We start from the raw sequence: 60,712 nt of genomic DNA, 5'->3' as shown, positions 1-60,712 counted from the left end.
AAAAATACTGGGGCAATTGTGACAGGTTCCTAACAAAACTAGCGAGCCTTGCTGCTAATCAGTGTGAGAGTGAGCACATTCCAGGAATGCTCTACCTTCTTCCTGCTTTCACTTATTCTAGCTTTACACCAGTGCACAGCAACTGCAATGGGAGTTGGATTCACCACTGTCTTGCATCTTGTCATTTACACCTCTGCAAAGTAGGAGTCAGACCTTGCCAATCTGGCAGTGTTAAATGGAGACCCACTCAGCACAGGTAGAAATGGATAGAGCCCTGTGCCGATACAAAACTTTTGTATCCGCATCCACATCTGTATCTGCAAAAATGAGCCGTGAATATCCACATCCGCAGATGCAGATATCCGTGGATATAAAGCGCATATCCACACATTTGCAGGGTTCTAGATACAAAATTAGAATCCACATCCACATCTGTGTCTGCAAAAGGTGAGCCACAGACATCCACATCTGCAGGTGTGGATACCCGTGAATATAAAGCAGTTATCTGCAAATTTGCGGGGTTCTAGATACAAAATTTGTACCCATATCTGTATCCACAAAAATAAGCTGCAAATATCCACATCCGGGGATGCAGACATCCGTGGATATAAAGGCGTCTCGGTGATACCCTTGCGAATCAGGATGTGGCAGATAGAGATGTCAATGTGTAGTTGACTACATGATTAAGAGATGAGTCTGGGTTTGTTGGTTAATCTTATCAACTACATGCATTCCCCACACCTCTTGCTGCCTCTGAATTAGAGGCAGTAAGGGGGGGAAGGAGGCAGGAGCCAGTGCCCATGGGGAGCCAGCTTTTAAGCCAGCTCCCAACAAGCACCAGATCTGCAGAGCTGCGAGGCAGCAGTGCTGGGGGACAGAGGCAGAAGAGGCTGCTGCAGAGCAGGCTCTGCCTGCGCTGGGCCCAGGCTCATTGCAGACAGAGGCTGCTCCATGAGATGCTGGCACAGCCTCTGACTGTGGGGAGCTCGGGCTGTGCCAGAGGCAGCAGTGCAGGGCAGCAGGTGGGAGCTGGTCTGCACAGGGAGCCAGTTTTTAAATCAGCTCCCCTCATGGACTGGCTGCCTGAGGCAGCAGCATGGAGTGTCAGGGGGCTCCCTGGGAGTGGGGCCAGGAGTACACTGCCTGCCAGCTCTGCACCCCGGGGGATATTGAACAATTGTGTAGCCACTAAAATTTCGTATGGTTACGTGATTATACAATGAATCACTAGTGGCAGATGTGGAGACAGGTACAATGTATTAATCAGAGAATGCTATAATTATGAATTTTATAGGTGACCTCATCAGTGAGGCAAAGATACTGTCTAATTGCATTGGATTATTAGGCTTTCCTATATGAATGTATTGATCTAGCTTTATGGTGGGCTTTGGCAACACAAGCGCACACTTGAAAGTCAATGGGAAAAGCTGTTAGTTTTGGGGATCCTCTATCTCAGTGGTCCCCAACGCGGTGCCCGCGGGCACCATGGCGCCCGCCGGGGCATTTGTGTGCACCCGCTGACAACCTGGGCTGGCCCCGCCCCCAGCGCGCGGCACACTGGAGGCGCCGGCCCCAGGCGCACGACACGCACCGGCGCCTGGTGTGCGGCGCTCAGGCGGCCCCAGCCTGGTGTGCCGGCCCCAGGCGTGCAGCTCGGGCGGCAGCGCTGGCCCCGGGCCCAAGGCACTCGGGCGGCCCCGGCCCCAGCGAACATGCCAGCGCTGGGTGCAAGGGCATCCCCGCTCCTGGCATGCCCCAGGACGCGCGGTCCCGCCCCCGGGCACCCAGCACATGAGTGGTCCCACCCCCCGGGCGCCCGGCGCGTGAGTGGCCCCGCCCCTGGGCACCCGGCGCGTGAGTGGCCCCGCCCCCAGGTGCCCGGGAGCCTCTAAAGGTTGGGGACCACTGCTCTATCTTGTCTCCAGCAAAAGTACAAGCCTTGTTTGGCCACTGCTGGAAGGTAGAGATCACAGCAACAACAAACGCACAAAAGGCCAGAGCAGGGACCTGAGGATGCTGTTCCCGGTGAGCACAGACTGAAGTGAAAGAGAGGCACAGGGCCAATAAGGGTGTCTAAAAGCAGATGATGGGGAAGCTTAGAGGGAACATTGGCTATAACCTGTGTGAACAATGACATGGACTTCCCCAGCTCTGCTAGGATAAAGGGCTCCCAGCTGAGCAGTACAGCAGTGGTAGAAGTGCTGTCACAGTTCAGTGGGGGTGAGAATGGCCTAAAAATAAACACATAAGACTTGTCACAGCAGAACAGACCAGAGGAGCATTTTGAGCAATACCCCATCACTGCTCAGCTACTTCAGAGACAAAGGGATGAAGTTCCCTATAGTGGTGTTCACATCGGGCCTTGTTTGTACACGTGCGGGTTGGTGATGGGCTATTACATTCAGTTCAGAAGTGGGATCAAAAGTGTCATGTCTCTGCATGATGAAACGAGCCATTGTTGTTACGTCGTCTGTAGTGAAAACACCTGGAAGTGGAGGGGAGGGTCAGCCAGGCACTTCCACAGATATAGTGAAAGGCAGTTCCAGTTGCAGATGATATAATGTATGTGATCACAGGCAAAGAGCTGTCCTTTTGTAAAACGCGGAACAAGGAAACGACAATGGACAATGCATATGGGTACCTCTAAGTGTAAATAAGCCAACTTCCATTAAAGTCAATGGAGCAGTGCTATTTACACCCGCTGAGGGTCTGGCCCTATCCTTCGGTGCATGGTGGGGAGGAGGCCTGATCCTGCAAACTCTTACGTCCATAAGCAGACCCTTGAATTCAAGGGAAGAAGGATTACTTCTGGGAGTCAGTGGCTGTGGGATCAGACAGGTTTTCTGTGTGGATGCACTTTGCTTCCCACAGAAAACTCCATAAGGCTGCTTAGCATCCCCAGCTGGAGTCACTCAACCAACTGCGACAGTTGCTGAACTCTAGAACAGCCCATTGACCCAGCGCCATTCAGCAGGGTCTGCCAATTGCATGACCCCCTTCCGCCGGCTTTTTCAAATCACATTTTTAGTTCTGTTTTCCCAGCCCTCACTGATTCATTTGCTCAGACTTTGGCAGCTGCTTATGACTGAAGCAAAGTGAAGTCATTAACTTAACATGCACGCAGATGCCAAGCTGCACAGGTTTTAGCGATGTGACACGGTTGCTTGGTATTTACCACGCAGTCATGCGGGGACATGACCGGCGAATGCAGTAATTCACGTGTCTCCCTTTCAGCTTCAGCCCCTCAAAGAGCATAAGGCAGGTTGGGAAGACAGGCAGGTCAGTGTGTTTCTTGCCCTTCCCCCTCCCCGACATTCTTCTTTCTGCAGAAACTTGCTCCAGGAGAAAGACTTAGTTTGACTTCACAAGGCTTTGCATTCATTTTTGTTCTTCCAAGTATTCTCTCTTGTTCTTGGAGAATCCTGAAATTCTGTGGCACAGAGACCAGTTGGGAAAGGATTCACCATTCTGTATCAGCAACTCCTAACAGGACTGACAAACTCAGTACACCTAGCACTGCTTTCACATTACTTATCCATAGCTAGTGTTTTGCAAGGTACGAATTAAAGTTGGTGTCATTAATAGCATTGTGAAATGTACAGAGAATAATATTTAATTAGTTATCTGTGCTTACTAAAACCATGCAACAAGGCAGATGACAACCAAGGTCTCTGTCAGCAAAAGCATATCTTGTTACCTCTCCCTGTCTCTGATGTATGTTAAGCATTGCAAGTCAAACACAGTGATGGCCGCGTCTGCAGTCCTAGTCAGCAAGAGGATGTGAAGTTAACATTGGGGCTGCACATTAGTGACGCTACAAGTGGTTGTCCTGTCTTGGATGGAAAGACAATGGACTCTGAGGTAGAGGAGGAAATTTGGGATATAGGAAGAAGGCCAAAGAAATTGAGAAGTGCAATAGATTCAGGAAAATGGAATTCCAGCCTCTCTCAGCCGGAAATGCTGCAAGAATGCTTTTGGTGAGAAACTACTTTAGAAAAGCATTTTACCCAATGAAAGTGAAGTGTAAACCTGAAGGAGTGGGTTGCACCTTACTTTCTACATGTAACCAGATCTTTCCATCATCCTTTCTGAGTATCGCTTAAATCTTTATCTCTGACTAGCAGATTTACCTAGCATTGCTTGGGTTTGTAATTCAGGAATTCCATCAAGTGTATTTTGTTTCTTCATCCCTATAAACACTTATCAGTCACTAAGTTTTAACAAAAAAAAAGGCTACGATCAATTTGATTTCCAACAACACTGTCTTCTATTTTCAAATGTTAAGCATTGATTTGCCTTTGCCAAAACAGAGCACCACTCGAAATTTCTCCATCTTCTCTCTTTTTTGTAAGGTTTATTGAGAAGCAATCCTATTCTAGGCTCATCCTATTTTTCTGGCTCATCTTGCTTCAGTCACTTTCAACATTTGCTCAGATGTGTCAGCTTTGAGGACTGTACTTGCTTTGGCAATTCTCTTTTCTGTTTGGTTTAATGAAAAGCAATTCCATACAAGACACATCCCATTTTCTTGGCACAACCAAGCCCTTACGATGCTTTAAGCTATGATAAGGGGAAACTATATGTCGAATTTGGTAGTCCTAGCTCTTGTCTGGCTCGGAGATTCCAGTTCCCTGTCTCTGCAGAAGACACCTAAGTAGCCCTCTTGGCCCTGACGATGGCCGGTGCGGTGTGATTGCCTTTCTGATATCAAGGATTGGAGATGACAAATTTTTCTCAGGCTGAACCCTGACAAGCCAGAGCTGTGATTGCTTGGTCTCTACACACTGAGACCTCTTCTCCCCTCCCGGGCTGTTTCCTTTCAGGGCAGTTCTGTTCTTCCTGCTGCCAAAACTTCTCAGACTGGAAATATTTTTGACCTTGGGTGTTTGGAGCTACATTCCTAGACAGGCAGCCTTAGTACAGTTACAGGAATGATTCCACCAGGATGCCACTTTTGCACCTGCTACTCACCGGGGACTGCTTCTTCCTCAGAATTTGCAATCTATGCAGAACTTTTCCCCTGCTTCCATAGATTTTCCCCTAGAAGATCTCAGAGCACATAACAGATTCACTGAGCCGCCGAACTGCCTGCACACTCAGTGTTGTGTTCCCTTTTCTGTACATGTACAAAGCGCAGAGCGGTTGGGAGTTGCCCTCGGCCAGTAGCGCGTCTGATTTTAAGGCTCCTGCTGCAGCGCTACAGGGCCCGGCCCTTCCCTGGAGTGCTCACTCGTCGGAGCATGTCATTCCTGCTCTGGTGCCGGGGGATGTTACATGAGCAGCCCCTTGTAGCCAATGGGACAATGTCCATTGACTTCAGCGAGATGCTATTTCCATTTTGATTCAGGTTCTCTGGCATCTTTGGGTCTTGTACATCACCTCCTGGGGTGAAAGTAACTTACATTTCTTACTGGTACTGTCGTATCCCCCCCCCCCTTGGGGAGGGCTCAGGACAGAGGTCTGGGGCTCTCTCAGGGCAGCGGAATGGGGGGAGGGGGTCTCAGGGCAGAGGTCTGGGGGTCTCTCGGGGCAGCGGAATGGGGGAAGGGGGGTCTCAGGGCAGAGGTCTGGGGGTCTCTCGGGGCAGCGGAATGGGGGAAGGGGGTCTCAGGGCAGAGGTCTGGGGGTCTCTTGGGGCAGCGGAATGGGGGGGAGGGGGTCTCAGGGCAGAGGTTTGCAATGGGGTTCCACGAATCAGGATGGGGTTGGCACATGTGGTGTAGGGTGGAATGCGGCCATGGGGGCTCAGGGCTGGGTCAGTCCCATGCTGCACCTGTTCCCAGCCAATGGGAGCTGTGGGGGGCAGTGCCTGTAGGCATGGGAAGAGAACTAGGGGTGCAGGGAATGCTGCAACACCCCTAGGATCCTGGCTGCTGGCCCCGTGTGCCAGGGGCTCTCTTGCTGGCTCTTGCTCTGGGGCCTTTGCTCCCAGCCTCAGCTCAGGAAGGTGTGGGGGAAGGACAGGTGCAAAGAGGGTGGATCAGAGCCACACCCCCAGCCAGACACTTTCTTACTGGTGCACCACACGAGGGTGCACTAGCTTGCTTTCACCTTTGCCTCTGTAACAGGGTGCAACACCACAAGGGCGCCTCCTGCTGGTCATGTGGGAATTAGCCCCATTCAGCACTGGAGCGCCCCCTTCTGGCTGGAGTCGTGCCTGCTGTTACCTTTTATTCTCCCCCACTTTGTGTTAGGACCCGCGTCCCTTTCAGGCCGCAGCGCCCTCCCCTCTGCCTGGCCACAGGGCCCCCACGCTCTGGGGTCCTCACCCTCAGGGAACCTCCAATCTCCTACACCCACCTTGCCTCAGTGACCCACTGCCAGTCGCCATCTAGCCCCTGCCTCAGGGGCACACTGCAGCTGACATGGCCACTCGTCAGAGGCAAGGGGGTGTGGACCCGCTGCCTTTGCCTACCCTGGCTGTGGCCCTACAGTCCTAGTATCCTCAGGCCTTGAAACCTGGGAGCGAGGTCAGGCCAGAGCCCCCCAGCCCTGCTCTGTCTCAGGAAGCCTCCAGCTTCCCTGACAGCCAGGTAAAGCCGCCTCTCAGGAGCCCTTATTTAAACAGCCCTCAGCTGGGCCCTGACTGGCTAGATCTGCCTCAGCTGCTTGCTGCACAGCCCCCGCCCTCTCTCCACGCTGGATTTAACCCTTCTTAGGCCAATGCGGGGCAGACGCCATCACAGCCTCCTACCCAGGAACCAAGTCAAATCCTTTACAAACAACACTCCGCAAAGGCTGTCTCCCTGCCCTGCTAATCCAGCCTCTTTAGCTCCATAGGGAAACCCTCGCGCTATTCCCCCCATGCCATCACTGAGCCCCAAAGCTTTTAAGGCTGCATCATGGCTCCCCAGCTCACCTCTTCATATTAATCTGGAAAGGGCCGTTAACTAACTTTAGCTCAAGTCCACTGCCTCCGTTGCTTGGCAACTGCAATTTTTTTCTCCAGTTATGTTTTACGTGGTTTTCTCTCGTGTGCAGCCACAGCAGGACTTTCCGGCGCAGGACACTCGGTCAGTGTGACGGAGTAATCCAAAGGCAGTGACGGGGCCCTGCAGCGAAAGCCACTCTGCCACTGCGGGTGCCCCCCATAGTGCCTGCGGGTCGGAGCCTGCGCCCGCTGAGGGCCTCAACTGCCAGGGAGTCACAGGATCGGGTTCTTAGTTGCCATTCGGTAAAGCAATGACACGAGAGAAAAGAAAGGCAAAACCGGGACCGACTGCCCCATGGCTCTGCGCCCGGGCGGAAGGGGACGTTCCGGACGTAAAAAGCCTGTCAGAATAGGGTGACTGGCATTTGAGTCCTGCTAGGAACAGCGTTCCAGCCACCAGCGCTCTGAGCTGGCCTCTCAGGCGTCATTGGGAGACAAGATTTTCTTGTGAGCAGACGCACCGGGAATGAGAGAGAGCCACTTGCCCCAGGACGGTCAGATGGCCACGTAATTGGAGGAAGCCAGGGGAGCACACAGGCAAACAGGCACTGGCTCAGGCAAACAGCTCCCAAGGGTCATAAGAAAAGAAGGCCTCTGCCAAGGGGCCTGAATCTCAGCTGCCATGGACTTCATCGCGTCTCAGCTCCTTGCCCGATTGCCCGGAACAGGAGTCACTCAGAACATTAAGGCTACGTCTACACTGCAGGCTTCTTGCGCAAGAACATCCCTTCTTGCGCAAAAAACTTGCCGAGCGTCTACACTGCACGTGTGTTCGTGCGCAAGTAAATTTACAGTAAAGCGTCGGAACGGAGGGCTTCTTGCACAAGAGTTATTCCTCTCCCCACGAGGAATAAGCCCTCTTGCACAAGAGCTCTTGCACAAGAAGGCAGTGTGGAAAGGCAACAGAGGTTTCTTGCACAAGAGAGCGTCCACACTGCCACGGACACTCTTGCGCAAAAGCACATGGCAGTGTGGACGCGCTCTTGTGCAAGACCTTTTGCACAAGAACTCTTGCACAAAACAGTTCTTGTGCAAGAAGCCTGCAGTGTAGATATAGCCTAATTGTGGCCAGAGAACGATCCCTCCTCTTTCTGGCCAAGGCTGGCTCTAGAAGCTGATTCTGAACCACTTCTGATCACACGGGAGCCCTATGACCAAACAGTGCAAACCTGGACGCCCACATTAGGACCCTAAATCTTTGTTTAGACACCTGAATGAAAGCGAGTTGATTTTCAGAGGTTCTCAATGCCAACGAATGCCAGTGAGGTCACTAGAAGTGCAAGCATCCGGAGCCTTTGGAAATCAGGCCACTTATTTAGGGATAGAGAGAGAGAAGGAAATCTGCGGTGGTGGCCTTAACTAAGGGGAAAGTGAACCTCAGTGGTTCAGGAGCCAAGCTGATGAATATTAGCCAACAGAACCCAGGAGCATGAATTTATTGTTTCATTTACTATTTAAACAATATAATGGGGAAATATTTTAGCTTAGTTTCTATTTAGTTTCTATATATTATTTGCATGGGAAGTAAGTTAATAACTTAGGGTATGTCTACACTACCCCGCTAGTTCGAACTAGCGGGGTAATGTAGGCATACCACATTTGCATAAGCCGGGCGCCACCATTTTTAAATCCCGGCTGGTTCGAACCCCGTGCCGCGCGGCTACACGCGGCACGAACTAGGTAGTTCGGACTAGGCTTCCTAGTTCGAACTACCGTTACTCCTCATCCCAGCCGGGATTTAAAAATGGCGGCGCCCGGCTTATGCAAATGAAGCCCGGGAAATTCAAATCCCGGGCTTCATTTGCAAGTGCGGTATGCCTACATTACCCCGCTAGTTTGAACTAGCGGGGTAGTGTAGACATACCCTTAGTGCCAGCTGATCGTTCAATGGGAGAATAATACAGTAAATGCTTCTTGGCATAGATTGATTAACAGTTAAATCACACCATGGTTTCATATCACAGCTGCAAAGGGAAACTGCTCTTTGCTCCTGGCCTGGGATCTTGTGCGGGGCCTAGAGGCCTTTTCCCACATCTCTCTCCCAGCTCTGCTCTGTGGCCTGCCACAGAAGCTAACCCCCCTTTCGCAGCTCTCTCTGACAGCCTCCTGATGGCTTCTGGAGCCGCTTGCTGAGTCTCAGCTGGGAGGGAAGCTGGGCCCACTTCTCCTGAAAGCACCAGTGTCCTGGGATAAGTCACTATCAGTCTGCCACTCACTTCAGGGCTCTGATACACAAGCCGCCTGGGGAATCATTTCCTTCACTAGCTGCCCCTCCAGCATCTCAGCTGGTCTCTGCAGGTCTGGTGGCCCCAGGAAGTCATTCCCCGGGCCCTGCAGATTCCTGCGGGGGTGCAGTGGTGCTGCAGTAACCCCTGTACCACCCAGCAAGCAGCCACGGGAATGGTGGGGGAAGGCAGCACAGCCCGTGTGTCCCTATAGCACGGCAATCCCTCCCTCACAGGAGGGTGTTAGTGTGGGGCTTAAAGCTGCCCTTCAACCCCATTCGTCTGAGCACCACCACATAGGGCCCCAACTGCCCCCACGCCCCAGCTTGTCCACATGGCTCCGAACAGGCGCGTGGCCGACAGAGGAACCGGAGAGGGGAAGATGCAAAGGGAGAAGCCATTTCCCACCTGCACGCTCTGCTTTGGGAGCGGAATCTTCTATTCAGATTCTCGTTGTCATTTCAGACCCACAGCTTAGTATTCCACCGCGGTGGGAGAGTTTTCAGGGAGGGCTTTGTTTAAATGTACCGTGTGTGCTGGTTTCATTTTACCTTCCAGGCATGGCATGTCAGCCATCCCCAGGACCGGGCTCTATGTATAAACAGCATGACTGAGGAGCAACCAGGTCCTACAGAGAAGATAAACTCAGCCTCTATATAATGCACAGCTGCATTTCTGCAGAAGGCTTCAGGGGTGACAGTACTGTCTACAGAAGCAAGGCTAATGTGAATCCACGATGGAATCAAAAATACCCAAGTAGCACATAAGCCCAGTAATGGGTCAAGTTCTGCTCAGAGACACTGGTGTAAATCTATAGTAACGCCACTGAAATTAGTGGGAATAGCATGGAATGCCCCTAGGATAAATTCAGAAGGGATTATATATGCTGCAAAGGCATATGTTATATATTGCTACGTCACTATGGGTGTGGCTACACTTGCACCCTCTTTTGACAGAGGGATGCAAATATAGACATTCAAAATTGCAAATGAAGCTGGGATTTAAATATCCCGTGCTTCATTTGCATAGTCATATTATGGCGCTATTTTGAAATGGCGTTATTTCGAAAAAAGAAACACTGTCTAGACGCAGTTATTTCGGGTGAAAACCCTTCTTCCGAAATAACTGGTAAACCTCGTTGTAGGAGGAATAAGGGATATTTCAGAAGAAGGGTTTTCTCCCAAAATAACCGTGTCTAGACAGCATTTCTTTTTTTGAAATAGCGCTATTTTGAAATAGCGCCATAATTTGACTATGCAAATGAAGCGCGGGATATTTAAATCCTGGCTTCATTTGCAATTTCAAATATCTACATTTGCATCCCTCTCTCTCGAAAGAGGGTGCAAGTGTAGACATACCCTATGTGTCTATGGCACAAAACTTACACGCGTGCTTGACTTGAAGTGTGTGCTTAGGTGGTTTGTTGAATCAGGGCCTAAGTCACTTAAGGGAATGAGAGGGAGTCCAACAAAGGTTGGCTTTGAGGCAGGCAGACCATCTCTATTCTGTGAAGTGAGATACCCTCTAAACTCAGGCCATGAATCCTGTAGTTTGCTACCTAATACGGTGTTGGAAGTGCCAGTCTTTAACAGCTGTGTTTTTAGCGGATGATGCTACATTTATAACAATAGGGACCAAATCCTGCTCGTGCTGACACCAGCATAAACGTTGAATAATTCATTTGGCATCAAAGTTCAGTAAAACACCCGGTAATGCCTGCCTGTGTATTTTAACCACGAGACCATATTTCTTCTCTGCCCTAATAACTCACAAAGCTCTGCAGTGCCCACTAACGCCACACAAGCAAGCCAGAATATGGAAACAACTTCAAAATTTCTTACAGATTTTTTTTTCTCTTTTTTTGCTTGCCTCCTGTTGTAAGTGGGGTTGTTTCATTATTTTAAAACCCAGAGAGACTTTTCTAAAAAGTGTCATAATAAAAGGGAAAAGTGAGGATGAGAAATAAGGCTCATTGGTTGGACAGATGAAGCTCACAGAGCAAAGTATTCATAAAACTACATCTAACCGATGGAAAACAAAACCGACAGTGGAGTTATTTCCAGGAAGTCCTTTATTAAGGGATAAAGGCTATCATTACAATTAGATTATCCATTTCCAAATATTAACAAAACCAAATCCAGCATAAAACAGGAAAATATTTCTTTGTTAAAATAAAATTAGAATGTTTATTTCTATTGATTGGTTATGATTACAAAGCTTGATTGGAAATTGTGTCCTGCTTTGCGCACCAAACAGTAGTGAGATACCAGTTGAGTAATTAAGCAGTTAGAAAGATTAGCGAGATTTTCTCCCCCGTCACGTGATTGCAGGTGTAGGATGGGGGGGGAGGGGATGGCAGCAGCATGTTAAAACAAACACAGTTTCACCTTCTTTTCGGGCAGCTACTGTACAAAACAAAAACTCATAATAAATATCTTACACAAGAGGCTCAGTACACTGCTACAATCCTTCACTGAAGGGAAACAGATATACATATTTCTCTTTCTATATATATCCTGTATATAACTTATTTGACTTACATCCCCATAAATGCTACATGTTTCTAAGAGAAGGATAGGTCAGGAATTCCAAAACAATCATCCCCAGTGAAACATGCATCTGGTCTGGGCTCCAATACCTGGGATCAGAACATCCCACGGAGAAGTTCTGATCCTGATCCAAACTTTGCGCTGAGAGTGAATTTCCAGTGATCTATGGTAACTGGAAGAGTGAGAACAAGAGACCCAAAAGGTCTGCTTAAAATAGACAGAACTGCTAGTGGCGTGAATTTGGAACTGGCAGGTTTCCTGCTTTTGTCACCTTGAGGTTAGTTTTACTTCTCGGTGGTCCGTGCTGGACCTCACATGCTGGCGTTACACTATTAACCCTCAGTAGCAGGAATGCAACTGCTGTAATGAATTCCCACATTGAGCTTAGAGACACAGGCTTGGGCTGAAAAGACACAAAACAGCACGAGTGCAAAGGCTGGCTACGGTGCTACTGCAGTGTGAGGGACCAATAGAGCACAACTCAGCAGTGTTTTTTCCATAGTTTTATATACCACCAATGCATTCTCCCCCTCAGTGATCCAGGGAAACACTTAAACTCAGTCTTAACTTTAGGCTCACTGAAGTCCACGGGACTACTCTGGTGCTTACAGCGAGGTGTGTTCTTCTTGCTGAATTGTGGCCTAATCGTCCTCTTAGACACTATTGGGATTAAGGGCAATACAAGCAGAGCTAGAAAACAACTGGGAGTCAATTAAAAATATCACACTGCGTGGGATTTGTCTGTTCTGGGAACCCTGCACGTGCAAGAAGTTCTAGCTGATGAATCGCCCCATGGACGTAAACAGATGGGCTGTGTCTAGACTGGCCAGTTTTTCCTGAAAATCAGCCACTTTTCCGGAAAAACTTGCCAGCTGTCTACACTGGCCACTTGAATTTCCGCAAAAGCACTGACTTCCTACTGTAAGAAATCAGTGCTTTTTGCGGAAATACTATGCTGCTCCCGTTTGGGCAAAAGTCCCTTTTGTGCAAAACTTTTGCGCAAAAGGGCCAGTGTAGACAGCTGAGATTTGTTTTCTGCAAAAAAGCCCCGATCGCGAAAATGGCGATCGGGGCTTTTTTTTGCGGAAAAGCGCGTCTAGATTGGCCACAGATGCTTTTCCGCAAAAAGTGCTTTTGCGGAAAAGCGTCCGTGCCAAACTAGACGCTCTGTTCCGAAAATGCTTTTAACGGAAAACTTTTCCGTTAAAAGCATTTCCGGAAAACCATGCTAGTCTAGACGTAGCCATGGAGGAGGTCTATCTACTTGTTTAACTCAAGTGTGGGTTTCATTATTAGCGTATTTGCTTTCCTTGGCACGTTCTCAGGGAAATCTCAGCCTGCAGTTTCTGACCTCTCTCTAATGGGCGCTACAACCCCGGAGAAAAGACACACAGTTGCTTCTGAGTTAAACCACTCACACACTTGAAGAAAAAATACCAAAGCAAGGAAGCATGACTTCAGCACCCAGCTATTTGCTGGAGCATGTGAGATGGTTTAAATTCCTGGAGTGAGAGCAGCCTGCTGCGTGTGTTCATTAGAGAGAGGCCTGAACGAAGCCCCAAACTTGGGAAATTGAGCACTGGCTCCAAGCTTTGCAGCTGTCTATTCGCTCCATAAAGGGGCCTGACAGAAATCCCGAACCCCCTGAATTTTTTGAAAGTCTGGAACCCGACATGCGCCCTCTGGCTTGGGTCCACCTGTTCTGTACACTGTGCAACACAATGGAGGAGGATGCTACTGAGTTCAGGACGTGCTCTGCACCCACCTTTTCAGACCAGAAGGTGAGAAACGCACTCGCTGCTGTGTCCTGCAATAAGCCAACTACGGAGTTGTAAGGATTTCCCGTGATATTTGCTGGAGGGCAAACTTGAGATTGATTACAGCAAACAACCAGCTCCACACTCCAGCCAGCCCCCAGGGTAAGAATAACTTCACCTGGCTTCAGGGGGAGTTATCCATATTCTGCTGGAGGAAGATCAGGGCTTGAACCTGCTAGGTGTTCAAGATTAAGCTAGATGTCTGGTGAGGACAGGCTTTCTAGAAAGATTCCTGGTGCCAGCAGCTGTTCTCGTGGTACATCGGCATCCAGAACCTAGAAATGCAGAGGCAGCAGCACAAAGGTTGTATCTGGATTCAGCATGGGTTTGGGAAAGAGCTTTGGATCTGTTCTGGGTAAGAACCAGCCTTCCTTACGCCAACTTCAGATCAGAGTCCAAAGCTCAAAGCTCTCTCTGTAAGAGTCTAGATCTACACTCCCTGGCTGACTAGACCACACTTTTGGATCTGGATTTTGAACCCTCAAATCGAGAGCTTTCCGGTCTGGGGTTTTGGTTCAGCCCAAGATTGAGAGACTGACTGAAATACTCAAAGGCAACCAGAGGATTTCTACCCAGCTTCTAGACAGCTGGCTAGATTTTGTAAAAGAAAGGGCTGGAGTTTAACTGAATAGCCAAACCGTGTGTTTCAGCCCTTTCCCTATTCCTGCTGCCCTTTACATGAAATACACTGCAGCCATCAAGCAGACTTGTGAAGGGCCTGATCCAAAACCTTAGTTCTAAACACCCTCAACTGTTGTGGGGCTCAGAATCCAGACTCAGGCCCGACCATAACAAATTCACCATGTCTTCAATAGGGATTGACCCAAACCCGGATCCCAGCACCCTAGAGTTCTGGGGACTTTTGGATTCTAGACCCAGGTTTGTGGGTTATCTGCATAACTAAGCACACTGCTGATAAACCACTCAGTTGGCTGAAAACCAAGGAGGGCTTCTATAGGCAAGGAACCACTAGCTTGCACTCAAGGGCTGATGGAGACAGGGCATAGTTGCAATGCAGCATCTACCTTACATTATGCCATAAGCACTTTCCCCTCCCCTTCCAAAGCACTGTACAAACATCAGCTAATCCTCATGAGACCCTGTGAGTCAGGGCAATGCCAACAGCCCCATTTTACAGCTGGGGAAACTGAGGCAAAGTGACCCATCTAAGGCTGCATAAAGGAGTTAATGTCCTTTAGACTCAGGAGTAGGCGTAGCTCAGTCCCCTGCCCCCAGCACCCTGCCTCCTGGCTGGCTGCGCAGGCTAACGGAGCGAGACAAGGCAGAAAGATTCAGATGTACCTGGGCCATGCTGGGTTTGACTTTGCAGGCTGACTTTTCACTGGGCTTCCGTGGCCCATGTGCCCAGTCCTGGACCAACTTTGTTCCCTTTCCTTTCATCTGTCAGGATGTTGGACAGCCACATGCAACCATCTGAGACTAGAGATGGCCCTGAACAACCGCCCTGGATCCACCCCCACCCCCCAACGTTGGGGTAAAGACGACCAAAATCTGAGCCACAACTAACTTCCAAAGTTGTGCAGAGAGCCCCGGCTTCAGAGGGGTGGAACCAAAGCCCCGGTCTGAACACCACTGGAGCTGGGTCGGGGCAGAGTGACCCAATGGTGGACGCAGAAGCCTTCTACTAATTGGGTCAATTCCAGGAGAGACTGTTACTACAAGCTGGGCCTTAACCTGCACAGGCTTTACTGAAGCGTAGGGGAGTTCTACCAGAAGAATGGCCGTAGGATCAAGCCCTTCATCCCATAGAAGGGTTTTTAAAAAAGCCCGCACTAAACTCAGGGAGACTGGAACCGTTTGTACAGTGGGGGTGCTGGGAGCCATCAAGCCGAATTGTCAACCCTGAAGGCAATGGAAACCACGTCAAGACAGAGGGTGTGGCAGCCCCCCCCTCCCGCCCGCCCCAGACCTGATGGTTAACCTTCTGAATGAGGAAGCCAGCCCGCTACCCTACCCCTCAGCCTCCTTGCCGAGCAGTCTCTTAGGTGACCTGTGGTAAAGAATGAAGATGACTCGGTGGCGGGTGAGACTCAGCTCGTCCTTTTTGGAAATAGCCTAGAATTTAAATTAAAGTTCATCAGCTGCTAGCCAGTAACAATACATCGCAGGGCTCCTCCGCTGCCCTGTGCTCTTTCCCTCCCCCTGCTGAGGTAGATGTCTATTGGCAGGGGATGGAACCAGAAACAAGTGGTTGTTCTGTGAGCTCTGTCAGCCTTCCAAGCAGGTGTGCCCCGAGGGGCCTGCTCAGGTTAATTAGTGCACCTTTATACCTATGGCCCTGCTTGACTTGCCAAGCCAGGTCCGGTCCGGTTAGTAGTTGGCTGCGTTGCACGTCTCGGCTGCACCGGCCCGGCCATGGCTCAGCAGTCTTGCAGCACGCAGGCGGTGGTCGCTGCCTGGGGCGGAGGCGAACTGCATTTCTCAGGGGCTGCCATCTTCCCTGCGTAGTCAATGCAGGTGGCGCTCCGCGTCCGCACCCCCTCGCCGCAAGTCCGGGAGCAGGGCGACCAGGGGCCGATCCGCCAAATGGGGCACGGGAGGTCGCCACAGGGTTTGAGGTCCTCGGGCTTCAGGGCCTTGTCACAAGTGGTGGAGGCCTGGCCCGCCACGTCCCGGCAGTCCACCGTGCGCCTCTGCCAACCAGAGCCGCACGTTTTGGAGCACTCGGACCAGTCCCCCATAACCCACTGCGAGGTCAGCATGGGCTGGATGACGTTGGCTGATTTCTTCTCCTTGACCTTCTGCTTGCTAAAGGGCACGTCCTTGGGGAGGAAGAAAGTGAACTTCACCTTGGGCGGGAAGACCTCGCTGGAGACCGTCAGCAGCTGGACAGTGAGAGATTCTGGGAGCTGCCGGAAGCTCTGGAGACGCTCCAGAGTGGTCAGAGAGCCACTGTACTTCAGGATCATCCCCTTCACCAGGATGTCTTGCTCCATGGCTGAAATGGCAAAGTCTCCGTTCAGGAGGTACCTGCCATCCGGGGTTCTCAAAGCCAGGTAGTTTCCATCGTGCCGGACCCCTCGGTGGCTGCGCTGCTTGATGTCAATGTTGGTAGCTCCGGCAGGGATTGTGACGATGTCGTTATAGCCATACCTGCATGGAGCACGAGGAGATGGTTGTTGTCCCGAGCTTACAAGCCAACAAATTAGTACAGGGATGGGTTAACATGCTGCCGGTGACATGCCTGACGTAATCTAGAGCTCTCCAGTGCTAGGGCCAGAAATTCAGAGGCAGCTCCAGATACAAATGCAACGGGAGGGTTTTCGCTCAGTGCAATGTGAACATCAGCACTGCAATCACAGTTGTTTATTTTGATACGAAATTCCTTTATTTCCACTGCCCCTAATTTTTTACATTTCAGTGGAGCGGCAGAGTTTTGTGCTGGATGCTCAGATCTGCACTGAGACCTTGCCCTGGGCACAGACACAGAGTTTTGACAGATGGGAATGAGGCAGCAAGGGCTTTTGGCACCTGGGAAGGTCTTGGTGACAGTTTGGATCTGGAGGACAAGAACCCTGGTTGGACGTTTCTGCTAAAACAATCAGCAGTTAATGATATTGATGTTTACACTGCCCTCTTTGGCTATGTCTAGACTGGCAAGTTTTTCCGGAAAATCATCTGCTTTTCCGGAAAAACTTGCCAGCTGTCTACACTGGCCACTTGAATTTCCGGAAAAGCACTGACGATCTCATGTAAAATCATCAGTGCTTTTCCGGAAAAACTATGCTGCTCCCGTTCAGGCAAAAGTCTTTTTCTGAAAGACTTTTGCCCAAAAGGGCCAGTGTAGACAGCATAGTACTGTTTTCCGCAAAAAAGCCCCGATCGCGAAAATGGCGATCGAAGCTTTTTTGCGGAAAACCGCGTCTAGATTGGCCACAGACGCTTTTCCGCAAAAAAGTGCTTTTGTGGAAAAGCATCCTGCCAATCTAGATGCACCTTTCCGAAAATGCTTTTAATGGAAAACTTTTCTGTTAAAAGCATTTTCGGAAATTCATGTCAGTGTAGACGTAGCCTTTAGGTTTCAGAGTTAACATCACACACTTTTTGAAGCTATTTTTCCAGACTGGTTGTGGACCCCGGCATTGCTCTCTCTGCATTGGCTGCACTTGGTTGGTTTTGGAAAGTTTTTGGTGCAACCATCAGCACCAGAAATGAAATCTTAGATTCTGGAGTGCCATTTTGCTGCTGGGGTGGATTCCACAGCAAATTGTGTCACTGTAGGATTCTGGAGTAGGCCGGGCCCTATGGACTGCAATAGAGGAATGGTTCATGGCTGTGGAGCAAAAGGCCTTTAAGTCGGGGGCACTCCTTGTACCTTGTACATTGTCTGTGCTGAACAAACAACAATGGCAATTTGGGAAGCAACACACTAAAATCCAGTACCTGACTCAAGCCAGCACCTGTAACTGATAGGAATATTTACACAGAAGCATTTCAAAGGCTTGTGCTGTGGCTGGCGATTAAGCACAGAGTATTTTGGAACAAAGCCTGAGGGTCAAATTCTGCTCTCAGACTGAAGTCACGCTGGCATTCTTAACCCTGATCTTAATCGGATCTCTTGTAGATTAAATCCATATTCATCTCTCTTTAGTCAACCACAAACAATTCATTGGCCAATGGAAGTTCCATTCATTGTGTTCCCTGGAAGGAAACCACTTAGGAAATCTAATTTGACCCCGGGAGTAATCTCATCACGTGGAATTCGATATCTCAGCCCTTTGTTACTCTCTTTCCAAGAAAGCTTTTAATATTGGCCTCCCACTGCTAGCGTTGCTTTGCTCAGAAGATTAACCCTTCAGCCGAAAAGGCAGCTCTTCAGCTGCTGTCAATTGCCACAGCTCTATTGATGTCAGTGGCACTACGCTGATTTATACCATCTGTAGGCCCAGGCCCGGACAATAAATCGCACCCATGTGTCGGGCCAGCACAGGGCCTCTGAGCAATTTCTGTTGTACTTATATGCCAATAAGCTCTTCCTAGGTCTTCTGCTGGCTCCCTGCGTATGCGGGAAATTCAGCCCTGGGGCTTAGACTGTAAACCCCTCAGGGCAGGGACTGAATTTTTTAATTTGCGCCTGTCACAGCACCAAGCACATGACAGCGGCAGGTAACACTGAAAGCAACAGGCATTATGTGTATTACATAATGCAGCACAGGAGCAAACTTTGTGGAACTTTCAAGGAGTTTGGGGCAAAGATAAACATTACGTGGGCCCTAGGCTGGATTCTGGGCTCATTTGCAGTCGTATAAATCCTAGTTAACACGGTGGAAACCAGCGGCGTTATGCCGCATTTATACCGGCACAGATCAGATCAGAATCTGCCCGGCAGGTTCCAAACTTCCCTGTGTGTTTGCAGGGGAATTGTTTTTATAAACCTTCAAGTTTTCAGTATATTTTTAAATAGTTAACGTTGAGTTTTTTTTTTTAAATAGGTAATGTTTTTCCTCCAGGGTTGGCATCTACAACATTGCAGCATTTAAATAGAATCAGAAAGGGCAAGAGACAAAGGGTAAGTCTACACTTGCACCCTAGTTCGAACTAGGAATGCAAATGTAGGCATTCAAAATAGTCAGTGAAGCAGGGATTTAAATATCCTGCGCTTCATTAGCATGATCTCGCCGGCGCGTTACTCCGATCAAAAGCTGTTTCGAAAGCGAAAGTGCGCGCCGGGACGCGTTAGTTCGAACCAAACCCCTTGATTAAAACTAACATTACTCCTCAAAAAATGAGGACCAAGGGGTGTGGATCGAATTAATTTGTCCCAGCGCACACTTTCACTTTCGAAACAGCTGTTGATCAGAGTAACGCGCTGGCAAGATCATGTTACTGAAACGCGAGATATTTTAATCCCCGCTTCATTGACTATTTCGAATGCCTACATTTGCATCCCTAGTTCGAACTAGGGTGCAAGTGTAGACGTACCCAAAATGTGAGACTCTCTGGTCTGGGTTCACTATCCAAGCTGATTCAAGAGTAAAATTCCAAAGAAATGGGGATGAATAACCCAGGGCTGTGTCTAGACTGCATCCCTTTTCCGTAAAAGGGATGCAAATTAGACACATCGCAATTGCAAATGAAGCGGGGATTTAAATCCCCCCGCTTCACTTGCATAAACATGGCTGCCGCTTTTTCCGGCTTGGAGCTTTGCCGGAAAAAAGCACCAGTCTAGACGCGGATCTTTTGGAAAATAAAGCCTTTTCCGAAAGATCCCTTATTCCTTATTTTACGGAAAAGGGATGCAGTCTAGACACAGCGTCGATGTTTACAACTGTTTCACATGTAATAACCCAGCGTGCTGCTGGTTGTCTGGGTGAGGAACTAGTCTTTGAATCATGTATGCAGGAGGATTCCTCTGCTCCCCGTGGAAAAGCATTATCTTCAGTGTGGTCCCAGAGGGAGAATTGGTTTCAGAGGCTGTACCCCAAGCTGCTGCACATTAGTGGAGCTCCAGCGGAGTCCAGTCTCCGGTCTCCTGGGAAAGAGCCTTGGAAACAGTGACTATGTTTTATGATTTCTCTCTGCACTTGACACTGCTCCCATGTAAGCCAGTGGCAAAGCTGGCAATCCATCCAGAGTGGGCAGGCTGCTTGGGGTTTGATCCTGCAAGGAGCTAAGCGAGGACCAGGACTATAGCGAGGTGAATGCAGCTTCCCTACCAACATCCCCGGCAGAGACAAACCGCTCTCCCGTCGCCCCCCCCCCCCCCCCATGCTCCGTCCGTCGCTGTCCAGCACCCCAGGAGAGAGCTTTGACCTCCCCAGCACGTACTTGGATCTGTTGAGCGAGCCCGATATTTTCCTGCACGTCGAGCCGTTGCCACCGCACACCCCGCACTTGTCCAGCTTCTTGGAGGAGCCAATCACGTGGTCACAGCCGGCCTTGATGCACTGGCCGTGGACACAGATGGAGAGGGTCTCTGGCCCACACAACGTCCCATCGATCACCTGGGCCATAAGGAGCAGACAACAATGAGACAATTCCATGAGCCCCGCCGGGGCGTCTCGCCCGGCGCCATTCCAGGCCCAGGACGACAGTAACAAGGAAAGGCAAGGGTCTTACTTTGGCCTCAAACACTTTGAATTCGCTCCTCCCGCGGGCTCGGCAGAAGAGCTTGCAGCGGTCCCGAGGGGACACCCCGGAATACTTGGGCAGCCACTCCAGCAGCTTCCCATCCAGATCGGTGAAGTTGTAGCTGTTGTACTTTTCGCACTGCTGCTCTCGAAAGCTCTTCCCTGGAAGGAAGGGAAAACACGGCCCCTCAGGTCGCTGGCAGAGCCGCCCACGGGCAGTGAATTTGCCAGAAATCTTTCAAAGGACCCTCGCTCCGGGACCCTGCTTGCTGCTCGCCCGTGCATGCCCCCCGCGAGTGTGGGGGAGCTGGGTGGACAGCCCTTCCATGAGACCGTGGCCAATCCACCCGCCCAAGGGTCTTTGGGGCAGCGGTGACCAGGTGACCGAGCTGGCCCGTGGCCCCTGGGGAGAGCGTGGCTTTGGGGAATAAGCTGGCCCGTTTGGGATGGAAGCTGGGGGGGGGTGGAAGTTCTGCTTGCCTCCATGGCGGACAGAGCCCTCCCTGTCTCCCTGCCGTGCCTGGCAGGCAGATCTCAGCAGACAGGCTGCTGCCATCCACAGTGCCTCGTAAATTATATCGATAGCCGTACAATGGCTCCTTTCACGTCTGGCTGAGCCGCCCCGCTGGGAAACCCGGCCGTTCTGGCCGGAGCGTCTGCAGACGGAGCCCGGGCATTGTGCAGGGGAGGGGGGGTGATCTGCGGATTACCGTCCGGGGGGCATTCCTCTGTGCGGCACGACTGATATTTGGCTCTCTGACCCTCGCAGTATTTTCCACCGTTCTGAGGTGCCGGGTCATTGCAGTCCCGGTAGGAGAAGTGCACGCCTCCTCCGCACGTCCTGGAGCAGGCTCCCCACGGGCTCCAGGGACCCCAGTTCCCATCAACCGCGACCTGCAAAACATTGCAAAGGATTCCATGACAAAAGGCCCTCGTTAGGACAGTGAAATCAATCAGTAGCACCCCTTAGCTCTTGCCTAGTGCCTCTCAGCGGACCTCAAAGCGCTTCTCAAGGCAGGTCAGTATCATCATCCTTGTTATACAAATAAGGAAACTGAGGCACGGGAGGGTGGGGAGTGACTAAGCTAGGAACAGATGCTAGGCCTCCTGGATCCCCCTCCAGGGCACTGCCCAGTAGAGAGGAGGCCGTTTTGTGGGGCGTCCACGAGGGTTGTGTGTGCCAAAGAGGGTTGTCTGTGCAGGCTGATGTTTTCCAGTTGCCTACAGGACACTGGGGGAAATATCTCACAGGCACAAACGGCAGCTAGAAGGCGAGCTCTCCGTGGGTGCTAAGCCCCTGCGTGGTACTTCTGCCCCCTTTGTCCTATTGGAATGACTGGGAGCCGGGCACGCAAACCCCCAAGCCTGACACCCCGACTGCCTCCCTCCCCGCCTTGCCAGCGGAGTTAAGCCAGGTGGGGGAAGGGAGGGTCACTTGTGGCTTTAAATTCTGCACATCCGGTGGCAGGGCCAATGCAGGGGAAGGCCGTCACCTCCAGAGCCCCTGCCAGCTCACCAGGGCCCCTGCCAGCTCACCAGGGCCCCTGCCAGCTCACCAGGCCCAGATGGTGGGGAGCTTCTGAGCCACTGTATTCCACACCAGAAGAAAAGCCAGTGGTGCCCTGTGACAGCAGCCCCTGACTGAACATGGCGCAGGCCTTGTGCTAGCGTCAGGACCTGAACCAAGGGTCTGGACCACCCCTGGAGTAGGACAGAGAACTGAAGAGGCATCTCCTGCCCTGCAAGCAGCTTTCAACCTCGCATGGGGCTTGGGGCTTGGCTCTCGGGAGGAGGCGCGCCTAGTGCGTTGCGTGGGTGGAGTCCCGCTCCATGGGGTTCTGCCAGTTGAGTCTACAAGGCCTGTGGGAGATGAGCGAGAGACAGGGAGAGTAACCCGGGGCCAGGGTTAGCGCTTGTTTTGTGACAGGGACGGGGGGGGGGGGCTGTCAATGAGCCGGGGGCCGTGTTACAGCAGGTCTGTCTGCCCGCCGGTGCAGGTGGGAGGTAGTTGCCTCAGTGGCGGACGGAGCCCTCCCTGACGATACGCCCTGCCCTGCCCGACAGGCAGATCTCAGCCCACAGGCTGCGGCCAGCCGGGTGCCTCGGTGGCAGGGGTTAGGGTTCATTTCTAAACAGAGAACTACGACAAAAAGGGGTTTGACCAAACCTGACGGAGGCAGAAATATTTGGACAAATGCAGCCAAGGGCATGAGCTGAACTCTCCCAGTGACGTGTGCAGCCCAAACCTTGCAGCATTGCAGGGGAACCAGACTGGAAAGGAACCGATGGTGCCCAAATGAAACTCCCACGCCCCGTGGGCCAGCTGAGTGAAACGCTGCAAGCAAAGAGCAGGCAGCAAGGGGGTAGGGCGAATACGACGGACGTGTGGGGCTGGGTTCTCAGCCCCTGTGCGTAGGAGCAAGGTTACAAAGGCCGGAGGAATCCTACCGGGGGGAAAACTGTTCCGAATGGTGACTCAGGCTCGTGATCTAGAGAGGGCAAATAAAGGACTGATCAGTAGTAAAATGACCCCGGTTTCCTAACAGTGCTGGCTGCGGGCACTGATCTAGCAAAGCATTTATGCACCGGCCTAACTTTAAGCACCATCAACTTTAACGAGACCATGCACGTGCCGACAGTTAAGCTGGCGTTTAAATGCTTTGCGGGGCCGGGGCCTGATTCACAAGTACTCGTTTTCCATGTCTGCTCCCAGCGGGAAAGAACATGACTCCTCGGCACCAGAACAGGCTACTCAATCTAGTTCAGACCAGCAGAACCCATAAAGAAATCACCGCAGAGTTCATCGAGGAGCTGGCCATGCCCAGCACAGGTTTCATTGCAGCCCATCTCAGCCTATGTCTACACTCGCGGCTTCTTGCACAAGTACAGCCGTTCTTGCACAAGAATCTGCAGAGCGTCCACACTGCCCGCCCGCTGTTGCGCAAGGAAATGTACAGTACGGCGTGGTAAGAGGGGGCTCCTTGTGCAAGAGCTACGCTCTTTTTTTAACAGGTGTAAGCCCTCTTGCGCAGGAGCTCTTGCACAAGAGGGCAGTGTGGACACTTGGCAGGGATTTCTTGTGCAAGAAAGCCCTATGACTAAAATGGCCACCAGAGCTTTCTTGTGCAAGAGAGCGTCCACACTGCCATGGGCGCTCTTGCACAAAAGCACAGCTTGCACATGGCAGTGTGGACATTTTCTTGTGCAAGACTTCTTGCACAAGAACTCTTGCACAAGATGTTCTTGTGCAAGAAGCCGCCAGTGTACACATAGCCTCAGTGTCAAATGCTATCCTAGGACACCCAGGCAAATCCAAAGACTCCGATAAGCCCCCCGCTTTCCAACTTCATAACATGAGCCGTTTCATTTATAAATCGCCAGGCATGGAGGAGCCCAGTTCTAACCGGTAGAAACCTGGGATCCATGTTGGACTGCAGAATCAGAGCTATTGACACAACCGGCAGTTAACACTCGTACCCAGAATATTTCCTCATCTTGTCTCTCCCTTGGAGCCAGGCCGAAACTATTTGGTGTTTGACCTCCCCATCCTTGGATGCAGGCAATGAGGAAGCAGAGTCTGAGTACAAGGGTACATCTACACTAGCCCCCTAGTTCGAACTAGGGAGGCCAATGTAGGCATTCGAAGTTGCAAATCAAGCCCGGCATTTAAATATCCCACGCTTGATTTGCATCTTCCCGGCCGGTTGCCATTTTTTGAAATGTACAAGTCCGGACTAACTGCTCACGTCTACACACGGCAGGGACCCAGTAGTTTGAATTAAAGCCCTAGTTCGAACGACCTGTTATTCCTCCTGGAATGAGGTTTAACTGGTAGGTCGAACTAGGGCTTTAATTCAAACTACCGGGTCCCTGCCACGTGTAGACGTGGGCAGTTACTTCGGACTGGTGGAATTTAAAAATGGTGACCAGACGGGAACATGCAAATAAAGCCTGGGATATTTAAATCCTGGGCTTGATTTGCAACTTCAAATGCCTACATTAGCCTCCCTAGTTCAAACTAGGGGGCTAGTGTAGACATACCCCAAGGGAGGGAGTCGGGACTTCTAGAGTTTAACCCCATCTCTGCTAGTGAGTTGTCACGTGGCCTTGGGCAAGTCACTTTGGCTCTCTGCCTCAGTTTCCCCATCTGGGTTTGATGGCACTTCCCTAGCTCTCAGGGGGAATCCTGGAGGTTTAGCAGTTTACAGAAGTGCTAAGTATTAATGCTACTTGGACGGCAAACTGTGGCAGACATGGTGTTTTCCTTCTGTGTCTGTACAGCACCCAGCCCAATGGGACCATGATGAGGCCTCCCAGCGCTCCCACAAGACACATGGTAAATAATAACCATGGTAATGACGCCCTCAAGGCTGGGCAATGCGTAAACCTCGACTTCTCGTTACAGATGGTTGATAGGAAGATCCCGGGCAGATACCAGCAGGCCCGGCTCATCAGCCTCATTCTGGCACAATAATTCTTCGAGAGACCCTCTCTTTACCTGGTGCTTCCTTGCTTCCTGCGCCACGCAGTGGCCATCCCAGCACAGCCTGCCCGCTCCGCAGGGGGTGCCGTCCGCCCACGGCAAGCTGCCGTTTTTGGTGTGGCAGAGGGGCTCCTTGGTGTCCATCCGGCACCACAGCTGGGCGCAGACGTCCTCCTCGGTGGTGTTTGGGCAGTGCCGGAACGCCTTGCCAAAGATCTGCTGGCACTGGCGGTCCAGGTCGTACCTGGCCAGTTGGCCGGGAAGGTCTGTGGGGAGGGCGAGGGGTTCGGTGGGCGCGTCGAGCAGACAGTCACCTGGTTGGCGGAGAGAGCAAAGCAAAGTGAGGCTGGGGGAGCAGCTCCATGGCGGCGTAAACCTGGACTCGGTTCTCTCACACGGCCGGGCGGGGCTGACGTTATTACCCCTCCGCCGGCCCCGGGCAGCGAGCATCACGTCCCAGGTGCCCGTATCCCAGCGAGGCAATTCCTCAGCTGCCCCCCGCGGCACAAACCTGCCTCTCGCTCCCTCGCAGCGCGGGGTGGGAACGAGCCGAGCCGCGAGGAACGTCCCAGCACAGGGCGTCAGCCACGGCGAGTTACAGGCCGAGCGGCGGGCAGAAGACCGGGGCGGTAGCTGGGCGTCTGGGCTTTCCAGGCTTCGCCTGGCTCAGAGATCAGACAGGCCCACAGCCTCCCTTTCCGCTTCTGCATCCAAACGTGCCGCGGCCCTCGGACTGGCCAAGCCCCACCGGAGATGACGCCTGGGCAGCCAGTGGAGGAGGCAGCAGGATTGGAGTCAGCAGCTTCCGGGCTCTAGTGATGCAGCCTGGGCTTTTCACAAGCGCCCAGCGGGGTAGGTGTGTGGCTGGCCCTGGGTGACCTGTGCGGGCCTGAGTCCAGCGGTTCGGAGCAGGGCTGCCGGGGGACCGCACGGATTCCTACCGTGTCCCCCGTCCAGAAAGTCGGTGAGGTACATGGCGCTGCAGGGGGACCAGGGCAGGGTCTTGTTCACGTGGACGAAGAGAGGCGCCATCATGTGGTGCTTTCCCAGGGGCCCAAAGAGCCGCTCGCAGGTCTTGGAGTCGTCGTGGGGCATGCTGAGCACGTGTCCTGGAGGCGGAGAGAGACGGCGCGTTAGCAAGCCGGCTTCCTCCCTCCGGCTGTCCTCGCCGGCCTGCACCCCCTCTGCGTGCCCCCCGCGGGGCCAGTGACACTCCCCGCCCTTGCCGGGGGTTGGCCCCTGACGGGAGAATGCCTGTGGGCTCCCAGGAGAGCGTCACCCATGGGCAGCACCTCTCCTAGGACAGGGGAAGGCAAAACCAGGAACCTCCCCCAGGCCCTCGGGCCCAGAGATCCAGAGAGGCTCCTCTGAGGGCGGGGGGTCGTGCTGTGGTCTGGGTGGTATAAGGGCTGACTGCCCTTGGCCCTGCTCCTCCTCCCTAGACCCCACCCCTTCTGGGGGCACGATGCCAGACCCCCCCACACACAACTTAGCCCCATGGTGCTGTGGCCTCCACAACCAGGGAGATTCAGGAAGATGCTTGAATGAAAGGGGGAGACTGCTCAACTTGCCACTCTGCCATGAGCTGAGAGGTGCCCCTGGGCATTCTGTGCCTCCAGAGCCGCTCCCCTGAGCCGCTGGGCCCAGACATCGTACCCCATGGGGTGAAGTGGGCTCAGGAACAAAGCTCAGCAACACAGAATCATAGACTCACAGGCTGTGTCTAGACTGCAGCCCTTTTCCGGAAAAGGGATGCAAATTAGACACATCGCAATTGCAAATGAAGTGGGGATTTAAATCCCCCCCGCTTCATTTGCATACAAATGGCTGCCGCTTTTTTCCGGCTCGGAGCTTTGCCGGAAAAAAGCACCAGTCTAGACGCAGCTCTTTCGGAAAATAAAGACTTTTCCGAAAGATCCCTTATTCCTTATTTTAAGAGGACCTCAGGAGGCCAGCAAGTCCAGCCCCCTGCTCTAGGCAGGACCAATCCCAACTAAATCAACCCGGCCAGGGCTTTGTCAACATCTCCCCCCCCCAGTGCAGCCGAACAGCCTGTGAGATCAGCTCCCACCGGGCACAGACCTATCACTGGGAGCAAAGGACCATGATGAACATGAAGAAAGTGGCCTGCAGTTCTTGGGCTGGATCCGCAACTAGAGCAAATGGTCGGAGCTCAACTGAAGTTTTAAAGAAGCCCTTTGGTGCCATCATCTTCGCACTCTGGGGGCGCTACCCCGACTCACCTTGGCTCTGCCTTTATTTAGTGGAGCAGGGACAGGGCTGTCTCTGTGCAGTACCTGCCCCAGTTGGGCCCTGGCTAGACACTAATAAACATCATTTTAAATACTAATTGAAGTCAATGGAGCGATGCCAATTTACAAAGGAGCTGTGCCAGTTTACACCAGTGGAGGATCTGGCCCTCCAGTTTAAACTGCCCCTTCCCAGGCCCCCTGACTTGGGACACTCCAGAGCTGAGAGATGCTGGAGCCGTAAAGACCCTGCCGTGGATTCCGCCACAGTGGCCATACTGGCTATCCCTCAACTACGTGCCCTACCAAGTAGTTACCTAGTTCATGAGCCAGGGTGTAGGCAGCCTGCAGCCCCTCATCTTCAATCACAGAGCAGCTTTTGTTCGGGTCGCACATGGTGCCGATGTCAGCTACTCCCAGGGTGTCACAGCTCTGGAGCCCACAGAAGTCCTGGGTTTGAAACCAGAGCCAGGAGAAATAGAGTAAGAGAAAGTCTGGGCTCTCACGCTGTGACATGGACTGATGGCCTGTGCATCTGAACTGGAGTTCATTTGCAAATTCAATACTATCAACTGAATAAGGAGCTTAAGTGCTTAACGCACCACCAAGGCAATTTCCCCTGCCTTTGGTATTCACCTTTCCACATCAACTGCTGTGAATGAACCACATCCACCCTGACTTGATTAGCCTCATTAACACAAGTAATTTCTTTCTTTTGCTGTTATATCTACCTCTGCCTCTGTAACCTCCACTCCCATTCATCTGATGAAGTGCCTTTTACTTACAACAGCTAATAAATCGGTTAATCCCTAAGGGTATGTCTACACTACCACCCTACTTCGAACTAGGGTGGTAATGTAGGCAACCAGAGTTGCAAATGAAGCCCAGGATTTGAATTTCCCAGGCTTCATTTACATCTTGCCGGGCGCCGCCATTTTTAAATGTCCGCTAGTGTGGACTCCGTGCCGCGTGTAGCCACGCGGCACAGACTAGGTAGTTCGGACTAGGCTTCCTATTCCGAACTACTGTTACTCCTCGTAACAACGGTAACTACTACCTCCTCGTAGTTACTCCTTGTAGTAACGGTAGTTCGGAATAGGAAGCCTAGTCCGAACTACCTAGTCCGTGCTGCGTGTAGCCGCGCGGCACAGAGTCCGCACTAGAGGTCATTTAAAAATGGCGGCGCCCGGCAAGATGCAAATGAAGCCCGGGAAATTCAAATCCCAGGCTTCATTTGCAACTCCAGTTGCCTACATTAACCACCCTAGTTCGAAGTAGGGTGGTAGTGTAGACATACCCTAAGGTGCCACAGGACTCCTTGTTGCTTTTGCTGATACAGACTAACACGGCCACCCCTCTGAGACAGCACAGATTTGTAGGCATGTAGGGATCTATGTATTGTTCATGTAGGACAACACTCCCTGGGAATGCAGGAACCCGGGATACTCCTACCTCTAGCTTTTCCTTGTATGTTAACCCTGTCTTGCTCCATAGATTGCTGAAAGAAGTGTCTACGTCTGTATGCTCGTGCCAGGACATGGCACTGCACATTAGAGCTTTGCTGTCTCTAAATCCCATAGTTCTGTGATAGGAAAACAAGTAAGGCAAGAGGCGGCCCATTAACTGACTACTGAGGTTGCTAGAACGTCTGGTTTGCTGAAATTCACTGGCATGGGAGCTGTGGATTCCCAAACAGTTTTCTCCTCTTCCTTTTCCCTGAAGTTCTCTTTCCTTTGTTGGGCACCAGATGATGGACCAGAAAAAAAATGTTTCCCGGAGAGGAGGGATGGATTTATGGGGTGGGAATCAGGAGATGGAGTATAAACTCCCAGCTCTGCCTCAGAGTCCGTGTGATACCTCGGACACAGTCATGTCCTCTCTCCGGGTCCCAGTCCCCCGGCACTGAGAGGGAATAATAGTCTGCATCTTTGTGTAGAGGCATGCACAGCACCTAGCACTGCGAGGCGATTGGACTATCTCCCTCTGCACTCCGGGCCATGCCCAGGTTAATCCCCAAGACTCTGCCCCCTCAGACCTGTCTGGTCAGCAGGACGGCGGTGTCGTAGTGCTCGGGGTGGCGGTCACTCGCCGGGTTGAAGCGCTGCTGCCAGCTGCAGAAGTTGCGCAGCGTAAGCCCCCCGTTATCGGACACGTCCGGCCCCGCCTTCTCATCCTCCACCACCAGCACCTTCACCACCACCAGGCTGACGGAGTTCTTCAGGCTCGGGTGCTTGTAGAGCCGAGCAGCCACCGACATCAGGGTCAGAATGTGGTTCTGAAAGGAGAAAGGCAGACGGGCCGCTGGAGGGTTACGCCTTATGGAGGGGGAAGGTCAGCACGCGGCGTGAAGCCTGCCCCTTTCTATTCCTAGTTAGGGCTCCGTGAAACCCTGGGCATGAGGGCCGGAGCAATGCCACCGTCACCGGCACTTCCATGGCATCTAAAGTGCACTGGGGGCTTAACAGCCTCCTCGACACAGTCCATAGGCCACATCGTCCATTGCCCTGCGCTCCGGGCGGTCGCTCACACCAGACCAGAGCGGACATGAAATGCTCACGCCTGTTCCGTCCCGGTGTGAATGGCAAGCCAAGATGCAAGACAGGAAAATCAGATCCCCTGGGGCTTGGCGGATCATAGTTAGGCTTGTAGTACTGCTCATCCCCTGCACTGCAAATAACACCCAGCAGCCTGCAGCAGCTCAGGAAAAGGACGTCGAAGAGCTGAGGGCCATGTTTGTGTGTTCCTAGCTGTAGCATGAACCATGGCCTCGTTTTCCAGCCCAGCCCTCTAAAGCCAGGGACCAACCCGAATGTTACCATATTAACGGTATATTTTCCATTCTAGTGCTGTGTCTAACACCCACATTTCTATGTGGTCAGCATGGTTTGACCCCAGGGCCTTCCGCTCCAAACAACGGGCCTCTGTTCATTCAGCTATGGCAATAACTCTCTTAACTAGCTGCAGTAGAAGGTTGTTAACCTCTCTGTGGACCTGCCCCTAAAGGAGGCACGACATATACTCCACAAGCATTTTAAAGACCCATCCAATAATGTAGCTTTTCTACGACTGCAGTCTGGCCATGGGAGGGCAGGAGAGGTAAATCTCGGTAAGTCTGTCCACTTTAACGGAGAGACACCGATTTTCCTTAGTGGAGTATCTGACCCCACATCTTCCACTCTACCATATGGTGGAGTATTTGCTGGCCTTAGCTCTCAGCTCCAAATATGTGCTCTTTGAACACATTCTCTTCTCCTGAAGGGTGGCTCCATGATTCCCAGGAGACACGAGCGCTGCAGGAAATAGCTGAGTTATTCCAGCAAGCTCTGAATGCTGTGCTACTTCAGTCTAAGCCATGTGTGGGTGTTATACTCCTGTGTTATTATTTGTGAATGGGATTTGTTCCTATAGCACTTATGCAAGCTGCCAAGCATTTACTCCAGCGGCCTTCTGCGGGGCCGAACGGGAGAACTAGAGGTTACTTAATACGTCAAACGCTCCAGCAATGTTTAGGTTGATGTAAACATCTTATGGTGTGTTGAAATTCCTCCTCTGTTTGGCACCGCCGCACGCAATCAAAGTCATGAGAAAAAAATGCAAATCATTACACAACAGCGTAAGTCCTGGGAAGGAGAAAGTTGCTGCTACTTCTCACCTTAAGTCTCACCTCCCTGACTTTAGCACAATGATTTCATTAGATTCGATTCAGACCTAAGCACTGAATTCTGCTCCCTCTTGCACCAAGGCCAATCCACAGCAGTGCTGAAGTCAGCAGGGCTGCTACAGATTTTCACCAGTAGCAGAGGCCAGAATTTGGCCCTGTGAGTTTAACAGTCTCAGCCCTGGCTGGAGTGACTAGCAGCCCGTCCTACAGAACACATCCGGTCCATTGTCCCAGTGGGGAATAAACAACTCACCATATGCACAGCCTTTCCTGGGCCAGTGATTTGCATGGGACTAGCTAAGTACTATTTGCTTCAAAAATTAGTACGACTTCCCAAAGCCCGCATGTAAATCAGTGGGCATGATGGGAGTCTTGCTGGCATTCAGTGACTCGAAGGCCTTGTGACAACACGGCACCTCTGGCGCCCTTTGGAACGTTCCTATATAAATAATGTACCACATGACTTTCATCCCCCATGATCGCAAGCCACTTCCCAGACTGCACGTGGAGATCAGCCATTGTGATAATGCAGCCTGTTCTGGGGTGGAACGAGACAGCTGTTTAACAGTAACGCTGCAACAATACTAAGGATGTGAAGGGAAGAACACCATCACCAATTGAAACTCCAGGGAGTGGCAGGATTCGGGAGGTGGAATTTAATTAACCAAATGGAAACTTGGCTGACACACTGGAGTCAGTATCCCTATTCTTATGAAAAGCGGCACTTCTAATTAGCAAAATACAGGCAGGACTAACTGGTGTACTGGGCTACCTTGAATCAGCGCTATATAAGCAGGACATTCCTAGTTAACTTGAATCATTCGACAGCATTTAGTCTGCAACAGATTAGCCACATGAACAGACGTCTAATTTTAGCAATATGCACATTAGTCAAAATTCAGTCCATTAGCTTTACAGCAGACACCGGAATGAGCGAGGGGAGCACGCACTAGACCTGTTATTCAGACTGGCCTGACTTCCATGATGTGACATATGGCACAAGCGCACAGCAGATTTAGCAAAGAATCCACTGTCAAGGCAAGAAACGTACGCTCAACTGTGCACTGACTTACTGTCATTGTTCCCGAGGACATTTGGGGATTCTTTATCTCTGCCTCCAGGTAAAGTCAAACTGGCACCCTCATAAACCTGTCACATAGTGGTGGAATAATGGATCTAAGAAGGAATCAATATGTCACAAAATTGGGGGTGATCTGGACAAACTGAAGAAACAGTCTGAGGTAAATAGGGTGAAGTTTAATAAGGAGAAATGCAAAGTGCTCCACTTTCTGGGTCACACATACAGACTGGGAAGCGACTGTCTAGGAAGGAGTCCGGCAGAAAGGGATCTAGGGGTCACAGTGACCACAAACTAAATATGAGTCAACAGTGTGACACAGCTGCAAAACAAGCCAACATGATTCTGGGCTGCATGAACAGGAGTGTTGTGAGCAAGACACGAGACGTCATTCTTCCGCTCTACGCTGCGCTGATTAGGCCTCAATTGGAGTATTGTGTCCAGCTCTGGGCACCACTTTCAAGAAAGATGTGGAGAAATTGGGGAAGATCCAGAGGAAAACAACAAACATGATGAAAGGTCTAGAAAACATGAGTATGAGGGAAGACCGAAAGAATTGGGCTTGTTCAGTTTAAAAAAGAGATGACTGAATGGGGACATGATAGTGGTTTTCAAGTATCTAAAAGCATGTTATAAGGAGGGTGTTACAAGGAGGAGGGAGAAACATTATTCTCCTTAGCATCTGATGATGGGAGAAGAAGCAATGGGCTTAAATTGCAGCTTCCTGTCAGGATGGTTAAACAATGGAATAAATTGGCTAGGGAGGCTGTGGAATCTCCATCTCTGGAGATATTTAAGAGCAGGTTAAATAAACATCAGGGGTGATCTAGACGGTGTTTGGTCCTCCCATGGGGACAACGGACTGGACTTGATGACCTCTCAAGGTCCCTTCCAGTTCTAGTATCCTATGATTCTGTGATTCTATAACGGCCTCTAATCTAAAGCAGAAAGTTCTCCAAAGCACTTAAATACCTATACAAACCATCCAGGAATTCACAACACCCACCACCGAAATGCAGCTGTCTCTGGGGTGGAATATGGTAGCTGCTTAAGTAGAACAGAGCAATTTTTTGAGGAATGAGATAACAAGACTGGAACCAGAATGAGAATTTTGAAGGGTCTGAAAATAATTACCTAAACTGAAATATAGCCCAGGCATTTGGGATTACACCTCAATTCTTGCAAAGAGTGCTAAGAGATCTTTTCTGAGTCAAAAGGTCCAGAATAAAGGAACATGCGTGGCTGGGTAGGCTGATTTGGGAGAAGGCACAGTGGGGTTAGGGTTAAATTTCTATTTCCGCCCTGTATCTGCAAACACAGAAAAGAACTGGAAGGCAAAGACAGAATGGGAATTGAACAAACAGCTATTTAGTGAAGATTAAAAGGTCAAATTCACTTGTTCCACCATCTGGTGTCTATTTATACCCATGCTCAGCTGGTGCTGCAGTACATTCAGTTTCAGCATGCAAGCAAGGGGTTCAGCGGGCCCGTCATAAGAATCTGGCTGCTCTTGGGAAAGAAGAGCCAGTTCAGAGACACCTTGGAATCGTAGGGGGTCCACAGAGGCAGTTTCTCAGCTGAAGACAACCTCTGACGTTGTTTGACCCAGCTTGTTCACCCCCCTTTGCACCACTCCTAACCCTACCAGTCTCTGTATTAATGGCCAAGGGGGGGTGTAACCTCTCCCTGTCATTGGATCTTCATGGATTCCCCTTCACGGTGACCCTGCTCCTATTGGGGTTCAGGAGGTGGGTGGGCGTTAACCCGCCCACATCTAAAGGACCCTCCCCCACCCTAGAGGGAGGGTCCAAAGATCCTTAGACGCCAACTGATTCCAGGGGACAAATAAAGAGAAAAGAGGGACGGGTCTGAAGGTCAAAGGGCTAAAACGAGGGAACCGGACGGAGACACCGAGCAGAGCCCCGGACAGCGCCCACTGCCCCTTGAAGGCCTCGAGAGGGCCAGGGGACACAGCCCAGTGGAACTCTGCCCGGTTGCGTGAACGGATTCAGGAGTGGAGATAGGCCCCATAGTCGCGGGCCCCTCCCTCACCAACCTCTGCTCCCTGGTCTTGTAATGGGCCATAGCCAGGAGGAGGACGACGGGGCAGTCCCGTGACACAGATGGGGGGGGGTGTAAATTAGTAGGTGAGGGGGGAAGTGCAGCCAGACCCTCAACAAGAGGTTCTGGAGGAGCCGAAAGAGGGGCTGTACCTTGGCGCGCTCGAGGTAGACGTGCGCCAGGGTCTCCCTCTCGCCACAGAAGGGGCAAGAGTCGGGGACCGGGGTGAACTGCGCCAAGGACACGCCCGTGCTCACGGCTCTGTGGAGGATTCTCCAGCTGGATCCCCAGCAGGCCAAAGTGGAGTAGAGACTGGCCCGCCGGGGCTCCCCACCCTCTATTGGTGGTAGGAGGTCCCGCCACTTGGCACCTGAGCGGCACACGAGGGTGGGGAAGTGAAGAGTGTGAAGCACGAGCATGTAGAGATGACTTTTTGGGGCACTTCGAAAGGGGACCGGCTGCAGCGTGTGCAGCTGGATGGAGTGATGAGGGGAGGGTGGCTGGGAAGGCACATGGGGCCAAGGGCCGATGGAGAGATCAGGAAGGCCAGGGGTGAGGGGTGGGCGGGGTGTGTCCCGGCTGCTGGGGAGGCAATGTTAGGTTCAGGGAATGGGTGAAATCAAGACTGAGGGGACCAGAGCTCATGAGATTCAAGTCTTGGGAGCTGGTTTTTGCCATCTCAGATGGCTTTTGGGGGTCAGGAATGTTCTCATGAGATTTCCACCAGCCTGCTCAAGAACCCGCTCTCAAGATTTCACTCCCACCTTTCATGAAAGGGAGACAACCGATCCTTTCCATCTTGGATCTGACTTTGGAACCTGATCCTTCAGTTTCAGTCCTATCTGGGAAGATGGATCAGGTTCACTATCACATCCCCAGGGGAAAGAGAGAGGATCTCCCCCCTCTCCCACCGGGCACTGGTTCAGCTGCCTGGTTGGGTAGATCAGATTTGGCCCATACTGCAATAAAGAGAACAATGCAAAGTGGTAAGTTTCCACTGTTTAATGGAGCCCATGAGGACTGTCCAATTGCCTGGGAGTGGTTGTGGGGTTGTGATTCCCCACTCACTGCAACGGCGAGAAAACCATCTTCCACCCAGTTCCCCCCAAAGGAGAATCAAACTAGGGAACACATCAGAAAACACCATCCAGTGACCCACACTTGACGACACACCAGACTGAGGAAGTTATGTGGTGCCTCAGTTTCCCTGTGGGAATAATGCTGTGGAAACATCAGACCAAGGGGTTTTGACCCACAGAAGCTGATGCCCAAATAAATCTGTTGGTTTTAAGGTGCCACAGGACTCCTCATTGTTTTTACAGATACAGCCTAAGACCCCTCCAGGACGTGTGGAAGCAAATATATTAATTACTACTAGTATTGCTGTCGTGCTCTGGGAGTATTAGCAACTCTTGCTCAGCTGAGTTACTAAGCGCACAAACTGCCTTGCCGGCAAGGAATCCACGTGCCTCACTGGCCATGCCAGCAGCTCTCTGCCGCTGACCCGTGTGAAAAAACGCAAACCATTACAGATCATGAGATTGCTGCTAGCATCCAGCACTCCACAGGGGGGAGGGGATGAGATGGGAGATAGCAATGTAAGCAGTTATATTTAATTCACTCACATCGAAGGGTTTCATCTGACTTTAAGGATTCATGCAAAACCCCTCTGCACACGCCTCTGAACTTGACAAAGTTTTCCAAATATTGTTTCAGGAGTAGGGTAAAAAACACAATGAAACTAACTACACACACACATCTATTGTAGGGCTGGAGTGGACTATGCACACATTCAACCTATCTGTTACCGTCGGGTTATTTTTATAGGGCACCCCCCAGTCCAATATCTTATTGTAGGATCTGCACTCTGCTTTGCTCTCGAAGGGCTGCTTCGTAGGCCAAATCTCCAAACTGCAGCTGATAACTGTAGGGTCACTGGAAATGATTTTTCTTCTTGGACGACAGCATTTATGGGTGGAGAAATAAGCACAGGGCATTCTGCCTCCAGACAGACAACGGGAAGAAAACAGATGGTTGGTGTATAGACCTGATGAACCTGAAAACAAGTCCTTTAAAAGCTGGGCAAAACCGCCCAGCAGTAAGCAATGATGTGATACTCCTGCCTCTCTCACAGCATCTCCTTCAGTGTTTTGAAGGGGGGGACCAGGGATTTCCTAGCTCAAAGCCAGGCTGCAGTCAAAGACGAGCTGTGGACAACGCAGGGGCAGAAGGCAAGGCCTGGTCAGCCCTCCTATTTGCTTCTCTGCTGGATCCTGCCCTCCTTCTTTTCTTTGTTCTGTCACATGTTTTCGCATCTCCCTGTCCTCTGCTCCATCTCTTCCTTCCTTCCCTTCTGTCTAATCCTTCCCCCTCAGCTCTGCCTCTCTTTCCACCTCTTCTCTCTTCTTTGTCTGGCTCCTTCCCTACTCCAGCTCTGCTCTCCCTCTCCTTCTCTTCCCTCCTCGCTGAATGTGCCAGGCTTAAGGAGCTGGGAAGGCTGCGAGGTTTGAGGTTCGTATCTTCTGCTCCTCATACAGGGCCCACCTGTGACCTAACCAAATGCCCTAGTGGCTCAGTGTTTGTACAGCAGGGCATGAAATCCCACCTGCTTTCTCTCTCCTTTGAGACCACAGCATTTCAGTCACCACAGTCCTTTCCAGATCAGGCTGACCCACCGCCCCACTCTGTAAAGTCAGCCAATATCATTAGCCTCATTTTACAGGTGGGGAAACTGAGGCACAGAAGGGTTTCTTGGACAAGGTGACACTGCTCGCTAGCGGCAGAGCAAGGAACAGAGCCCAGGCATTCTGACCCCACAGCTCCTTGCTTTCGTTACCGTCACCCAGGAAACCCGACTCATTGGCCCACCCTCTAACCTGCCAGAGGCACATCCAAGCGATGAAGCAACGTCTCTTTTCCAAGGGAGCTCTGGACAAGACTCGGGGCCACGTGTGTTTTGTCTTCGGCCATCGCTGCAGTTGTCCCGGGCGAGGCTCTTTGCTCAGCGTGGGGGAGTTACACACACATCCCAAGGCATGAGACGCAGCGTAATAGCAATGATCTCCTACCCTGTGCATTTCATACCAAAGTGCTTTCTAATCCAGTCGCTTTGCCAGCAGCCAGCTCGGGGGTCAGCTGTGGCAGCTGTTTGACATTATGCTGCAATCCAGGCAGGGAGAAGGAGAAGAATCCCACATCCAGTGCAGAGAAATTGGGGGGAGGGGGAGCAGAATGTATTGCTCCCCCTCTGGAATATGCCCCTAAACTCTTTGCTCAACCTAGTCTTGGTTCTCTTGAACTTGGAGTTCAGGCTGCCAAAGTAATCCCCCTCCCCTTCGCAGGACCACGGCCAGGCGGGAGGCCCGGAGTGGAGAGGCCAATGCATTGAAGTTCTTCTTTGCTTTCCTCAAGAGCCGCAATGAAAAGCAGCCGGAAACAGCCTGTGTTAATTGAACCTTCAGAGGTGGCCCTCGTGGACTAAAGAATGTCCCTTTGTCTAGTCTGACTGCACAATCAGAGAAGGAGGGCTGGCTCCTTTTGTCCCCGGATTAATTGAACTCTCTTGTGCAAACTGTGAAAAATCTTGCCATAAGCCGGGGAGAGAGAGGGAGCGGGTACCAGGCGATCTGAGTTAGCTCCATCTCAGTCACATCTGGAGCCGGCTGCTGTGGTGACCAGAGAGCACAGCGCGGTGGGAAGCAAGGAAACAGAGATCTTCCTGTTTGCTGAGACTGGCCACCCGCACCAGTGAGAAGCCTCGGGTGATATTTGCAAAGCCACTTACGGGTTGGAACATCCAGTTCCCATTGGAGTCAAGAGGTTCTCGGTCCCCTAGGAGACTTTGGAAAGTTCACCCTCAGATTTTATGGGCTGCAGAACATTCATCGGCGTTGCAACAGCCATTTGGTGGAGGGGAACTGCTAGAGGCGACTCGACCAGCAAGATCTGGCTGGGCTTAGCTCACCTGCTTAGGTCCATTTGCACAGCTAGAAAGCCGTGTCCCACCTGTCTGCAACAGCCCGGACTTTCGACTGTAAGCTGATGCCGTACAGCTCCATATTCTGGGTCCCTACAGGCTGTTCTCAAAGGGTACGTCTACACTGCAACGCTATTCCGAAATAACTAGCACTATTCCGAAATAGCTCGGTCCGCGTCTACACAGCAGGCAGTTATTTCGAAATAATGTCGAAATACTGTCAAGCTGGAAGGCTTCTTACTCTGACTCCTGTAACCCTCGATGTACGAGGAGTACGGGAAGTGGGGGGAAGAGTGCTCGATTTCAAAATAAGTGCTGTATAGGCACTCCCAATTTCAAAATAAGCTATGCAATTGATGTAGCTCGATTTGTGTAGCTTATTTCGAGTTAAGCCCTGCTGTGTAGATGCACCCAAAGAAACCAGATTATAACAGCCCCCTCATGAAGCTTTAGAGCAGCCCTGGACTGTCAGGAAGAAATGCTAAAGTCAAGGTGGATCTCACGACTTACTCAGAGACACTGGTTGTATGGTGAGTCTGGGGATATTTGGTGCTTTTTCAAGCCCCAGCTGCTGGAGTCAGGGGCATCCAAGCGAGTCCCAGTTTTCCATAAGAACAAAGAAAGAGTCTAGCCCTGGTGTCTACGGAGAAATGCTTGAGGACATGGCCCCAGTGCACCAGGAAGGCTCAGAGACCAGATGGCCAAGCAAAAGGGCTTGAGGTTTATGATCATTTGAGATCTTCTGAGTGTGGAAAGCTTGGGGGTTGGCAACACTGGAGCCAAAGCCCTCCCGCCAGCCAAGCCAGCCGAGGACCCTGCGCAGTGGGATGTGCCCTGACTCTGCCACTGCCTAGCGGTGCTGCCTTGTGCAAGTGAAAGAGGCCGGCCTTTTCAAACCTCCTCCTTGCTTTGCTAATGCCACATCCCTGGGGGCCCCGGGAAACCAGGCCCAGCGAAGTCAGTGGGAATTGTGGGTGCTCAGCATCTCTGGAATAGTTAGGCCCTAGTCCTTTCCATGCCTCTGTTTCCTCAGCTGTTCATAAGAAGGCCCTGTTGTGCTCATGATGTTCACTCACCTTTGCAAAGGGCTGCGGCATCTTTGGAGGAGACATGCAGAGCAGCATGTGCCTAGTGCAGGCATTTGTGTCTAACTGTAGACTCTAACCACCCTACAAACTAGAGGTCGCTACATGAAATTAATAGGCAGCAGGTTTAAAATAAACAAAAGGAAGTTCTTCATGCAGCGCACAGTCAACCTGTGGAACTCCTTGCCAGAGGATACTGTGAAGACCAGGACTTTAACAGGGTTTAAAAAAGAATTCATGAGGTCAGCTCCATCAATACTTGAGAGCCAGGATGGGCAGGAATGGTGCCTGTAGCCTCTGTTTGTCAGGGGCTGGGAATGGATGACAGGGGAGGGATCACTTGATGATTCCCTGTTGTGTCTCCTCCCTCTGGGGCACCTGGCATTGGCCTCTGTTGGCAGACAGGACACTGGGCTGGATGGACCTTTGGGCTGATTCAGTGTGGCTGCTCTTATGTTGTTCTGTTTGTTACTGCGGATGCCCTCCTGCCAAGGCCTGAGCACTGTCCAAGAGCTGCTGAAAGCTCCCACGCCTTGTCAGGTTGAAAGCGCTCAGCGCTGCTCGGGAGCAAGGCCACAACTGCAACGCCAAGTGCCCCCTGGATAATCTGATCCAGAGAAGGGATGAGCCGTAGAAAGGCTTAGGGCAGGAGTCTGCTGTCACCTTCCCCCCAACGTCACAGTTATTCCTGATTTTACACCCGTGTAAAGGGGGAGCAGAGCCAGAACCGGGCTGTCTGATTTCGGCTAACAGCGGAGCTAGTTGTGGAAGGACGGAGCAAATGGAAGGGAATGAATAAAAGCAAATCACTGATAGATTTCCTTAATAGTAGCATCAAAGAGTACGTCTACACTAGCCCCCTAGATCGATCTAGGGAGGCTAATGAGGGCGACCGAAATTGCAAATCAAGCCCGGGATTTAAATATCCCACACTTGATTTGCATGTTCCCGGTTGCCATTTTAGAAATTGACTAGTCCGAAGTAACTGCCCGGGTCTACATGCGGCAGTGAAACGGGATTCCGATTTAAAGCCCCTAAATCGAATTAGCTGGTAAATCTCATTGCAGGAGGAATACCAGCTAATTCGAGTTAGGGCTTTAAATCGGAATCCCGTGTCACTGCCGCGTGTAGACGCAGGCAGTTACTTCGGGCTAGTCAATTTCTAAAATGGCGACCAGCAGGGAACATACAAATCAAGCGCGGGATATTTAAATCCCGGGCTTGATTTGCAATTTCGGTCGCCCTCATTAGCCTCCCTAAATCGATCTAGGGGGCTAGTGTAGACGTACCCAAATTGGTTGTAACTACACTGTTCTGACTCTCCTCTTACGCATTCCCAATGCCTGACCCATTCTAGCTATGGGAGAAAATAGTTTGTACTGTAAACAATGCCTTTGGCCTTTCCTAAATATTTGGTCATTTAAGTGTTGTTACGGGAAGAAAATCAACTCTGTAAATACGGTCCCTTCTCGCACAACATTTTTGCTGCCTGAACATCCCGTCAGCTGCGCTGCTCCCACTGACACAGGCTTGTCTGCATCCCACCGGCTCTGCAAAGCCAGCCCAGCTGCGCGAGCGTGAGCCAAGCTGATGTGCCTCGTGCATTACGCACGGAGCTTCCGCGGCAGCGCTCTGCCGGCGCACTCTGCGCGTTCTGAGCCCCAGCCTTGGCGCCCGTACACTCAGCCCTGGGGCTCTCCGGGGTTTCTCACCCCAAAGGTTGATTGTTTTTAAGAGAGAAAAAGCACATTGCTCCCCCTTCGCCCCTCCTCCCCAAAAAGCCCCGCGAGGAGGAAGAGATTCCCTACCCCGCCCTGTTTGGGGATTAAGCAGAGAAATTAGTGGGGGGGGGGGGGAAGAAGGGAGGGGCCAGGATGGTACTCGAGTAGGCCATGCTCTGCCCCAGATGCTCCGCTGGATCCGGAAGCGCCCCCCTGAACTCACTGGGCTCAAATCGCGCCTTTGCGAAAGAGGAGCCGGTGTAGCTCGCTACACCGGAATCCAGCCTCAGCTGCGGACTGTGGAGTCGTTCCCGCTTGCGCTCCCCTCGCACTGCACAGCTTGGATCGGGAGGGGGCCCCGCCCCACTCTTACACATCGGCCTGGCTGACTCAGTGCTTGGCCTCTCCATTCAGACTGAACACGGGCCGGGGGGGGGGGGGGGGGATCGGTGCTATTGGTTTGGTGCTGCAGTCACCTGGGACCTGGGCTCGTACCGGCCCAAGGACACTTCTGCCGTAGAAGAGAGCGCGTCTCGCCGGGCAGGAGCTGGGGAAGAGTCGCTTTGCCGTGTGGCACAGGTGCCTACGTGGGGGCTGTGCTAAGGGCGAGCAGGGGGCTAACCCAGGCAGGCCGGTGCACTGTGCCGCTGTGCCTCGCATTACTTGCCGGGCTCCAGCCCCAGGGGGTGTTCAGTGAGATCCAAGCGACTGAGACATTGCCCCCTTCTTCCCCTCCCCCTCCCCAAACCCTGTCCTCGGAACCAGATGAAAACGCAGCACTTTCTCCTGGGTGAGAGGCAAGCCTGGGCCGCGATCACCCCATTGCCAGACACACTTCCTCCACCTCCCTCACCTCAGCGCTCCTTACTTCCCCGGCTAGCTCTGCAGCGACAGGCTCTCAGACCCTGCACAGTGGGCGTGGGGACCCCTACCCGAGGCCTCCTCCCATCCCTGCATCAGAGTCATTTGACGCCTTTGTAGCGGCTGGATGAAGGAAGGATGAAAGGGAAGGAACGAGCCGCAGCTAGTGACAGTGCTCGCCGAACAGCTGAGGCTGGGGCCAATCCATTGCGAGCTGATCTACTCAACGGCCTGGAACAGTTTCAAAAGTTTTCCTTTCAGGCTGAAACTGCACCATTGGTCGGCTGGAGCGCAGCCAGCTTTCTGAAAGCTTCCTCAGCGCCCCTTCAGCGATCTTGGAAAGTGTTTTCCTATCGAGTCATCCAGTCAGGTTAAAACACCCCAAACCGCCCTACTGTCGTGGGGGTGGGAAGCGGAGGGCGGGGGCGCGAAGGCACAAACATTGCTGGGCAATAGCGGAGTTTGAAAATGTGTCACACTTCAGATGCAGCCGGACATCCGCGAGGGCTGTGCAATTGACCAGGCTTAGAAAGGACCATGCTCATTACGGGTCTGAAAGCTCACCTTGATGATACTGTCAATCAGTTGGGCACAGCCAGGGCTGGGCATGGGTGACAGGGATGGATCACTCCCAGTGCCAGGTTTGTGTACAAGCTAAGTAAGCTACAGGGTAGGGCCTCTGGTTATGAGGGGCCCTCTCATTTAAAAATACTCATTTTTCATCGCCCCCTCACCTGTGTACAGGTAGACATGCAAATATAAAACGTTATTATTTCTGTGTTCATTGTTCTTTCTGTTAGAACAATCCACATTATTTGGTATGCGATGGGCCCTCAGCACGTCTCAATCTAGCCCTGCCTGGAAGATTCCCTCTGGGACACCTGACCATGGGCAGACAGGACACTGCGCCAGATGGACCTTTGGTCTGGCCGCTCCCATGTTAACCTTCAAGAGTCCCCTCTTTCCTGGTCTGCCTGCCACACGCTCACCCTTCAGCCCTACGACGCATCTGGAAGCCCTTTAGGAACGTGGGGTAACTCGCCTTCTGCCAAGAGCCCAGTGAAATTAAGAGGAGGATACACCTGTCCGGGAGGAGAGGGAGCGTGCCACAGTGTCTCTCAGAAATCGGTCCCTGCTACGAGCAAAGGGGCGATGGAGAGGTGCGCGGGTGTACGCCGCTTCCTGTGGCAGCCCAGTACGTCTCCTATCACAGGGCTCCATGCGCCCGCTTGAGAGACCCGCCTGCGGTCCCCAAAGGGGGACTTCAGGGCTCTCCCTCCCCACCTGCCACCCATCGAGGGCATGGAGTGGGCGGCGCAGCAGAGCCCTAACAACGCCACCCCGGGGCAACCGGCAGGTTCCCTCCTGAGCCCCGTCTCTCTCCTCAGTGGGGCCAAGTGTGGGACAGACAGGACCGAGCCCTCCAGCCCTAGCGGTTCCCTTCCCCTTCCCTGCACTTTCCTTGGCTCACTCCCAGCTTGGTAACCCTCCCCCACCCAGCGCTCTCTCCCCTAGGCCGGGTCCCTGGGGAGGCAGAAATCAGAGCAACCCCGGAGCCTGGCTGCTGCCCACCTGCGCCTCTGATGGGGCTCCGGGGACCTGCGGAGATGCACATCACCTGGGGCCAGATCCTGCCCCTCACGTCCCCACTAGGGGGGGCTGGCACTGAGCCAGGCACCGCACGCATGCATGGAGGGGACCTGCCGGGGTGTGTGTGAAGAAGGCGTGTGTGTGTGCGCGCGCATGTCCAGGTGTGTCTCCGTGAGTGTGTGTCCAGGTGTGTCCGCGTGTCCAGGTGTGTCTCTGTGAGTGTGTGTCCAGGGGTGTCCGCGTGTGTGTGCGTGTCCACGCGTGTGTGTGTGTCCAGGTGTGTCTCTGTGAGTGCGTGTCCAGGGGTGTCCGCGTGTGTGTGCGTGTCCACGCGTGTGTGTGTGTCCAGGTGTGTCTCTGTGAGTGCGTGTCCAGGGGTGTCCGCGTGTGTGCGTGTCCACGCGCGTGTGTGTGTCCAGGTGTGTCTCTGTGAGTGTGTCCCGGTGTGTCCACGCGTGTGTGTGTGTCCAGGTGTGTCTCTGTGAGTGTGTGTCCAGGTATGTCTCTGTGAGTGTGTGTCCGTGTGTCCAGTCGTGGTTGTGTCTATGTATAGAAGCATCTTCTTACCTTCAGCTCTTCCCCGTAGAACTTGACCATGGACGCGTCCGCCACCAGCAGCGTCTCCACGAAGCGCGCCTCGGACACGAAGCGCTTGGCCCGGCCGCTGCTCCCCGCGGACGGCTCGGCCGCTCCTCCCGGGGCTGCCCCTTCGGCGCCCGGCCCGGGCTCGGCCCCCCTCCTCCGCTGGAGCCGGTGGGGCTGGCTCAGGGGCTCGCCAGGCCCGCGGGCGGCGGGCTGGAGCAGGTACTCGTCCCCGTCCAGCAGGAAGGAGCCGCGCAGGCCCTGGCACAGGCTGACGGCCGCCAGCGAGCCGGGCTGCGCGTTGACCGTCCCGGAGTAGAAGCATCCCCGCAGCGCCGCGCCGACCTCCTCGGCCCGCGGGCCGCCCAGGTGCTGGATCTTCAGCCCGCGGGCCAGGAAGCTGGCGTCGGGCTCCAGCTGCAGCACGAAGTCGCGGCCGAAGGCGGAGAGGCCGAAGGCGACCTGCCCTCCGCCCCGCGGCGCCGGGAGCCGCACCGGCACCACCTCCTGGGAGTCCGCGGGCTGCGCGGGCAGGGCCCGGGCGTGGCACAGCAGCAGCAGCAGGGCCAGCCCGCCGGGCGCGGCCAGCTCCCCGCGGGGCCGGGGCATGGATGCCGCGGGCCGGGGCCGAGGAGGTGCGAAGCGAGACCCCCCCAGGGACGGGCCGGGAGAGCGGAGGGAGCGGGCCGGTGCCACGGCCGGAAAGCAGCCCGGGCGGAGGGCGAGAGGGATGGAGGCAGCCAGCGCCCGGCGGTGCGCTAGCCCGGCTCCCCGCGCCTCTGCAAGGCGGCCGCCGCCCGGAGAGCCGCAGCCGGCTGCTCGGGCACCGTGCGGGGCAGCAGGGGGCTTCTCCCTCGCCCGCAGAGCTCGCTCCGCTCCGCTCCGCTCCGTTCCTCCCCAGGCGCCTCCGCCAAGCCCTCTGGAGCGGCCCCTCCAAAGCCTTCGCAGCCCCGCCGCCGGCTGCCGAGCCCGCCGTATTTATACTTTCGTCCCCCGGTTTGACACAGGAGGGTTATTTTTGATCCCGCTCGATTCCACTTCCCCCTCCCCTGGGACTCGGGGAAGCAGCAGGAGAAGTGAAAAAGGAAAAAAAAGTTTTGGATGGAAGTGGAGCCAATCAGGAGCCAGCAGGACCCGCCTCTCTTGTTTAAGTGTCAACTCCAGCCTTTTCTCCCCCTGCCTGGCTCGGTATTAACCCCTGCAGCCCGGCCGCCGCCGAGCTCACAGCGAGAACGCGCCGGCTGGGGGCTCCGCCTTGGTTTACACCGGGGTGAGGTGCAACCCCCTCCGGTTTCACCCACGGAGGCCCGAGTGTCATACCAGCGTCAGACCCTTGCGATTCCAGGGAGAGGCCAATAGACTCCGCGAGAGCACATTCCCTCCCTTACCTTCCAGGCAGCATCTTGCTCGCTTTTCCCTCCGTGGTCCCCGCTGTCCCTGTCCCATGCCAGCCAGCCCCATTCACCTGCAGTGAGAAGCAAATGCTGCCACACAGTGCGGCTCTGAACAGAGCATCAACCAAGGCAGCGCCTGGAGGGACTGGGTGAAGGTTCCCCAAGCCAAAATAAAGCACCAGGCTGGTCAGACAGACTCCTGGTGCCTAAGCAAATAAAATGACCCAAATACCATTATTCCTTCCCCACTTTATTGCTGTGGGGGGAGGGGAGGGTTCCAGAAATTAGCCTCTCTCATGGTTAAGAGAAATAGCAATCAAAGTCATTCCCTTCTGTTGCGAGGCTAGTATCTCTCTACCTCTAGACTGCAAGCCTCTTTCGAAAAAGAGTGTCTAGACTACAACCAGTACTTTCGGAAAAGCAAGCCGCTTTTTCGAAAGAGCACTCAGGCAGTCAGGATGCTCTCAAAGAGCACTTTTGAAAAAAGGTGTTCTTCCTCGTAAAATGAGGTTTTCCATGCTCGAAAAAACTGCCGCGTTCTTTCGATTTACTTTCGACAGAACACGGAGGCAGTGTAGACACAGGGGAAGTTTTTTTCCGAAAAAAACCCTGTAGTCTAGACACACCCAATCTGTGAGTCCCAATCCCTGCATCAGACAAAGTGGTTTTGACCCACAAAAGCTGATGCCCAACTAAATCTGTTCATCTTTGAGGAGCCCCGGGATTCCGCGTTTTTGCAGGGAGTGGAATTCCTCATCTGGGAAGCGGCCCCGCCAGGTAAGTCATCTCCTGGCATGTGCTCAATAAGCAAATGCGAGTCGCGGATTCACAGAAAGCAAAAGTTCCAAGAACCGGGGGGGGGGGGGGGGGGGGTGAGAGCCGTGGAAGAAGGAAATCAGCCCCCCCTCCATGGATTAGTGTTTCTTTCTGTCTAAGGTCCCTTTCCCACCTAGCTCACAAGCCCCTCTCTTCCTGTCCTGTTGCTCACCCCTATGGAACAGCATCACTGACGTTTCTTCATGCTGCAAAGCCCACCCTGGGGAGTGTCAGCAGACTGACAGGTGCTCAGGATGGGGCCCAAACTTTCTGTCTCCTCCCCGCCTGGCCAGCCCCTCTAACCTGTGTGTTAAAGGCTAAAATATAGGAAAGGCTGAATCAGGGTTTTGAGGCTCTAGCTACCTGCTCCCCGGTAGCCAGGGCAATCAATGGGATGGACAAGACTTGGGGGAGGGAGCAGGATCTGTGTGCAAAGGCGTTTCCTGACCCAAGTATCTGAAGGTGAGATCTGAAAGCCCAGCTGGGCCCCATGGGCTGTGGGTATAAGAGGCAGGGGAAGGCGTTGCCTTTCTCAGGTGCCAGGTGTGGCTCCGCCCACACTCCACTCCCGTGCTCCAGAGCTGGGGTGGCTCATGTGAGAGGCTGGCGATCTGCCCCTGTGTGGGCGGGGCCTAGGCTCCTGCAGGGGGCAGGGCCTGGGGTGGAAGAGGGGGGACGGGTGGGTTGCCTCCCCACTGCCCATGCTGGGTCTCTCTTGCTCACCCCTCAGCATCTGCAATAAGGAGGCTGCTACTGGCTACCAGCTGTTAACCCAGTTGCTTATGACACAGGAGTCTAAATGGACTCCAGCCCACTCGTAGCTGTGCGGGGCCAGAGAACCAAGATGTCCTGTCATTTACTTTGTAATTAACGCTGCAGGCAGGACTCTGCTGCACACAGCCACGCGGAGGCCGGTTCTGCATAGCGCTTGTTCTGGAGAATCACTTCACATCGCTATTTTTTGTGGGGAGGAGTGGGGACGTTACATTAAGAAAAGTCCACGTCTAGGACATGACCCTCCTGCAGTATCTTTCAGCCAATGACGCTAGCCACACAGTGCCCTGTTCTGTGAGGTGGTTATTCCTACCCTCATTTTAAAGATGGGGAAACTGAGGCACAGGTGGGCACTGTGACTTGCGCAGTGACACGCAAGGAGTCAATGAAGAGACTATGGCAATAGCGCCTGCATAAGGTGTGGGGGACACATCTTTCCACTAGGATGCAGTTCATTCCTTATCCTCCTCTTCCATCGCCCTTGCCTTTGACCTATGAGGCCACATGTATATCGAGACTTTAGGCAGCCCTGGTTCTCATTAGTGGTTTTCTCTGCAAACAGTAGCTCGCAGTTTTCTGTAGCTGCTACAAGTCTTCCAGGGCTTGTTAAAGCCAGTTCTAAGGAGCGCTGAGGGATAACGTAACCAAACCTGGTTCACCTCTGGCTTCAGGCTGATTTGAGGAGCAGATGCAAAAAGAGCCACTGGCTTCTCTGGAGTGTTTGCTTCTTCTTGTAACCCTTTCAGACCCACCTCCCAAGCCACTTGGGCATGCCCCCGGGGAGGGGAGGCGTGTAGGCAGCAATGCCATTCTCACTGAAATCAGTGGCAAAGCAGGAGTAAGACCTTAAGCTCCACGGGAGGGGTGTCGCGTATAAAACCATCTCGTTAATAATCAATGTGTGTCTAAAGACCCTTTGATCCAACTGCTTGCAGACTCTTTTCCCTTCCCCTCCCCTCTAGATACCTGAAGCGATCACTGCACTGAGCCAGGGAACTAAGAAAAAGAAACCTCAGGGAAGTCCCCAGCATTCAACACACAAGAAGCCCAACCCTGCTGTCCTTCCTACAGCGCTGATTTCTGGGCATGTTTTGGTTCCGGGATTGGGCCCCTTCTCCCATGATTGTGTAGCCATGAAAAGCCTCTAGTAGCTACTGCTCACTTTCACTGGTCACCTGTGCTGCATGGTCACCTGCCTGATTTGGAGATTTATTTCTCTTTTGCAGCACCGAGGCATCGCAGCATCTTTCTTCTGTGTAATTTGCCCTCAGGCCTCTGCTTTCTCTGTGCTGTCAGGGGAGAACCTCTTTGATGAACAAAGCACATAGGAAACCAGCCAGGAGTCCTGTGGCACCATAAAGACTAGCAGACTGATTGGGGCATAAGCTGCTATGGGCTGGAATACACTTCATCAGATGCATGGCGTGGAAAGCACAGGGGAAGGGCGTAGCAAAAGAAGGGAGTTGCTTATTGAGTGTAGGACCAGTGCTAAGGAGGCCAATTCAGTCAGGGTGGATATGACTCACTCCCAGCAGTTGATGGGGAGGCGTGAATACCAGGAGAGGGCAAATTGCCTTTGTCGTGAGAGAACCATTCTAGGTCCTTATTCCATACTAATTTGCTGGTGTTAAAATTTGCAAATGAATTGCAGCTCTGATAAGTAACTCCCTTCTTCTGATATACTAGTCTGCATATATATATCCTGCCTCTATTGCCACTCTACATTTCCACTTCAATGCACCTGATGATGTGGTTTTTGCTCAAGCAGAACTCCTTGTTGTTTTTGCAGAAACACAACACGGCTGCTCCTCTGAGACAAAGCACATCTAATCCTACCACTCCAAAGACAACCAGCAGATGTCAGTGCCGCTTTGGTCTTTATCACTTGGGCAGCTAACGAACTCCCAACAACGGGAACCGGCAGTGTCTTGGGTTCTCACATCACACAGATTGTGGTGAAAAGGGTTGGGAGGTAGAGGGCGTGTTTGTCCATTAGGTTCAGTATCTATCCAGCTATTCATCCAGTGTTAGGCATAGATCAGCTGCTTGCAAACCAGGTTAAATTACCTTCGCATGTGAATATCACTCTGATTTGACTAACACTGTTCTCCACTGGGTTCTCAGCTGGCAGCTGTCTGGGCGTAGCACCTGATCTTCCACCCTTGCGACTGGGACAGTTTCCACGAAAGAACTAGCAAAATGATCAGCTTCAGCAAACATCTTTACCTCCATGGGGGAACAATTTGGACAGGCCTCCCATTGGCTCTGCATGCCTTGGACCAACTTTGGGGGTTGTGGGTGTTGAAGCAGAAGTTTTTATTCAAGCCTCTAACTGACAGTGAAGTGGGCAAATGAAAAAAAAGACAGTGAATAGCTTGTGTACACAGGGCCTGACTCTTAGCACTCCTGCACTGGTGTGAGCCCAGAGGCGCTCACCCGAAACTAGCAGAGTAAATTGAGAGTAACTAAGAACAGAATTTAATAACATAAGAGTGGCCAGATTGGGTCAGATCAAAGGTCCATCTAGCCCAGTGTCCTGTCTGCCCACAGTGGCCAGCGTCAGGTGCCCCAGGGGGAATGAATGGAGTTTGGCCCAGCCCCTATAAATACTCTATCTCATAAGGCTGAAATGATACACCTGATTCATTTTCCTTTGAAATAAAACCCAGTGGGTTGGAACAAATCTCTGTAAGAAAAGCATCTGAATTTTCAAGTCAGCGGACTGGACTTGTCTCTCACCAGATTATTGTCTAGTGCACCCAGGGAAAAACTGCTTGATCACAAAGACGTGAAACTACAGGTCAGGCAAATGTTTATAGCTTCGCATTTTCTTTAGCTAACGTGTGAAGAGAGGCACCTCGAACACCAGTGTACACTGTCGAATGAGATCATCAATATACAACTAGCATAGTAAATCATATACATTTGGCCACCAGAGGTCCCCCTTGATTCATAAGTGCTGTTAATTTAGACTATAAACACAGAAAACCCTGCCATAGTATGCAAAAAAACATTAAGATTTCTCCTTGCTAGAATGTTTTACTCTATTTATATATGTCAGTGTAGGGCCTTGACATTTTTATTTCAGTTAGTTTCTAAAAAAAACCATTTCTATTGAATTACAGAGCTAAGGATGACTTTATTTCCCTCCAGAGGGCAGCCTTGACTGACTGTGGTTTCCAATTGTTTTCACCCTGAAGGGCCATTGAGTGGTACTCTTATACACAGGTCTGTGAGCATGCTTTAAGGAGCACAGGTTTATAGCTTTCCAAAAATACTAGTCCCGTCATTCCAGCTTAATTAGTCACTGAAGAGGAACCATGCTAAGAATATGTCTGATGACCTTGGCTGGCACCTCTGGAAACATGGGTTCAGTCCCACCGCTGCGATTTTTGGCAAGCCGGTTTAATTGTTCCGTGCCTCAATTTCCCCTCTGTGAAATGGGAAAAAATGCCTCCTTTCTGCCTCTTATTGTCCGGCTTGTATATTTAGACTGTAAACTCATTTTTATTATTTGTGTGATGGCAGTGTCTAAGGACCCCAGCTGAGCACAGGGCCCCATTGTGCTAGGGCACTCAACACACAAAAATAGACTGTTACTCTGCAGGAAGGATCTATTATGAGACACAATGAGCATCCCTCTTGGTGCTCTCTTAGGCCAGGTCTACACTAGACCTGGCAGATCGACTTAAGGTACACAGCTCCAGATACATAAAATACGTAGCGGGAGTTGGCTTATCTTAAGCCAAGCATGGCACCGTCCCCACAGCGGGAGGCTGACATTGGCTTCCCTTATGCCTCACAAGAGCAGAAGTACTGGCAGCTGACAGGGGCGTCCTGTGAGTTTGATTTAGCAAGACTTAACTAGACTCGCTAAATCAAACTCCGGAAGATCAATCACGGCAGCGTCGATCTTCCGTGGAGTGCAGACAAGGCAAAATGACACTGATACATCCCTACATATCCAGATACAGATAAGGTACAATCTGGATTTACCCTCACCACACCCCCCAGAGTAAGGGATGTGCTAAGACAGAGTTGGGGGACTTGAACCTGATCTCCTATGTCCTTAGCTAGCACCCTACCCATGGGCTGTCATTACCACCCCCATAAGAATGCTACTTAGCTCTTTTCCCCAGTAGAGTACCAAGTGCATCACAAAGGAGGGCAGTATTATTAGCCCCATTTTACAGACTGGGGAAATGGAGGCCCAGGGTAGTGAAGTGACTTGCCCAAGGTCAACAGCTGCAAATGCCCCACCGGGCCCTAAGGTCCTGGGTCAGCCTCTTACCAAGGACACGGACTGTGGGATAGTCTCCCACTGCCACAGCAGGAAGAAGAGATGTGGGGGAATTGCCTCTTCCTGTCATCCCTAATGGCAAAGAGACCCCTGTTTAAAGCTACATGCTGCCATGATGCCAGATCGGCAGGTCTAAGAGCTTGGGGGGAGGGAGGGTTGGTGGCTGGTGGCTGGCAGGATGGAGGTCCTCATGGTGCAAGGCCTCCCCACAGGGAAAGATGTAGGGCTCCCCCCCCACTTCCCCTCCCACACATCCCCTTCCTCACAGGCCCACCAGGCCCTGAGTTGGGGCATGGTTCGGAACATTGCTGGGGTGGGGCGGGATTCTGCCTAGCAGCCTCCATCGCAGGCCCTGCCAGCCTTGCACAGTACAACACATGGGCTGGTGTCTATGGGTTCCTCTGCCCCTGGAGGGCTCCGGGTGACAGACTCAGTGCAGCAACCACCCCCAGCAGCTAAGGGCCATTCTCCCATACGGGACATAGAAGCATCTGCTATTTGCAAGACCCTGTCTTTGATGCCACGCGTGCCCAGGTCAGTGGTCGAACCAGTGGCATGGCCCGTGGGAGGGTGGTAACCCACTGCAGGGCCTGTGCCTGGTGAGGAGCCCGTGTGGGAGGAAGCAGGCGGCCTAGTGGTTGAGCATGGGGTTCAATTCTCAGCTTTTCCTTTGCAGGGAAATCTATAACTTGGGGAGAAGCAGTATTGCCGCACCTCACTGGGGTGGTGTGAGAATCGTGGCCAGGACCCCTCTTTCCGTGGCCAGCATCTGGGCCAGCAGCCTTCCTCCTTTCCCAGGGGTTGGGCTGGCAGCTGGTCTCTGGGATAGGGAGCCCAACCGCGCCTTCTGGTACTCCCTCCCCTGCTGTCTCTAGCTTTGTAACTCTTGGTTCTTCCCCCCTCTCTGTCTCAGCCACCCCCAATTAGCCTTCTCTGTAGCAGCCCTCCGGCCTGACCTTGTCACAGAATACATTCACGAAAGGTTTGGATCTATTGCCCTGATGGCAGGTAGGTGTTGGTGTTAGATTGAAGACAGCCACCACTTCATCCAATACTTCCCCAATGTTATTTTCCACATAAGGAACTTACATGCTTTTGGGTGGGGGTGTATGGGTGGGGGGAAGATGCGGTGGGGGAAGATGTGGCCTGTGCACAGCCACACGGGAGGGGAGGTGTCTTGGACACCATCATTTTACTGAGGAGATGGGTGGGTGTGTGGTTAAGTGTCACAAGATCCAGGTTCATTCCTGGCTGTACCACAGACTCCCTGTGTGATGTCGAGCAAGTCCCTTGAAGCCACGAACGTGGAGTGGCCCTTGGCTAGGACAGGGACCACGCCGTGGCTGGCGTGCTGTGGACATGCCTCCGGATCCCTGCTTTAGCTCTGCCGGTGTGTTGGCCAACAAGGAAAAAAAGGATCTTGCCCGGACCACTTGCATCTTTGCTAGTGGGGTCATGAATCCCGTTACTTCGGGTTTGTTCTAGAGCTGTAAACTTTGGGCAACTGTTGGCGCTTACTCAGCTCGGTAGCTTGACACGTCTGTGATTCAGTAGTATTCTGGGTTTTGTTCTGGGCCTGAGCTGCACATCCTTCCAGCTGCGACGCCCTGTAGGAGGGGTCTTCATCTGGACCACCTGCCTGCACCGTGTAATGGGCTGTAAATCTCTGGGTTGTGGTAGGGCTCAAGAGCAGATTCCACCTGGGGATCCATTTGACATTCAATACATGCGCGTTGTTTTGCTACCGCTTCCGTGGGAGGCATGGGGAGCTGGCTTTGCGGGGCTCTTGCAGGGAGAGGTGGGGAGGGGTGTATTGATCTGTGCTGACTGTCTGGAGGGAACATGGGGAGCAGAGAAATCAGCTGGGGGAGTTATATACACCCTCCCCCCATTACCTTTGGATCGGAGAACTTCCTGTCCTTCAGTGCATTGATCACCACATCATCTCTGTGAGGCAGGAAATGCTATTAGTCTAGAGATGAGAAACTGAGGCACAGAGAGACTGTGACTCCACCATGGCCTCTCAGGAATCTTGTGATAGAACAGGGGACTGGGCAGAGATCTTTGGAGCCCAGGCTAGTGCTCTAACCACAGGGAAACCCTGCCTCTCGTGCAAGTGTTTGATCAGAGGGGTCACTATGGAAAAGCACCAGTCTACAAGGAGCATCGGTTGAGTTAAAGGAGAATCCACCTACCACTGGCTCTTCCCAGCACCAACGGGACTCGCCCACTGAATCCACGGGAGGGCTGAACCTTAGAAAGGTTTGGGGTCCCGGAACAGGGAAGTTAAATATCGGTTAATTCAATAGTCGATTAACCTCGTGAATCGTTATTGGTTACTCGACTATTCTATAGTCCCCGGGGGCGGGGCCGGCAGCCAGTGTGCTCTGGCCCCACTCCCGAGGATCCCCCTGCTGCTCCGTGCTGCTGCCTCTGCCTCAGAAGTAACAGCGCGGGGGGACTGAGCTGAGCTGCTGGCCAGTCTGCTAAAGAATTGACTGGTGGCGGGGGAGTCTGTGTAGTCTAGAGCATTAACCTATAAGCCTTTGCTTGTCGGTTAATCGGTTAATCGACTACGCTATTATATCCCTACTCTGGAAAGTAGCAGCTGGATGCTTTGCTGAAGCTCAGCTGAACTCCATGCAGTCCCCAGGCCTGCACAGCTGGGCTTGGGCGCGTGTTAAGAACTGACTTGGTGGCTTTTGGGTATTTCCAGACTGAAGATCGGCCAAGGCTGGAGTGACAGAAGGGGCCTCTGTGCAGAGCTGTAGCCATGTCGGGCCCTGGCCGACTGAGAGAAGGGGGTGAAGTGATACCCACCTTTTCTTAGGCCAGCTCCTGCTGAGGCCAGAGAGCAGCTTCTGAGCGACACGGAGCGACATTTGAGCCTCCGTAGGTCACGCATGTATCAAGGAGACGTGGCTGGACTTGGACACGCACAGAACTCTGCAGCAATGCGGTGCCATGCATGGCAGGGACTGGGACACGGGGGCAGGGAATGTCACTTTAAAAACAAGCTGTTTTGCCCATCCCTAGACTCTACATGGAGGGACCCAGTAGGGCGGAGACTAGTGGAGCAACAGGAGAAAATCCCATTTCTTCCTCACAGCTGTTGCTTAGCTGGGTGGCCTACCAACTGCCTGCCTTGGGTGTACAACGGCCTCCAGCCATCCAGACCTCCTGCATGCGTTTCCTCCAATGATCCACCAGGACCCAGCCAGATTTCTCTGCTCTCAGTCTTCCCCAGCGGGATGGATCAGTGGGGGATGGATCAGTGGATGATTACCTGTCCTGTTCATTCTCTTGGCCACTGTGGGCAGACAGGCTACTGAGCTAGATGGACCTTTGGTCTGACCCAGTGTGGCTGTTCTTATGTTCCCCCAAGAGCAGCCTATTAGCTTGGACTGATTCATCCTCCGTCCCTGGAGACCGGGGGCTCCTTCCTGACCAGGTGGTCAGGAGAGAACTCTTGGCTCAGGCAGCAGGGAGAGCATAGTTTGTCCTATTGGGCTTCCGTCCAGTTCCTGCTGCAGCCAACATGACAAGTGGAGCAATAACAAAGCCAGCATTTCCTCCGCTAGAACCTTTCCACTCTATCTTTGGCTGTGAGCTCTCCGCAGGGCTATTTTAAACCAGCTCCCTTTTTGAACTGCAGCTCACTGGAGGTGCGCTAGTCACTTCGGAGTTTGCAAAGTGGCTTCAGAATGGTAAAACCCCCCCCAAACCTCTCCGTCTCGGGAAACTCCCACTGCGGGGGCAGGGGTGTGAGCCGGCGGAATTTCACAGAGAAAAATTGCTGCACATTCTCTCTTTGGCTTGGAGGTGGATGAGACAGAGCAAAGACAACCTCTCTGAACTCAAAGTGACACCAGTGACCCTATGAGCCCCTCGATGCATCTAGCCAAGGGCCCGCTGTTTTGTATTGCCACGAGGGAAGGGGGACATCTAGGCTGGAGATTAGGCAAAACTATTTCCCTGGGGTGGGGGAAGCGCTGGGATGGGTTCCCTAGGGAGGGGGTGGAATCTCCATCCCTAGAGGTATTTGAGTCCTGGCTTCACACAGCCCTGGCTGGGATGATTGAGTTGGGACTGGCCCTGCTTTGGGCAGAGGGCTGGACTTGATGACTCCTGAGGACTCTTCCAATCTTAATCTGTGCTCCTCTGAGGCCTTACCACTCGCTACACTAACACACCGCGGTCACAGTACTTATCTGTAAAGAGCATTGTGTGACGCAGCACATGAAAGCTGGAGACATGAATCTCATTGTGTGATGCAAATACCAATGTGTGTGTGTGTGTGTGTGTGTGTGGTGGGGGGTTACATACGTGTGCTGGAAACTTGGTCCTGAAATACATTTTGTAGGCAGGTGTGACGTAGTGGGGGGTACCTTGCTGGTGGCTATGCTGGGCAGTGGGCTGTGGGTGACCACCACTGGCTGCTGTCTGCAACACGGCCCAGCAGGGCAGGGGATGAGTCATTATGCAAAGAGGGTCTCTCAACCTGTCCGACCAGCTACCCCCCAGGGAGAGAAACAAAGGAAGGTGGAATGCCGCCTCTGGCTGGGGGGCAGGGCTGGAAGAGAGTTGGTTAGTTTCTGTCTGGGAAGCAGGGGGGAAGGAGCTAGGGAGAGGGGCTGGGATTGTAGGGCCCAGCCACACCCCATCTCAAGGGGGGGCACTGAGGCCTCCTAGCCCCAGTTCCTGTAACCAGATTACATCTGTGCTGTGCTGTATCCTGGAGAAGCAATAAACTCCCTCTATTCTACTGGCTGGTGGAGTCTGTTTGTTTCACTACCGGGGTGCAGGAGGCAGGGGACCCCGACGCGCCACCACAGCAGGCTTGATCAACAAGCTTTAGACAAAGGGATATTGATTTTTCTGGGTCTGGAATAGAAGCAGAGCACCAGAGACAGGGATGCCTGTAGGAGCAGGGGACAGGACTTTGGGACCAAAGAGAACGATCTTCCTGAAGATGTTCCTGCAAGGTGGGTGGAAGAGCAGCCCCTCCAGGCCTGTTGGGGAGCTGTGGCCAGAAACCAGGACAGTACCAGCTCAGTCCATCCCAAATTCAGTACGCGGGGGGGAAAAGCCAACTTACTCTGGAGGCTGACTTGCATGTTAACAGAACAGGGTTTTATTTTCTTTAAACATGTGGCCACAAAGGATAAACAGTGGGAGGGTTAGATTCGAACAAAACACAAAAATGCCGAGTTCAAAATGCCCATGTGCTGTGCTTGGGTCCCAGATTCAGGCAGGACTTTCGGACTGGTGTGGATCACCAGCCACTGAGCCGTGGCGAGGCAGGACTGGGTTGGACGTTGCCTCTCCAGTCCTGCTGCCAGAAGCCGGGATCATGTAGTGGGATAATTCCCTGTGCATCAAGAGCTTGAAGGCCAACGAGAGGAAAAGGGTGATTGTCACCATGTGGTATTCCTCCGGTTTTTGTTCCCTGCCCGTATGCTGACTCACACTGTATCGTCCTTTACTGAATTACGGAACAAAGGCCTCAGAAGAACCCACCTTACGTAGGACTTAATTGGTACCTTGTACTGAGCCTCTGCATTAGTGCAAATTTCACCCACGGTGCATTCTGTATCCATGAAGGTAGGGCCCTAGCAAATTCATCATCAATTTCACGTTCATAGGGTTTAAAAAAATGGTAAATTTCATGACTGCAGATATTTCAGTCTCAAATTTCAGTGTTGCAAATGTAGGGGTCCTGACCCAAAAAGGAATGGTGGCAGGTGGGGTCACGGGGTTATTGTAGCAGGGTCGTGGTCCTGTGGCCTTTACTTCTTCACTGCTGCTGGCTGGAGCTGGGCAGCTGGAGATTGGTGGCTGCTGGCTGGGAGCCCAGCTCTGAAGGCAGAGCTACCGCCAGCAGCAGCACAGAAGTAAGGATGGCCGGTGTGGTATTGCCACCTTTACATCTGTGCTGCTGCTGCAGAGTTGGGCCCTCAAGTAGCAGCTCCCATTCTCTGGTAGCTCAGCTCTGAAGGCTGTGCAAAAGGGAGGGTGACAATACCATAACCCCCCTAAAATAACCCAGCCACCCCCCTCTGCACCCTCCTCTTGGGCCAGGATCCCAGTCTGAGAAACGCTGCTCTCCCCATGAAATCCGTATCGTGTAGGATAAAAGCATGCAAAAGATCATGCTGCAAAAATGGTCTGTGATGCGTTTTTCATGGTCGTGACTTTGGCTGGGCCCTACCTCTGGGATGTGTGACGTTAGGCTCTAGATAAGTCCTTCTATCATCGAGGAGTGGGGGGAGCCACTGGGCCCGGCATCCCCGTCTGCAGCCAGACCTGACTCTCAGCCGGCAGGGAGACGAGAAGGTAAATTAGGCAACAGGGATGCAGGGTAGAACAGACTTGTCAGCACAGAAACCACAAGCCGCCAGTGCAATCCATCCTGGGGAGCGAGGGCTCCGAGCCAAGGACCCTGCCTCCCATCCCTGCACCCCAAGCCAGCCAAGACTAGCTCACACTCCCAGCAGCCCATCTCAGCCCTGCAACCAGCCCCACCTCTGGCCTCTGTCCAGCTCCCAGGCAAACGGGGTCACTTGCTCACACCCCCTCTCAGGCTCCGGTTACAGAAAGCATCAGCCATTGTGCCCCTGGGGGAGGCTGTCACACAGAAATTCCCATCACCCTCTCGGGTCCGGTGCAGTGCCCAGGGAAACTGAGGCACAGACATGGGCCAGTAGAAATCACATGCAACATGAAGGGAGCAGAGCGAATACAATCCCAACCTTGTCACATCTTCCAACACCACCCCGCGATGTGGACAGTGTCCACCCCCACACCCAGAGTGCCTACCGGCGTCAGCTGGACCAGGGCTCTGCGGTGCAGTGTACGGGACAGGTCCCCAAAGCTCCTTTCAGTCCATGGTGGCGAGGGGGGTCCGGTGCCGCATTTGGATCTGGATTCACATTCTGAGCGTCTCTGGGCTCTGAGCGTGTTTGGGTGGGAGGGGGAGTTGGTTCAGGCTCCCTCTGGGTCCACAGGTCCCCTGTGCTTGCTTGAGTGGCTCATACTTCCACCTGGCTTCTTCCTCTTGCACAGTCCATACCTGAGCATCTCACGCCACGTCCACACCAGGAGGTGTTACCGGGGGCGCGGAGTGAGAGCCTCCAAGGGGTTCCCTCCTCCGCTCATCACTTTCCGAGTGCAACATGCAAAAGAGAAACTTGGGAGAAGAACCCAAGTTTACCAGGCTCTTGGCATGCAGGAGAAACTCTGCTTAGCTGGGTTAAATCCTCCGAGCCGTTCGGAGGGTCTGACACGAAACATGAAGCATAAATCCCAGCGGTGCCCCAGTTGCATTCTGGCTGGTGTTCAAACCCAGTTTGATTCATTCAAGTCACCGAGTCCATTAGCTCAACTGAAGGGTTCATCGAGTCTGATTTTGGAGCCACAAGTCCAGCTGGAAGGTAGTTTCTGGGGCGACCTGCTGGGGGACTCACAGAGTGGGGAAATCCTGGGGCTAGGACCGGCAGGTCTGCAGGCTGCGTAGCTCACAGTCTCCCTTAGGCAGCACTGTTGGTTTATATTTTGGAAATGCATAAAATTCTGCTACCATCGCATCCCTGCCAAACCCTTTAAATCATATCAAACCACCATGTCTACGGCCGGCATAATCCACCATTAAATCAACTCGGCGGAGTAAAAACAAGCCTGGGCTTTGACTACGTGACTTGGGGATGAGCTGCTGACTGCGGAGCCTTATTTCACTGCGCGTGTCTAATTCAAGCACAAAATCATTTAGTATCGACCGAGAGAAGCCGGAGGGGGGAGGGGCATTTTCAGCCTCCAGAGGTCGGTTTTGGCCTTCTAAGTCGGGGGGAGGGGGCGTTTTTGGTGTCGGGAGGTGGATGCCGTGCGGACATCACCCGCAGACGGGTCACAGAGACGCTCCGGGCACACACGTGCCGTTACACTACGGGCACGCACACCCAGAGCTCTCACAGTCCTAGCCATCTACACTCACCGTGCGCACCTGCGCACCTAGTGGCGCGCACGCGCACTCCCCCAGACACCATTCCACGCATCCATTGACACTGCATGTGGGACCTCCCTGGTCTGGCACCCTCGGGACCCGAATCAGGGAGTGTGCTGGACCAGGGGAGGTCAAAGCTCCCCTCCCGGCTGTCAGCCCCTCTGGGATGTCAGCCCCGGCCACTGGGACAGGTTCCCAAACCCAGCTGGGGCTGTGCTCCTGCCCTCTCCCCCCCAGCTTGGGATGCGCTCCCAGCTCCCAGTCCTCCTGCTCCCGGCCAGGCTCTCTGGTCCAGCCACATCCGTGATCCTGCCCGATTCCCGAGGTTCAACCTGTTCTCCAATTCAGCAAGGCACCGCAGCAAGCACACGCCGTTAAGCGCGAGAGCAGGGCCATCCAAGTCCAGGAGGCTACTCACGTGCTTAAGCACCGTGCAAAGCCAGCACGCTTCTTCGGATAACAGTTGCATTCATTATCATGACTCCCAAAGACGCCAGCCAGGGTCAGGCCCTTTGTGCACGGGGCTGGACAGAAACTGGTCTGGCCCGAAGAGGCTGTGATTGAGTACGAGTCAAGGAGCAATGCACAGGAGCAAGGGAGCAGGGAGGGAGCTACTGGACTGAGAAGGCCAGACACAGAGTCCAAGGCCCGTCTTCTCCTCCTGGCAGTGGGGTGTGCGCAGAAGTCTGGGTGCTAATGGCTTTGTCGGGGTCGTTACTGCCGGGGCACCGAGGCTGAGGTTTGCAAGCGGCAGGGGATGTAGCCACACCCCCCCTGCCATTAAACCCTGCTCTGAAGATCTCAGGCACCTTTACCATGGGCCAGATTCTGCCACCTTGATTCGTTAGGCTCAATTGTGACTTGGCCACACATCGATGCAGCCGAGTAGGAGGGGAAAGAGCTCCTCCTATGCCCCATGAGCGGTACCCAGCCCTTGGGCTGGCGGGATGAGAGTAAACAGGGCCAAGTGTTCATCTGAGGGAAGATTTCCAAGCGCTCTGCATCCAACCTGCCAGGCTGCTTTGACATTTTTTTTCTTTAATCCAGCTACTACCTTAAAATCGCGAGTATAATGTGCACCTATGTATAATTCGCACCTGCCTTTTAAACATCAGAATTCTGGAATAAACTGAACTCTTATCTATAATGTGCACCCCCATTATACTCGCGATTTTACAGTATATATAGGAAGGAAGGGGCTCATGCCTACCGTGGGGTCCCCTGCCCACCTAGCTCGCTGAGCTCCCTGCCCTCCCCTGGACAGCTGCCTGCGCGCCGCGCTGCCACCGGGTAGGCAGCGAGCCAGGGCGCTGCATTCTGATGGCGCTGCCGGCTCCTCGCCCTGTCCTGAGCCTGGCGGGGCACCGCGCTGCAGCTGGAAAGTTTCTGTGCAGAGGGGAGGGTGAGTTTAAAACTTTAACAGAAAACCTCCTATGTATAACGCGCACCCCAACTTTGTGCTAAAGAAA

At 52.8% G+C, this 60,712-nt stretch overlaps 1 protein-coding gene across 1 annotated transcript; it reads right to left on the bottom strand.

The window, feature by feature from the left end:
- Nucleotides 1-11,197: 11,197 nt before the first annotated feature.
- On the bottom strand, nt 11,198-44,721 carry ADAMTS8 (ADAM metallopeptidase with thrombospondin type 1 motif 8). The gene is made up of 9 exons (XM_075909634.2): nt 43,946-44,721; nt 29,381-29,620; nt 27,663-27,795; nt 26,038-26,205; nt 25,112-25,410; nt 21,324-21,507; nt 20,603-20,775; nt 20,312-20,487; nt 11,198-16,636 (listed from the first exon to the last, which is right to left on the bottom strand). The coding sequence occupies exons 1-9, from the start codon at nt 44,567-44,569 to the stop codon at nt 15,904-15,906; spliced, it is 2,730 nt and encodes a 909-aa protein (XP_075765749.2). The 5' UTR covers nt 44,570-44,721; the 3' UTR covers nt 11,198-15,903.
- Between the last annotated feature and the right edge of the window lie 15,991 nt (nt 44,722-60,712).

Source organism: Pelodiscus sinensis, chromosome 25, assembly GCF_052426305.1.
Source record: "Pelodiscus sinensis isolate ZL-2025 chromosome 25, ASM5242630v1, whole genome shotgun sequence".
Classification (NCBI taxonomy): domain Eukaryota; kingdom Metazoa; phylum Chordata; order Testudines; family Trionychidae; genus Pelodiscus; species Pelodiscus sinensis.
Note: the sequence above shows the minus strand (reverse complement) of the source record. Positions and strands in the feature narration are given on the sequence as shown.

Coding starts and splice junctions, on each gene's coding strand:
- ADAMTS8 (XM_075909634.2), bottom strand. CDS start 44,569: ATGCCCCGGCCCCGCGGGGAGCTGGCCGCGCCCGGCGGGCTGGCCCTG. Junction 26,206..27,662: donor CACCCTGGCTCATGAACTAG/GTAACTACTTGG, acceptor CTCCGCCTCCAG/GACACGTGCTCAGCATGCCC. Junction 21,508..25,111: donor AGGAAGCAAGGAAGCACCAG/GTAAAGAGAGGG, acceptor AATGTTTTGCAG/GTCGCGGTTGATGGGAACTG.